Genomic DNA, 72,089 nt, shown 5'->3' on the forward strand with positions numbered 1-72,089 from the left:
CTTTAATAACATAAATAAAATTTATGAAACTAAAACTATCAAAGTATTTTCTGTTCAAAACGTTATAAGCAACCTCTAGTATTATTAAAATTAAAATTATATAAAATTGATGCAACTAAAATTATAAAAGTATTTTCTGTTCAAAATCATTAAAAGCAAAAAGAATTTTCATAAAGAACTTTTTTTGTTAGAAACTTTAATAGCAAAAAGAATTATCATAAAATAAAATAAATAAGTAATTAGAAACACAATAAAATAAAAAATACGTATTTTGTTGTTAGTAGAAACAAAACAAAATAAATAAAGCAAAAAAGAAAAATGGGGAAAAATAAAAAAATTGCCACATACATGGCCACCACAGCCTAAATACGACTAGAAACCCATCCATGGACCAGGATTCAGGCCCGTAGAAGGCCCTGTAGGCCCACAGGCATAGCAGTGTGAGATTTGGCTCATAGGCCTGCAGTACTGAGGAGTTCAATGGAGATGGTGCGGCAGCGCTTATAAACAGGTGCGGCCGCTCTTCAGCTAGCGAGGTGGGACTAAACATCCCACCGCACCGCGCCAGTGCAAGGCCTTTGGTCCCGGTTGGTGGCACCAACCGGAACTAAAGGGGGCATTGGTACCGGTTAGTGGCACCAACAGGTACCAATGCCCCCCTTTAGTCCCAGTTGGTGCCACCAACGGGGACCAAAGGCCTCTGCTTCCCGCCCTCTGGCCTGCTGAAAAGAGACCTTTGGTCCCGGTTGGTGACACCAATCGGGACTACAGGGGGCATTGGTACCGGTTGGTGCCACCAACCGGTATCAACGGCTTTGCTATATAAGCCAGCACTTGTGAAAATTTTGTCAGTTCTTCGATCCCTCCGACGACGCCTGCAGGCTGCCCGAGCTCGCCGTGCCTCTGTCGCGCCCCCGACCATGCCACTGTTGCCCCGTCCCGACCATGACGTCGTCGCCCCTGCCCCCCGACCACGCCGCGCGCCCTCGCCGTGCCTCTGCCGCGCCCCTGACCTGCCCCATCGACCCTGTCGCCGCCCTCTGCCGCGTCGACGCCATCGCCCCTGCCCCGACCATGCCGTCGTCACCCCTGCCCGACCACGCCGCCGTCGGCGCCCTCTACACCGACGCCGGTGCCGTGCCTCTGCCCCTGCCCCGGCCACGCCGCACCACTCGTTGGTCAGGCCCCCCCCCCCGTCCTTTCCTCTGTTTTTTAGATTATATGATGTTTTTTCCAGATTATATGAATATGTGTGAGTATATGTATGTGTGTATATCTGATTATATGTCCTTTTCTTTAGATTTTTTTTCATATATATGATGATTTGTTTTTCGCATTGTTATAAAAATGTATATATGTATGTATGTTCTCTGTGCATATAAAAGTTAGATTTTTAGTACATTTGGTTATATTTTAGGTTATATATATATATATATATGTTCTCTGATTTAGTACATTTTAGTTTAGTTTCATTTTTAGAAAAGTTTTATATATTTAGGAAAAGAAGGAAGAGAAGGAAGAAGGATGAAGGAAGAAGAAGAAAAAGTTTTATATATGCAAAAGTTACATTTTTAGAAAAGTATTATATATCTAGCTAGGAAGATAAGCACTAGTAGAAAAAGGGGCAAAGGTCCAGGCCGGGTCAGCCCATTAGTCCCGGTTCAGTCCAGAACCGGGACCCATGGTGGCATTGGACCTGGTTCGTGAGCCCCGGGGGCCGGCCGGGCAACGTGGGCCATTGGTCCCGGTTCGTCTGGACCTTTTGGTCCCGGTTGGTGGGACGAACCGGGACCAATGGGCCTCGCTCCTGGCCCACCACTATTGGTCCCGGTTGGTGGCTTGAACCGGGACCAAAGGCTGCCTTTAGTCCCGGTTCATGCCACCAACCGGGACCAATGAGGTGCCTATATATACCCCCTCGCTTAAGGGCAGAGCACACTGCTCTGTTTTTTCTGGCCACCGAGGGGGAGAGGGCTTGGTGGTGCTCTAGCTCACCTCCTATGCACACAAGGTGTTCGATGGAATGCCCGAGCCACACTACTTAATCTTTCTCCTCTCCAAGCTCGACCTCCAAACTCCATTTTCCACAATATTTGTCTAGGTTTAGCGGTCCGTCACGCCCCGTCCCCGTCTTCACCACCGTCGATCACTCGCGCCGATGTCATCGCCGGCACCATCGTGGTGAGCCTCTTGTTCTTATCTTCTTTCTGAAAGGAAAAATATTCTTACTTGTATGTTTAGATAGATAATTGTATTATTTTATTACTTTTATTATTGCATCTTATATAGTGTGATGGCTTTGGTATCCGCCCCCGTCGGCACTCGTCCTGTCTATGATTCGGATGTGGTATATATTATCTTTTCATAACTATTGGTTCATTTATTGTTTATGAAAATTATGCCGACCAATGTGACATAGATTTTATTTATCTAGGAGGTTGTTGAACTGGAAATTCCAACCGATCCTATTGTCGAGAGGTTAAATTTAGTTGAAGAAGAAAACAATTTCTTGAAGGAAAAAATAAGAAAAATTGAGGAGGAGAAGATGATATTGGAGTTGCATGTTGCGGATGTCGTCGATGATCACAAGATCAAGATGGATGCAATGCGCTTGAAGATTAGAAAGATTAGAAATTATGCCATTCATACCGAGGCTTGGTATCATTATGCCGTTGGATCAGTTGTTACCTTGGTTGCGATTATGATCGCATTTGTTTTTGTATTGAAAAGTTTTACATAGTTTCAATGTATGGTTTAATTAATTTAGATGCTCTACAGAGCTTTATGTTGTTAGATGAGAACTATGTATGTACTTTGGTTTTAATGTGATGATGAACTTCTATTAATTTGGTCACTATATTATCTATTCATGATGTTCTGTAATGATTTTTGACACACTTAATTATATATAATGCATGCAGATGAACCGGCAATGGATGTACGGTGACAGACACACCTTCGAGTACATTAAGGGCGTGCATGATTTTCTCGAAGTGGCTGAGGCAAACAAGCAGAATGATTTTATGTGTTGTACATGCCCTATATGTGGGAATACGAAGTCTTACTATGACCGGAAAATCTTTCAGACCCACCTGCTTTACAAGGGTTTCATGCCACACTATAATGTTTGGACGAGGCACGGAGAAATAGGGGTTATGATGGAAGACGGTGAAGAAGAAGAGTACGATGACAACTATGTGCCCCCTGAATACGGTGATGCTACTGAACATCAAGAGGAACCAGACGATGTGCACGATGATGCTGCAATGGGCGAAGCTGCTGAAGATCAAGAGGAACCAGAAGATGTGCCCGATGATGATGATCTCCGCCGGTCATTGTCGATGCAAGGACGCAATGCGAAAGTCAAAAGGAGAAGCTGAAGTTCGATCGCATGTTAGAGGATCACAAAAAAGGGTTGTACCCCAATTGCGAAGATGGCAACACAAAGCTCAGTACCGTACTGGAATTGCTGCAGTGGATGGCAGAGAATGTTGTGCCTGACAAAGGATTTGAGAAGCTACTAAAAATATTGAAGAAGAAGCTTCCAAAGGATAATGAATTGCCCGACAGTACATACGCAGCAAAGAAGGTCGTATGCCCTCTAGGATTGGAGGTGTAGAAGATACATGCATGCCCTAATGACTACATCCTCTACCGCGGTGCGTACAAGGATCTAAACGCATGCCCGGTATGCGGTGCATTACTGTATAAGATCAGACGAGATGACCCTGGTGATGTTGACGGCGAGCCCCCCAAGACAAGGGTTCCTGCGAAGGTGATGTGGTATGCTCCTATAATACCACGGTTGAAACGTCTGTTCAGAAACGAAGAGCATGCCAAGTTGATGCGATGGCACAGTGAGGACCGTAAGAAAGACGGGAAGTTGAGAGCACCCGCTGATGGGTCGCAGTTGTGAAAAATCGAGAGAAAGTACTAGGATGAGTTTGCAAGTGACCCAAGGAACGTATGGTTTGCTTTAAGCGCGGATGGCATTAATCCTTTCGGGGAGCAGAGCAGAAATCACAGCACCTGGCCCGTGACTCTATGTATGTATAACCTTCCTCCTTGGATGTGCATGAAGAGGAAGTTCATTATGATGCCAGTTCTCATCCAAGGCCCTAAGCAACCCGGCAACGACATTGATGTGTACCTAAGGCCATTAGTTGAAGAAATTTTACAGCTGTGGAATGGAAACGGTGTACGTACGTGGGATGAGCACAAACAGAAGGAATTTGACCTAAAGGCGTTGTTCTTCGTGACCATCAACGAGTGGCCCGCTCTCAGTAACCTTTCAGGACAGACAAACAAGGGATACCATGCATGCACGCACTGTTTACTTGACACCGATAGTATATACCTGGGAAGCTGCAGGAAGAATGTGTACCTGGGCCATCATCGATTTCTTCCGACCAACCATCAATGTCGAAAGAAAGGCAAGCATTTCAAAGGCGAGGCAGATTACCGGAAGAAGCCCGCCATGCGTACCGGTGATCGCGTACTTGCTATGGTCAATGATTTACACGTAATCTTTGGAAAGGGTCCCGACACACTAGTTGTTCCGAATAACGTTGAGGGACACGCACCCATGTGGAAGAAGAAATCTATATTTTGGGACCTACCCTACTGGAAAGACCTAGAGGTCCGCTCTTCAATCAACGTGACGCACGTGACGAAGAACCTTTGCGTGAACCTGCTAGGCTTCTTGGGTGTGTATGGAAAGACAAAAGATACACCTGAGGCACGGGAGGACCTGCAACGTTTGCACGAAAAAGACGGCACGCCTCCGAAGCAGTATGAAGGTCCTGCCAGCTACGCTCTTACAAAAAAAGAGAAAGAAATCTTCTTTGAATGCCTGCTCAGTATGAAGGTCCCGACTGACTTCTCGTCGAATATAAAGGGAATAATAAATATGCCAGAGAAAAAGTTCCAGAACCTAAAGTCTCATGACTGCCACGTGATTATGACGCAACTGCTTCCGGTTGCATTGAGGGAGCTTCTACCGGAAAACGTCTGATTAGCCATTGTGAAGCTATGGGCATTCCTCAATGCAATCTCTCAGAAGGTGATCGATCCAGAAATCATACCAAGGCTAAGGAGTGATGTGGTGCAATGTCTTGTCAGTTTCGAGCTGGTGTTCCCACCATCCTTCTTCAATATCATGACGCACATCCTAGTTCATCTAGTTGACGAGATTGTCATTCTGGGCCCCGTATTTCTACACAACTTTGAGAGGTTCATGGAAGTCCTAAAGAAATATGTCCGTAACAACTGAATGCAACTACTTTAGGTGGGAATAGATAACGTCTGTGAGGTAACATTGTGCATATTAATTAGATCATGAACAAGTATCACAATTCTGGACTATAGTTCCACAAAGTCATCATTATGGGATTGTGACTCAGTCACTTATTTGTTTGTAATGTGATATGTAATTGTACTATATATCAAATTGAAGTGTAATTTACTACATACACTTATTGTGTATATAATGTACCTTGCCGAGGAGTTATACAATTTAGGCAGTACATCAATTAATGTTATTTCACAGCCGAAACTTCTACAGATCAAGCTATAGGATGTAGGCAAGAGATAATGGAGATATATTCATATAGGTGAAATTGGATGGGATTTCTTTTGGCTATTTTTTAAAAAAATAATACAACTTTTTATTAGTTTACAGAAATAATACGCCAATTGGTAGACGATTAGAACTAATTGTCTTCCCGTAGGACGACGGGAACTAATTGTCTTCCCATAGGACGACTGGAACTAAGTGTCTTCCCGTAGCACGATAAAGGTCCTAATTGGATTCATATAAGCCAATAGGTGCATGCCCCATTTTCTCAGCCCTACGTTTCCCGCTTCTGGGCACCCCCATTTTCTCAGCCCTACGTTTCCCGCTTCTGGCCACCGAGGATACACAGTACGACGTCTGTCGTGGCGCTCAGGCGGTGCTTGAGGCGTCGACCATCCAAACTTGTGGCGTGGCCTAATGTTATGAGGATGAATCTCATACTTGTCCTGGTCATACTGTGTATCATGTGTGGGGCCTAGAGAGCGGGAAAATATGGCGGGAACTAGAAAGCGGGAAAATATGGCGGGAACTAGAGAGCGGCAAAATGTGGCGGGGGATACTAGTAGGAAACGACGGCCTGAGATATAACCCGGAGCCGAGACGCGGGAAACGTAGGGCTGAGAAAATGAGGCATGCACCTATCGGCTTACAGGAAGCCATTTAGGACCTTATAGTCCTACAGAAGACAATTAGTTTCGGTCGTCCTATGGGAAGACAATTAGTTCCAGTCGGCCTATGGGAAGACAATTATTTCCAATCGTCTACCAGTTGGCCAACTATGTATTATTTTGAAAATAATCAATCGGCGTATTATTTTTGTAAATTAAATAAAAAAATGTATTATTTTAATAAAATTAGCTTTCTTTTGCTATGTCTATGATATAAGAACAGGAGACAAGATAAATTTTCACTACAACTGTCTCCATTTGTGATGTATATGTCCCCGATACATCGAAACGGTGAACCAAAGGATATAATTAGGAAGTGCATATTGTTTTATAATTAGTTGTTTTTAAATTATTTATTTTTAGAATTAACAACTATTCAATTTTTTTAATTAATATAGCGGACGTATTTCATGAAGGAGAATACCTGTTGCATACAACAATGAGTTTAATTTAACACACAAGAAAGTTCAGAACATGCACACTATATTGCAGACTTATGATGAATATCCTGCGTAGTTCCATTGCTTTACTGCTGTGAACATGCATAATAATAATTTGGTAAGTAATATACAATTCGTAAATTGTAATCTCATTACTTCTCATTTAAAAGAAATCTGTTTATTTATATTTAAATTCAGGTAATACATAGACCAATAGATGGCAGGCTTGGCCTGCAACAGTGTGGTTCAATGTTGTTCAAAATGAGCCGGCAAACAGACCAATCAGTACAGGTTGATTATCAGATCAAGAAAGATGCTCGTCTCGAAATTAATGGGACTGCATGGAGTAATTTTGTAAGATTTCATGACATATATGTTGAGATGTGGGTTGTTATACTTGTTATTCATGGAAACAATAGGCACGAATTGACACAGAGATTTAAATCTATTGCAGCAATAGGAACACAAGTGTTAAGTTTTGATGAAGATTCAAAAGATGAAGAATATGAACATGTTTTAAAAAACTAAATCATTTTATATATTTTATAGAATAAGTACTTATCTATGTGATTTATGAAATGAGTCTGTATTACAATGATTTCTACTTTTTCAGAGTACTAATTCAACATCAACCAATATCAAAGAGTGTGGAAGTTCAAAAAATGGGCATGACTTGTGATAAACAATGAGAACATTGAGTGTCAAAAATGTTGCGAAACAAAAATTAATCAACGTTTTGTTAATTCATATGCAATCTCTAAATACGCGAATTATAAAACACGTACACGAAAATTATCATTATGAATCTAACATTCATCTACAATCTATGTGAATTTATACTAATGTGCATCTAAACACTAATATTCATCTACAAAATATGAATACAATCTAACATTCATCTACGTATGTGAATCAAATATAAGTGCATACTTACCTGCACACTGCTTCAGCGCGAGGCGGACGAGGGACCGGTACAGGCCTCAGCGTCGGAGGAGTTGGTTGGCGGTGGCGGTGTCAGCCCCCCACTGCTGGCGGAGGAGGCCGTCGCATTGGAGGAGCACGAAGGCAGACGAGGGGCGGCGAGTGGAGGAGGGCTGCGGTCACGAGGGGGCGCAGTGAAGGCCTCGAGAGACGAGGGAGGACGCGGCGGACGAGGAAGCCGCGGGAAGGGGGCCACGAAGGACAATGGCCGCGGCGAGGGGGCGTGCGGACGAGCGAGGGCCCCGGTAGACGAGGGCGACCATGGCAGAGGAGGGCGACCGCGGAGGAGGACCGCTGCAATGTTCGAGGACAACGGCGTGGGGGTGGGCCAGATTCGAAATAATGGAGGAAGTTTGAGTTTTTAGATGCGATTTTGGGGTGAAATTGAACTGTCTCTGCAGCCGGGAATAGCAGTGGCGGGCCCTGGCGAATGCCCGCCACGTCAACTAGCAGCGGCGGGCAGCTGATGACGACCGCCACTGCTACGTCGTTGTACTAAATATGGTATCATTAGGAATGTTTGGACCCCTTCAAATTTGAGAGTAGTATAGGTTTATTACATATGATTTCCCTAGAAATTTCTGGGGCTAAAATACGTGTGGCGGGCGACTGGTAGTACCCGCCACTGCTCACTTCCACATATATGAAATAGTAGAACCGTGGAGCCTTTTTTGAATTGCTCATTCTGTGTCACAAAATAGCACACACGTAAAACTTCTTGTCCGAATTTGTGCATAGTAAGTTGTATCCGCAACATTGAGGCCCCTGTAATCAACTGTAGTGTGTATGTCATGTGATGGTCCGTACACTCATAAATAGCCGGTAGCGATCACAAATGACCAAGAATCCCCCCTTTGTTTTTAGTTAACCCATAGATCATCCAAATTTGGTCCTATTCGCATTTATTATGTTCTTTCTGACTTCATTTCACGATAAACAGTATGCAATTTATGTCAATATACTCTTGTATAACGCAGCACATAATATTTTTTTGTAAATACCATTTACTGTATTGGTTCTGATCAAAATTTCAATATTTGTAGCTTCTGGACATGGTTATCAGGAAACTTGATGGAACCGTGAGCTCATTTTCAAGGATTGACTTTGCTTCGGCAAGGCTGGTGCACCAACTATTGGTTATGAACCCACCGATTTGGGTGCTCGAGGACATGGACAGTTGGATGCGCGCATTTTTCTGGGGCGGCAAAGATCAAGCGCATGGTGGTCAATGCCTTGTGGCATGGAATGCCATTTGCAAACCACTGAGTTATGGAGGGTTAGGAGTGAAGAATCTGGGGTTGCAAGCTCTCGCACTGAGGGTGAGTTGGGAGTGGTTGAGGCGCACGGACGATCAGAGGCCGTGGCAGGGCCTCCAGCTTATGGTGGAGGAGGAAGCAAGGTTGGTGTTCGATAGCATGGTCAAGATCAAAGTTGGCAAGGGTGATAAGGTTCTATTCTGGAGAGACAGATGGATTCATGGATTTGCAGTACACAACATTGCTCCTACACTAGCCGGTGGCGTAGACACCAGAACGAGGAACGCAAGGACGGTTGAACAGGCGCTGATCGGAGAGAGATGGGTCCATGATATTTTACCACAAACCTCCCTAGGCGCCTTGCTGCAAACTGTGCATCTTAGGCACACAATTGCCACAGTGCAAAGAGATGAGTTGGCGAACGACAAGTTCACATGGCCCCATGACCAATGCGGAGAATACACAGCAGAATCCACCTATAAGCAACTTTGTCAAGGTGGGACTCGTGCCCCGATGGCCACTGCGATCTGGCGAAGGCACCTCTCAAATGTAAGATTTTCACTTGGTTGGCCGGGCAGCATCGGTTGTGGACCTCGGACAAACGTGCACGTCATGCTCTCTAGGATGAGACTTCGGAGAGCTACACATGCTTGCAGGAGGAGGATACTGTAGAGCACATTCTGGTCCAATGCGTCTATGCGAGGGAAGTGTTGCACGCATGCTTCTACACACTAACACACCAGCTATGGAGGATACCTGGGAGGAGTGGTGGCCAACTGCGAGAAAAGGATATCAGGGTAAGGATAGGCGAGGTTTTGACTCTCTAGTCATTCGAGTGGCTTGGTCCTTATGGAAGCAGGGGAATGCGAGAGCGTTTAACCGACCAGAGCAATTCAAAGGACCACGAGAGCTTGCTAGATGGATCCTAGAGGACGTTCTTGACTGGAGGCAAGCGGGTGTGGGTGCAGATGGATTAGATAGGTTTGTGAGACATTGACCCATGTGTTTTGGTTGGTGTGGGTGTTCTGACGGTTGATATTCGCATCGACCATCGGTCTCTTGTAATTAGTCTGCTCTCTTCTATAAAAATATGGTACTTCATTGGCGTACTCTCGGAAAAAAAAAAACAACGAGTTTGCTTATATGATACAAGTAACAAGCTCCTAGTGTTTCAGCAGCATGAAAGATAAATCTGGAGATGGTGATGTGGTATGTCGGGCAAGACTTTGTTTCACTGCTCCTAGTGTTTCACTGCCCGTTTGTCTCCTATATGTGGGTTTCTGAAATCAGAGCACAACTAGATCGGGTGGGGATTTCTATATGTTTTAGAGAAATTTCTGATGGGCTGTTATTATTGGATGACAGTGACATGCAAGAGCGCTCAGTTGTCATAGCAAAAACCGTCTGGACAAAGCTTTTGCAGTTTATAGATATTATGAGTACTGCTTTGTTACTCGTGGTTCCAAATAACGAGACAGACTATATCAACATCTTAAAGGTGATTTTCTTCAACCAAGTGCAGGCATTTGGCCTTTGCACTGCAAGCTAGCACTATTTTTAATCTTAAATAAAATTGCTTTCTGTAAAGTTCATACGGACAATGAACGATTTACAAAATGTAATTTCTAAAGATAGTTTATAAAAAAAATCGAAAAGGGGGAAAAACCCCGGCCTCTGCATCAGTACGATGCATACGGCCCTCTTATTAACAAAATAAAGTAGTGCCAACATGGTTTCAAAGGTCTTCACAAGCCATAAAAAAGCAGAAAAAGCTCACACAGAGCCAAAAGAGGCTAGAAACATCAACTAGCCAAATCAAGATGCCACAACCGGCTGGGTAAACTAGATAGGAATACTAAATGCCTATCCTATTACATGACCGCCATCCAAACCGGTTGAAGATATCCCGAGCTACCATCTCCCAGCGGACAGACCCAGTAACCAAATGCTCCCTGGCCTCCGTCTGGGTGAGTAGCGACCATGAACGGATCAGTGCCGTAGTCCGGAATAAAACCTGCAAAAAATGTATACATGATATTCTGTTAAAGACCAAATCGTTTCTGCAATTCCAGATAGTCCACAGCAAAGCACAAACCCCAACCCGAATATGTCTCGCTAAGTTAGGCTCAATCCCATTAAGCCATGTCCCAAATAACGCATTAACAGAATTCGGGGGTTTGATATTGAAAGCAATGTGGACCGTCTGCCAAAGTACCTTGGCCAGCGGGCAATCCAAAAAGAGGTGTTTAATAGACTCATCCCGATCGCAGAAACTACACCTAGTAGGTCCTGTCCAATTACGCTTCATCAAGTTATCCTTAGTTAAAATTACTTGTTTATGGACAAACCACATAAATGCAGATTATAGTGTTCTCTACATCCAGTTAACTGCTAATAGTTAGTTGATCTATGTCACACCTAACGCTACTGCATCACTGGACTGATTAGGGAGACACTAGTGGTGTGTTGGGCTGATCCAATGGGCTGACTGGACTCCGTGTGGCCAGCAGCGTGTTGTGTGAGTGTGGTACTTAATCCCCTCTGTATTGTCTCAAAAATAACTTATCCCCTCTGTACCAGAGAGTTGGGCATGAATCGAGAGATCTCTGAACCTACTCATCCCGTTTTGTCTCTAACTCACCTACTCCTTCTCCCGATTTCCCCTTTGTAGCGATCGATCGATCCCCCTAGGGTTACAGTCGTTACAATCTACAACGAGTTTAATTTCCAAACATTGTTGATGACCGCTTAGATTTCCTGTTTAATGCATGCCTAAATCAACCATTATTATTCTTGAGTTTAATGATTTATCCTCTAATTCGAAATTTTCTCATATACTCCCTCCGTTCCTAAATATAAGTCTTTTTAGAGATTTCAATATAAACTACATACGGATGTATATAGATATATTATTGCTTTCTGTTACACTGCCAGCTCTGTTTCGATACTCCGCTTTCCATTCTGCATGATATGCCAATCTCACAGTAAAACACCCAGACTTACAAAGTTGCCACGCTATGAAGTCCGGTTGATCTTGAACTTTAACGCTTTTCCCATGTGGTTAGTGGCGGAGACAGGGGGGACCAGCAGGGGCCCTGACATATCATGTTCGAGACATGTATGGGCCATTTTCTTTTTTTTCAACCAATGGAAAAACGCGGCAGCCACGAGCAGGGCACGAGCGTCCATCGGCGGCAGCCGCGAGCAGGGCACTGGATGGTCGTCGCGCCATCTGGAAAACCATATGGGGTGCCCTGCTCCCCCGAAGGTAGGCGTCTTCGCCTGGAGGATTGTTACCAACTTGCTTGCAACATGGGCTAATAAATTCTGTCGACATCTTGAGCTTACTGATGTTTGTCCCATTTGTGGTGTGGAACGAGAGGATACCCTTCATACTATGTGTAGATGCCCCTGGCGAGGAACCTGTGGCATGCAATGGCGAAGGATTGGCCTATCCCTGATGTGGATTTTGTTCACAACAATGGCCCTGAATGGTTGTTCTCCTGCTCGAGCCACTCACAGATACGCCACGCGTGGTGTTGATGACCATGTGGCGTATTTGGCACGTCCGTAACGAGATAACTCGTCAGAAGAATCCGCCCCCTACAGAGGCCTCCTGCAGATTTCTCCATGGATATATTAATTCCCTGCTATATAACCGGCAACAGCCTAGAGCTGATATTGTTAAAGGCAAAACGGTGGTGTAGTTGGAAAGGTCGGCTACTACATAAATTAAATATAGTGGTGAGAAGAAGCGATGGATGCCACCAGCAGTTGGCCTGGCCAAGCTGAACACGGACGGGAGCTACATCCCGGCTACAGGAGCTGCTGGCGGAGGTATGGTGCTGCGCGGTGCTACCAGAGAGATTATTTATTACATACATGCGCTAATGGTTTAGAGGCGGAACTAGCTGCGTGCAGTGAAGGGCTGGCTCTCGTCCTCCACCGTACTGAGTTGCCGATTGTCATTGAGATGGATAGTTTGGAGGCGGTGTCGATGCTTAACTCGCCGTCCGTGGATTTCTCAAACCATCGTGTACTGGTGCAAGAGATTCTTGGGTTAATTGCAGATGACCCTCGGAAGATTTTTATTAGCCATATTAGTCGCTCTCAAAACACTGTTAGTCATGCCCTTGCCGCTTATGGTCGTAGTACCCCTCGCACCGCCGTGTAGTTGGGATCTGGCTTGCACGACATTGTAAATCTTTGTATGGCTCAACAGCCTCCTTGAGTAATGAAATTCCTTTTTTACCCCACAAAAAAAATGAAAAGTAAACCCGAAAAAATATTTAAAAATTCAATATAATCTGATTTTTTTGTAATAAATATTGCTTAGTGCAAAGTTAATGGCACTGGTGTTGGTCAGGCGACGAAAAGAAGAAGACCAGGGCTCCAAAAATGCTTTCAAAAGCAGCCTTTTGAAACGCTTTTTCTTCATGACCTTTTGCACGTATGATGAGAAACACTAATGTTTTGATGTTGTTACTACCAATTTTATTGTTCACGTGATGCATTTGCACCTGGAGCAGATACCATAGTATCCCTGGAGCGGAAAAATTTCGTGGTTCAGGGCAAAATTGTTGTGAAACAGTTCATCCTTGAAGACTAGCCTGACGGCATTGTGGCCGCCGGACTGGCGGTCCTTTCGTGATGATTTTGAAAACCCTCACCGTTGTTGTGATGGTCTGCCCGAACGTGATGGTCTGCTTCTCACCGTTTTAAAAGAAAGTAAGGACAAACTTGAAATTCTGTTGCCAGGAATTTAATGTCACCAGTGGACGGTAACAGCAGCTACAATGAACACGCTAGCTTGCTACCGGTGAAATCAGCTCTCTCCATGCCATGGCCCAGCTCCGGCATGAACGCAACCGTTAAGTTGCACATATGAATTTTCCTGGGGCAAATTCACAGGTGCAGGGCCCAACAGAAATTCCCAATCACCAAGTTTTGGATCGGAAATAAATAAACTAACAAGTTGAACAATGATGAGCGCCGCAAAAAACAACTGGTTTGTACCAGCCGTTGTGTATTCAGCGAGATGAGATGGTTCTCTGGACTGACAGATCCTATTTGGCGCGTCCAGCGCGCGAGCGAGGTAGCTCGTATCCCTCATTCTTTCGACTTTCATCCAATCAGGTAACCTTCCCTGAACCGGTTTTTGTTTTTCTTTCGATTTTTTCTTCCTTTTTATTTTTTCCATATTCAGTTATGTTTATTTTCATTTTATTTTTCTTTTTTATTTTATTTTTCAATTTGCCAAAATATTTTAAACTCGTAATCTTTTTTTAAAATCGTGAATATTTTCTAAAATCATGATCATTTTTTAATTCCTGAACTTTTTTTTACTCATCAGATCAAAAAAGTGTTCAAATATTTAGAAAATGTTCATTGAATTCAAATTTCCTTCATCGAATTTAAAAAGTATGCATCAAATTCAATGAAATGATCATTGGAAAAAAACATCAAACTCAAAATTTGTTCATCTATTTTTCAAAAAATATTCATCAAATTCTAAATTTGTTCATTGATTTTTTAACACGTGTTCATTGAATGCAAAGTTTGTTCAACCATTTCTAAAAAGACAATGTTCTTGAGTACAATATTTGATCATCAAGTTCAAAAAATCTTCATCAAATTTTGAATTAGCAAATATTTTTCTGAAATCGATGGTTTTTTTTTAATTCATGAACATTGTTTCAATACGCGAACATTTCTGTTCGAAATCATGAACATTTCTTTAACAATGAACATGTTATCATTTCGGGAACATTTTTCCTAAAATTATTTTCCCCCTTAAATTCTAAACTTTTTTGATATTCTGAATTGCTTTAAAGAAGAAAAACCAGAAGAAAAAATAAGGAATAAAAAAACCAGGGTGCCCAACCCAGTTATGGGCTGGCTCATGAGGGGCGCGCGGGAGGGGAGTGGGTGAGCGCTGGTATGTTGGCCAGCGCCCCACGCGCCCAATAGGTGATCCCCGCCTCTGGACATGCCACCAGTCAGTAAAGAACATGCATGTGTGTTGGGCTCTGAGGATTTTCAGACAGATGGCTTGGTGATAGTATGTTGAGTTGTTGCATCAGAAGCTATTGCACCGCCAGGATCAATCTGGATGATTAACTCCTCGTATGTCTATTTGCATGGAATGTTCTTAATTTGCATGGCATTTTTCTTTGAACGTGGCAAATGAACATCTCCAAAAACTGATTTATATAAGACTATATCATGGCAACTTGTATTATTATTATGATGCCATTTCGTGTTGTTTTAATACACTATGACACATGTATTGTGACATACCAATGGCAAATGTGTTGTATTTAGTATACTAGACCATGATGGCGCGCGTTGCCGCGCCCGTCTATTTTGACAATAGAATGATCGTGATATTCCTAAAATATAAGGAGGCACAAAAAGCATGAAAGTAAAATTTATCTGAACTAATATATAGTTATTAGCATACAAGTACATTTGCCTGACCCATATATGTATTCCTTAGTAATTGAAGACTTGCAAACAAAATAGCATACAGAGCAGAAAGCTTTCAATTATGTCCAATAAAGTGACTAAGATGGTGGTGTGATGTAGTTTTGATGACCCAAAGTCTTCTCAGAATATGAGGGCGACCTATAGTATTTCATCAACATAAAGTGTTTAGTAATTTGGATTTTCTAAAAGATAGTGTGTACATATATCCACATAGAGATCGTATATGTGTAGGATGTGAATTTTTACAGGGCAGGTATTTACTTGAACAACTCCTTCCTTGTAACAGATTTATTTCCGTGAGCTGCATGCACCCATTCCCTGCAGATAACTTTGTAAAATATAATTATGTTTATGTTTTTTGTATATGCCACTTCCTAATAATTATGTGGCTGCTACTCCCTAGTACCCAATTAGTTGGCAGATACCGTTATCCCCAACTTGCTTCAGGCACAATTAGGGATAATGAGACTGCAAGAATCTCTGATCTACTCAAGGAATGGCATGCACAAATCCAGAAGATTAGCCGTATACAGAAAAAAGCTCGGCGTGCTGTGGCAGCATTTGGCCGTGGACATAACTAAGAGAACGATGTGTTGGCATGCAAATGTACCATAGGAGATTAGCATTTTCATTAGCGATGATTATAAAACTGTTTTCACTTAATGAATAAAGTGCTTTCCCCCTGTAAAAAAAAGAGAGGAAAAACCTATAGCAAAGAAGATACAAATGCAATCTCGTGGAGAAACAGCCCAGAGAAGTTGTACTCATACTACCTGCAACAAATGACAGCGAAAAAATTATTCAATCAAATAACAATAGGGTGGAGGAGGGGTTGTCCACACGGAATTGAAAGCACATCCAACGGCCACAAACGCCCAATAATGTAGATCCAACTATTAGCGCTCGTCCTTTTTTTCAATTAGAATGGATTGGACTTGCATAAATATATAGAAACATGAAACATATAGGTAAACCTTCTTGTTCTAATAAGGTTCCATATATATAATATGAAAAACACAATCTCAATCAAAAGGCCTATTAGCTCAGCTGGTTAGAGCGTCGTGCTAATAACGCGAAGGTCACAGGTTCGAGACCTGTATGGGCCATCTTTTTTTTTACACAATGGACATGAGAAGAAAAAAAAATACAAAGTTAAGATGGCCTCGAACCGGAGACCTTCAGTGTGTTAGACTGACGTCATAACCAACTACACCACGAAACCTTCTTGCCCTTTTTCTACAAAATCCTTTTACAAACAGATAGAAGCAATAATAATCTAACAAGATGCCCAACTAACTGAATCATCTGATTGTTTCAGCTGTACAATCCAAGTCACATTAAAGCTGGAAAATCACACGGCTTATGTATCTGCTTAACTAATAGCCCACTGCCGCAAAAAAAAGAAGAAAATTAGGTTCACAGCCCAACAAGCAAATTACTTCTGCTTCGGTACACCCCCCTAAACACAAGGACGGCTCAGATTAGCCCATACCTCTTCATAAGTAAGGGCATGATAGTCATAATTTATAAACTCTTCACGTATATGCTGTTTTTTTTGACAAACACGTATACACTGTACATGAACGGACGTGCACACCCTGCCGCGGGCTGGCCTATTCAGCCTTTTTTTTATGAAACCACAAAAAATCCTGCGTCCTGCAGGTATTAGCACACCCGCACTAACCAACTCGGCAACGGGAGGTCACGTGTTGTTTACATTTTTTAATACTTAAAATAGGACACTGGAAAAGCGGAACATTTTCTGTTTGGTATTTTCTTTTCTTTTTTTGTTTCTTAAATGCGTGAAGTTTTTATAATTAGTGATTTCTTTTTTTGAAAATGACGACAAAATTTCAAATTCTTGATTTTTTCTTCCCAATCAGTGAACTTTTTTTCCCCAAAATTGATCAGTTCTCTTCTCAAATTCATGAACAATTTCGAAAATTGGCGATTTATTTTTGAAAATTGTTGAACTTTTTTATAAATTGACAAACTTTGTTTCTAAATCAATGTTTTTTTTCAAATTTGTGATTTTTCTCCCAAATCAATGAACTTTCCTTCAAAATCGATAAACTTATTTTGATTTTTTGATGAACTTTTTTCAAAACCAATAAAAGAAAAGAAAAACAAAATAATATAAAAACCCATGTAAAAACCAAAGAAAAAACCAGCCCGGTTGAAAAGGAAAACCAGAGTCTTCTTTTCAGTGTTATATTTGATGCACTACAAAAGATGGAAAAAGAAAAACTTAGACCATGATCAACAGAGGTGTTCGAGTAGGCGAGATGGCTCCATATAAGAGCACGTCGTTTCCTGACATGCTTGAAATGGCCCATATTTTTTTTGATGCCTTGTATGACCAATTCAAGGCACCATGCCAAGTTGTTTTGCTTTTCCGCAAGTTTTGCATTTTTCAGAGTTTTCTCGGTCAAAAACGCCCGATAAATGGGTGGACGTGTCACAACTTGCATACTGTGTCAGAAATCGTTCAAACCTGGCATGGATGACTACCATGGTCATGCCCACCAGGTTGAAAAGGTTGGGGTCATTTTAGAATGTCCAAAAGTAGACCATGTTTAATGGAGGATGTTCGGATTGGCTAGAAGACTCTACCTGAGGGTACATTGTTTCTCAACATCCTTCAAATGGCCTAATTTTTCCCACCTCCTTCTATGATTAAATCAAGGCACCATGTCAAGCTGTTTAAGTTTTCGATAATTCTTGCATTTTTTATAGTTTTCTCGGTGAAAACTGGCTTATAAATGGCCGGACGTGACACAACATGCATATATTGTGGGAAATTCATTCAAACCTGACATGGATGCGTATCATGGGCATGCCCGCCTACTGGAAAAGGTTGGGGTCATTTCATGCATGTCCAAAAATATATCATGTTCAACAGAGGGTGTTCAAGTAAGCGAGAAGGGTCCATTTGAGGGCATGTTTTTGCGGCATCCATTAACTCACCCTAAATCTTTCCATGATCTTATATGATCGATTAAACGCACCATGCCAAGTTGTTTTGGTTTTCGACAAATTTGATCTTTTCTGGACTTCTCTCGGTTAAAAAAGGCAGCTAAATGATAGGACGTGTCGCAACTTGCATATTTTGTCGGAAATCGTTCAAACCTCGCATGGATCCTTACCTCGGGCATGCCCCCTGCCTGCAAAAGTTTCGGTCATTTAAATTTTTTCAAAACTAGACCATGTTGAATGGGGGGTGCACCCCGATGGGCATGCCCATGGTAGGCAACCATGCTAGGTTTAACAATTTCCGACACCATATGTAAGTTGCGACATGTTCAACCATTTTATCGGTCTTCTTTTACTAAGAAAACTCCAGAAAATGCAGAACTTGTCAAAAACCAAATCAACTTGGCATGGTGCCCTGAATTGCTCATAAAAGGCCATGGGAAAAATTAGGTCCATTACTTCTTATTTTTTGCTGGGGAAATTGGGGCCATTTCAAACATATTGAAAAATAATGTGCTCTCAGAAGAACCATTCTGACCTTACCGAATAATCTCGTTAAACATGGTGTTTTTTGGACATCCTTGAAATGACCCCAACTAATAAATACAAAGGGATAAAATTGAAAACCGTAAGTATTTTTTAAAAGCATTTAATAAAGAAATAGAAAATAATAATTTGGAACCATTAGTTTAAAAAGTTAGTTAAAACATGTATTTTGGTATTAAAAAAAAGAGAAAAGTGAATTAGTAAAATAAGAAATGAAATGAAAAAGATAGAAAAGAAAATAGAACACTTAGGCCTTGGCCTAACTAGGCGACGACATTGCTCTCGTCGGGCGCGTGTGGGCCCGGTCCAAGAGCTCATAGATTTGAAAAAAGTTCATCAATTTTTTACAAAATATTCATGGATCTGAAAATTTTCAAGAAAAAAGTTCACTAAGGAAATTTGCCAAAAGGTTTTCTCGGTTTTGGGAACCTTGGCTTCCCAGCCATTTTTTCCGGCTTTGGGACATTCTCGAAGGTCGTGAACCGTGTTTTTTCTTTTTCTCCTTTTATATTCTCTCTTGTTCATTTTTTGTCTTCTTTGACTTTTCGTTTATTCTGTTTATTGTTTCTACTTCTCATAAATTAAATTTTTTTGGAATTCAATTTTTTTTCATATTCTTCTAGAATTCCAAATTCGTTACTGTTTTTAAAAAAACGTACATGTTTAAAATTTTGTTATTTTATAAAAAAAACTAGTTGTGTTTTGACATTCTGAGCAAGTTTGAAAGGCACGAACATTTTTTTTGAAATTTATGTACAATTTTAAAAAACAAGTATTAGTCTTTTAAGAACAAAACAGGAAAACTATAAACCGTAACAAAAACCATGCAAAAAAACATAAACCAAAGAGTGAAGGTGCTGTGTTTTTTTTATTGGCGTTGTGTCTCTCGAACAAGAAGAAGAAAAAAAGTTTAGTAAGCATATCAGATGTGCTTGCCAAGATGGTTTTGCCCGGGTTCGAACCGGAGACCTTCAGTGTGTGAGACTGACGTGATAACCAACTACACCACGAAACCTTCTTGCGCGTTTTCTACAAAACCCTTTTACAAACAGATGGATCCAATAATCTAACAAGATGCCCAACTAACTGAATCATCTGAATGTTTCAGCTGTACGTACAATCCAAGCCACATTAAAGCTGGAAAATCATACAACTTACAGTACATATCTGCTTAACTAATAGCCTACTGCCACAAGGAAAGAAACATACCATGTGAAGGAAGTTAGGTTCACAGCCCAACAAGCAAATTATCTATTTTTTAATAAGTTCTTCCAGACAAATTCCCCCCATTTCCAGACATCAAATAGACAGGGATGAACTATTTTTCAATACGACCAGGTAGCTCTTCTTTTTCGTCAAATCCCACACAACCAACATATTTGTTCAGAACTTCAGATATAGTAGCATCAGTACGCACACACATAAGATCCGGGATTACACCGCGATGATAGATCTAACTAAAAGCATATATTCGAGCGCGGCACATTCAACAAATGTTTTAAAAGAAAGCAAGGACAAACTTGAAATTCTGTTGCCAGGAATTTAATGTCACCAGTGGACGGTAACAACAGCTACAATGAACACGCTAGCTTGCTACCGGTGAAATCAGCTCTCTCCATGCCATGGCCCAGCTCCGGCATGAACGCAACCGTTAAGTTGCACATATGAATTTTCCTGGGGCAAATTCACAGGTGCAGGGCCCAACAGAAATTCCCAATCACCAAGTTTTGGATCGGAAATAAATAAACTAACAAGCTAAACAATGATGAGCGCCGCAAAAAACAACTGGTTTGTACCAGCCGTTGTGTATTCAGCGAGATGAGATGGTTCTCTGGACAGACAAATCCTATTTGGCGCGTCCCGCGCGCGAGCGAGGTAGCTCGTACCCCTCATTCTTTCGACTTTCATCCAATCAGGTAACCTTCCCTGAACCGGTTTTTGTTTTTCTTTCGATTTTTTCTTCATTTTTATTTTTTCCATATTAAGTTATGTTTATTTTCATTTTATTTTTCTTTTTTATTTATTTTTCAATTTGCCAAAATATTTTAAACTCATAATCTTTTTTTAAAATCGTGAATATTTTCTAAAATCATGAACATTTTTTTAATTCCTGAACTTTTTTTTACTCATCAGATCAAAAAAGTGTTCAAATATTTAGAAAATGTTCATTGAATTCAAATTTCCTTCATCAAATTTAAAAAGTATGCATCAAATTCAATGAAATGATTATTGGAAAAAAAACATCAAACTCAAAATTTGTTCATCTATTTTTCAAAAAATATTCATCAAATTCTAAATTTGTTCATTGATTTTTTAACACGTGTTCATTGAATGCAAAGTTTGTTCAACCATTTCTAAAAAGACAATGTTCTTGAGTACAGTATTTGATCATCAAGTTCAAAAAATCTTCATCGAATTTTGAATTAGCAAATATTTTTCTGAAATCGATGGTTTTTTTAATTCATGAACATTGTTTCAATACGCGAACATTTCTGTTCGAAATCATGAACATTTCTTTAACAATGAACATGTTATCATTTCGGGAACATTTTTCCTAAAATTATTTTCCCCCTTAAATTCTAAACTTTTTTGATATTCTGAATTGCTTTAAAGAAGAAAAACCAGAAGAAAAAATAAGGAATAAAAAAACCAGGGTGCCCAACCCAGTTATGGGCTGGCTCATGAGGGGCGCGCGGGAGGGGAGTGGGTGAGCGCTGGTATGTTGGCCAGCGCCCCACGCGCCCAATAGGTGATCCCCGCCTCTGGACATGCCACCAGTCAGTAAAGAACATGCATGTGTGTTGGGCTCTGAGGATTTTCAGACAGATGGCTTGGTGATAGTATGTTGAGTTGTTGCATCAGAAGCTATTGCACCGCCAGGATCAATCTGGATGATTAACTCCTCGTATGTCTATTTGCATGGAATGTTCTTAATTTGCATGGCATTTTTCTTTGAACGTGGCAAATGAACATCTCCAAAAACTGATTTATATAAGACTATATCATGGCAACTTGTATTATTATTATGATGCCATTTCGTGTTGTTTTAATACACTATGACACATGTATTGTGACATACCAATGGCAAATGTGTTGTATTTAGTATACTAGACCATGATGGCGCGCGTTGCCGCACCCGTCTATTTTGACAATAGAATGATCGTGATATTCCTAAAATATAAGGAGGCACAAAAAGCATGAAAGTAAAATTTATCTGAACTAATATATAGTTATTAGCATACAAGTACATTTGCCTGACCCATATATGTATTCCTTAGTAATTGAAGACTTGCAAACAAAATAGCATACAGAGCAGAAAGCTTTCAATTATGTCCAATAAAGTGACTAAGATGGTGGTGTGATGTAGTTTTGATGACCCAAAGTCTTCTCAAAATATGAGGGCGACCTATAGTATTTCATCAACATAAAGTGTTTAGTAATTTGGATTTTCTAAAAGATATTGTGTACATATATCCACATAGAGATCGTACATGTGTAGGATGTGAATTTTTACAGGGCAGGTATTTACTTGAACAACTCCTTCCTTGTAAGAGATTTATTTCCGTGAGCTGCATGCACCCATTCCCTGCAGATAACTTTGTAAAATATAATTATGTTTATGTTTTTTGTATATGCCACTTCCTAATAATTATGTGGCTGCTACTCCCTAGTACCCAATTAGTTGGCAGATACCGTTATCCCCAACTTGCTTCAGGCACAATTAGGGATAATGAGACTGCAAGAATCTCTGATCTACTCAAGGAATGGCATGCACAAATCCAGAAGATTAGCCGTATACAGAAAAAACCTCGGCGTGCTATGGCAGCATTTGGCCGTGGACATAACTAAGAGAACGATGTGTTGGCATGCAAATGTACCATAGGAGATTAGCATTTTCATTAGCGATGATTATAAAACTGTTATCACTTAATGAATAAAAGTGCTTTCCCCCTGTAAAAAAAAAGAGAGGAAAACCCTATAGCAAAGAAGATACAAATGCAATCTCGTGGAGAAACAGCCCAGAGAAGTTGTACTCATACTACCTGCAACAAATGACAGCGAAAAAATTATTCAATCAAATAACAATAGGGTGGAGGAGGGGTTGTCCACACGGAATTGAAAGCACATCCAACGGCCACAAACGCCCAATAATGTAGATCCAACTATTAGCGCTCGTCCTTTTTTTCAATTAGAATGGATTGGACTTGCATAAATATATAGAAACATGAAACATATAGGTAAACCTTCTTGTTCTAATAAGGTTCCATATATATAATATGAAAAACACAATCTCAATCAAAAGGCCTATTAGCTCAGCTGGTTAGAGCGTCGTGCTAATAACGCGAAGGTCACAGGTTCGAGACCTGTATGGGCCATCTTTTTTTTTACACAATGGACATGAGAAGAAAAAAAAAATACAAAGTTAAGATGGCCTCGAACCGGAGACCTTCAGTGTGTTAGACTGACGTCATAACCAACTACACCACGAAACCTTCTTGCCCTTTTTCTACAAAATCCTTTTACAAACAGATAGAAGCAATAATAATCTAACAAGATGCCCAACTAACTGAATCATCTGATTGTTTCAGCTGTACAATCCAAGTCACATTAAAGCTGGAAAATCACACGGCTTATGTATCTGCTTAACTAATAGCCCACTGCCGCAAAAAAAAGAAGAAAATTAGGTTCACAGCCCAACAAGCAAATTACTTCTGCTTCGGTACACCCCCCTAAACACAAGGACGGCTCAGATTAGCCCATACCTCTTCATAAGTAAGGGCATGATAGTCATAATTTATAAACTCTTCACGTATATGCTGTTTTTTTTGACAAACACGTATACACTGTACATGAACGGACGTGCACACCCTGCCGCGGGCTGGCCTATTCAGCCTTCTTTTTTTATGAAACCACAAAAAATCGTGCGTCCTTCAGGTATTAGCACACCCGCACTAACCAACTCGGCAACGGGAGGTCACATGTTGTTTACATTTTTTTAATACTTAAAATAGGACACTGGAAAAGCGGGACATTTTCTGTTTGGTATTTTATTTTCTTTTTTTGTTTCTTAAATGCGTGAAGATTTCATAATTAGTGATTTCTTTTTTCGAAAATGATGACAAAATTTCAAATTCTTGATTTTTTCTTCCAAATCTGTGAACTTTTTTCCCCCAAAATTGATCAGTTCTCTTCTCAAATTCATGAACTATTTCGCAAATTGGCGATTTATTTTTGAAAATTGTTGAACTTTTTTATAAAATTGACAAACTTTGTTTCTAAATCAATGTTTTTTTTCAAATTTGTGATATTTCTCCCAAATCAATGAACTTCCCTTCAAAATCGATAAACTTATTTTGATTTTTTGATGAACTTTTTTCAAAACCAATAAAAGAAAAGAAAAACAAAATAATATAAAAACCCATGTAAAAACCAAAGAAAAAACTAGCCCGGTTGAAAAGGAAAACCAGAGTCTTCTTTTCAGTGTTATATTTGATGCACTACAAAAGATGGAAAAAGAAAAACTTAGACCATGATCAACAGAGGTGTTCGAGTAGGCGAGATGGCTCCATATAACAGCACGTCGTTTCCTGACATGCTTGAAATGGCCCATATTTTTTTTGATGCCTTGTATGACCAATTCAAGGCACCATGCCAAGTTGTTTTGCTTTTCTGCAAGTTTTGCATTTTTCAGAGTTTTCTCGGTCAAAAACGCCCGATAAATGGGTGGACGTGTCACAACTTGCATACTGTGTCAGAAATCGTTCAAACCTGGCATGGATGACTACCATGGTCATGCCCACCAGGTTGAAAAGTTTCGGGTCATTTTAGAATGTCCAAAAGTAGACCATGTTTAATGGAGGATGTTCGGGTTGGCTAGAAGACTCTACCTGAGGGTACATTGTTTCTCAACATCCTTCAAATGGCCTAATTTTTCCCACCTCCTTCTATGATTAAATCAAGGCACCATGTCAAGCTGTTTAAGTTTTCGATAATTCTTGCATTTTTTGTACTTTTCTCGGTGAAAACTGGCTTATAAATGGCCGGACGTGACACAACATGCATATATTGTGGGAAATTCATTCAAACCTGACATGGATGCGTACCATGGGCATGCCCGCCTACTGGAAAAGGTTGGGGTCATTTCATGCATGTCCAAAAATATATCATGTTCAACAGAGGGTGTTCAAGTAAGCGAGAAGGGTCCATTTGAGGGCATGTTTTTGCGGCATCCATTAACTCACCCTAAATCTTTCCATGATCTTATATGATCGATTAAACGCACCATGCCAACTTGTTTTGGTTTTCGACAAATTTGATCTTTTTTGGACTTCTCTCGGTTAAAAAAGGCAGCTAAATGATAGGACGTGTCGCAACTTGCATATTTTCTCGGAAATCGTTCAAACCTCGCATGGATCCTTACCACGGGCATGCCCCCTGCCTGCAAAAGTTTCGTTCATTTAAATTTTTTCAAAACTAGACCATGTTGAATGGAGGGTGCACCCGGATGGGCATGCCCATGGTAGGCAACCATGCTAGGTTTAACAATTTCCGACACCATATGTAAGTTGCGACATGTTCGACCATTTTATCGGTCTTCTTTTACTAAGAAAACTCCAGAAAATGCAGAACTTGTCAAAAACAAAATCAACTTGGCATGGTGCCCTGAATTGCTCATAAAAGGCCATGGGAAAATTAGGTCCATTACTTCTTATTTTTTGCTGGGGAAATTGGGGCCATTTCAAAGATATTGAAAAATAATGTGCTCTCAGAAGAACCATTCTGACCTTACCGAATAATCTCCGTTAAACATGGTGTTTTTTGGACATCCTTGAAATGACCCCAACTAATAAATACAAAGGGATAAAATTGAAAACCGTAAGTATTTTTTTAAAGCATTTAATAAAGAAATAGAAAATAATAATTTGGAACCATTAGTTTAAAAAGTTAGCTAAAACATGTATTTTGGTATTAAAAAAAGAGAAAAGTGAATTAGTAAAATAAGAAATGAAATGAAAAAGATAGAAAAGAAAATAGAACGCTTAGGCCTTGGCCTAACTAGGCGATGACATTGCTCTCGTCGGGCGCGTGTGGGCCCGGTCCAAGAGCTCATAGATTTGAAAAAAGTTCATCAATTTTTTACAAAATATTCATGGATCTGGAAATTTTCAAAGAAAAAGTTCACTAAGGAAATTTGCCAAAAGGTTTTCTCGGTTTTGGGAACCTTGGCTTCCCAGCCATTTTTTTCGGCTTTGGGACATTCTCGAAGGTCGTGAACCGTGTTTTTTCTTTTTCTCCTTTTATATTCTCTCTTGTTCATTTTTTGTCTTCTTTGACTTTTCGTTTATTCTGTTTATTGTTTCTATTTCTCATAAATTAAAATCTTTTGGAATTCAATTTTTTTTCATATTCTTCTGGAATTCCAAATTCGTTACTATTTTTAGAAAAACGTATATGTTTAAAATTTTGTTATTTTATAAAAAAACTGATTGTGTTTTGACATTATGAGCAAGTTTGAAAGGAATGAACATTTTTTTTGAAATTTATGCACAATTTTAAAAAACAAGTATTAGTCTTTTATGAACAAAACAGGAAAACTATAAACCGTAACAAAAACCGTGCAAAAAAACATAAACCAAAGAGTGAAGGTGTTGTGTTTTTTTTCTTGGCGTTGTGTCTCTCGAACAAGAAGAAGAAAAAAAGTTTAGTAAGCATATCAGATGTGCTTGCCAAGATGGTTTCGCCCGGGTTCGAACCGGAGACCTTCAGTGTGTTAGACTGACGTGATAACCAACTACACCACGAAACCTTCTTGCGCGTTTTCTACAAAACCCTTTTACAAACAGATGGATCCAATAATCTAACAAGATGCCCAACTAACTGAATCATCTGAATGTTTCAGCTATACGTACAATCCAAGCCACATTAAAGCTAGAAAATCATACAACTTACAGTACATATCTGCTTAACTAATAGCCTACTGCCACAAGGAAAGAAACATACCATGTGAAGGAAGTTAGGTTCACAGCCCAACAAGCAAATTATCTATTTTTTAATACGTTCTTCCAGAAAAATTCCCCCCATTTCCAGACATCAAATAGACAGGGATGAACTATTTTTCAATACGACCATGTAGCTCTTCTTTTTCGTCAAATCCCACACAACCAACATATTTGTTCAGATCATGGTTTTCAATTTCAGTTTCAACAAAATTTCAGCACCAACTGAAATCACTGAAATTCAGTGAAATTCAGTTATTTCAGTTTGCATTTCAGCCAAAAGGCCAAAATGTTCATTTGAATTTAATTAAATATTTGAAATTTTCAAAAAGTATTTTGAAAAATATTTGATTTCCTATGTACTACTGAATTTGCCGAAATATTTTGACCAAACGTAATATTTCATTGTCTACTGTAATTAATGAAATTCAGTGAATTACAGTGAAATCTCACTGAAAGTGAAAACCATGGTTCAGATATAGTAGCATCAGTACGCACACACATAAGATCTGGGATTACACCGCGATGATAGATCTAACTAAAAGCATATATTCGAGCGCGGCACATTCGACAAATGTTTTAAAAGAAAGTAAGGAGAAACTTGAAATTCTGTTGCCAGGAATTTAATGTCACCAGTGGACGGTAACAGCAGCTACAATGAACACGCTAGCTTGCTACTGGTGAAATCAGCTCTCTCCATGCCATGGCCCAGCTCCGGCATGAACGCAACCGTTAAGTTGCACATATGAATTTTCCTGGGGCAAATTCACAGGTGCAGGGCCCAACAGAAATTCCCAATCACCAAGTTTTGGATCGGAAATAAATAAACTAACAAGCTGAACAATGATGAGCGCCGCAAAAAACAACTGGTTTGTACCAGCCGTTGTGTATTCAGCGAGATGAGATGGTTCTCTGGACAGACAGATCCTATTTGGCGCGTCCCGTGCGCGAGCGAAGTAGCTCGTACCACTCATTCTTTCGACTTTCATCCAATCAGGTAACCTTCCCTGAACCGGTTTTTGTTTTTCTTTCGACTTTTTCTTCCTTTTTATTTTTTCCATATTCAGTTATGTTTATTTTCATTTTATTTTTCTTTTTTATTTTATTTTTCAATTTGCCAAAATATTTTAAACTCGTAATCTTCTTTTAAAATCGTGAATTTTTTCTAAAATCATAATCATTTTTTTAATTCCTGAACTTTTTTTTACTCATCAGATCAAAAAAGTGTTCAAATATTTAGAAAATGTTCATTGAATTCAAATTTCCTTCATCGAATTTAAAAAGTATGCATCAAATTCAATGAAATGATCATTGAAAAAAAAACATCAAACTCAAAATTTGTTCATCTATTTTTCAAAAAATATTCATCAAATTCTAAATTTGTTCATTGATTTTTTAACACGTGTTCATTGAATGCAAAGTTTGTTCAACCATTTCTAAAAAGACAATGTTCTTGAGTACAATATTTGATCATCAAGTTCAAAAAATCTTCATCAAATTTTGAATTAGCAAATATTTTTCTGAAATCGATGGTTTTTTTTAATTCATGAACATTGTTTCAATACGCGAACATTTCTGTTCGAAATCATGAACATTTCTTTAACAATGAACATGTTATCATTTCGGGAACATTTTTCCTAAAATTATTTTCCCCCTTAAATTCTAAACTTTTTTGATATTCTGAATTGCTTTAAAGAAGAAAAACCAGAAGAAAAAATAAGGAATAAAAAAACCAGGGTGCCCAACCCAGTTATGGGCTGGCTCATGAGGGGCGCGCGGGAGGGGAGTGGGTGAGCGCTGGTATGTTGGCCAGCGCCCCACGCGCCCAATAGGTGATCCCCGCCTCTGGACATGCCACCAGTCAGTAAAGAACATGCATGTGTGTTGGGCTCTGAGGATTTTCAGACAGATGGCTTGGTGATAGTATGTTGAGTTGTTGCATCAGAAGCTATTGCACCGCCAGGATCAATCTGGATGATTAACTCCTCGTATGTCTATTTGCATGGAATGTTCTTAATTTGCATGGCATTTTTCTTTGAACGTGGCAAATGAACATCTCCAAAAACTGATTTATATAAGACTATATCATGGCAACTTGTATTATTATTATGATGCCATTTCGTGTTGTTTTAATACACTATGACACATGTATTGTGACATACCAATGGCAAATGTGTTGTATTTAGTATACTAGACCTGATGGCGCGCATTGCCGCGCCCGTCTATTTTGACAATAGAATGATCGTGATATTCCTAAAATATAAGGAGGCACAAAAAGCATGAAAGTAAAATTTATCTGAACTAATATATAGTTATTAGCATACAAGTACATTTGCCTGACCCATATATGTATTCCTTAGTAATTGAAGACTTGCAAACAAAATAGCATACAGAGCAGAAAGCTTTCAATTATGTCCAATAAAGTGACTAAGATGGTGGTGTGATGTAGTTTTGATGACCCAAAGTCTTCTCAGAATATGAGGGCGACCTATAGTATTTCATCAACATAAAGTGTTTAGTGATTTGGATTTTCTAAAAGATATTGTGTGCATATATCCACATAGAGATTGTATATGTGTAGGATGTGAATTTTTACAGGGCAGGTATTTACTTGAACAACTCCTTCCTTGTAACAGATTTATTTCCGTGAGCTGCATGCACCCATTCCCTGCAGATAACTTTGTAAAATATAATTATGTTTATGTTTTTTATATATGCCACTTCCTAATAATTATGTGGCTGCTACTCCCTAGTACCCAATTAGTTGGCAGATACCGTTATCCCCAACTTGCTTCAGGCATAATTAGGGATAATGAGACTACAAGAATCTCTGATCTACTCAAGGAATGGCATGCACAAATCCAGAAGATTAGCCGTATACAGAAAAAAGCTCGGCGTGCTATGGCAGCATTTGGCCGTGGACATAATTAAGAGAACGATGTGTTGGCATGCAAATGTACCATAGGAGATTAGCATTTTCATTAGCGATGATTATAAAACTGTTATCACTTAATGAATAAAGTGCTTTCCCCCTGTAAAAAAAAGAGAGGAAAAACCTATAGCAAAGAAGATACAAATGCAATCTCGTGGAGAAACAGCCCAGAGAAGTTGTACTCATACTACCTGCAACAAATGACAGCGAAAAAAATATTCAATCAAATAACAATAGGGTGGAGGAGGGGTTGTCCACACGGAATTGAAAGCACATCCAACGGCCACAAACGCCCAATAATGTAGATCCAACTATTAGCGCCCGTCCTTTTTTTCAATTAGAATGGATTGGACTTGCATAAATATATAGAAACATGAAACATATAGGTAAAAGTTGCGTAAAACAACCAACTTATCGACAAAAAGGTAACTTCGTAGCAAAATAAAAATAAGTGTGTACCCCTATTTTGATTTTGTTTGTATTCTACATTGTGGACCAACAGATAAATCTAGGTGATTAGCTTGGTTTGCAAGAAGAGCAGTAAATAGCATAAAACTAATAGTTTACAGGCTAGGGTTCCAAAAAACTACCACTTTTTAAATTTTCTCAGAAACCTACCAGTCGTGCGGTCCGCTGTTTCAAAAAACCCAAAACACCCGTGACTAGCGATTTAACCGCTTTTCTGACGTATTGGGCCCACCTGTCAGCCCACGTGGCCCAGCGCGTGGACGGCGCAGCCGTTGACGGCCATTAGGTAGGCCGGTTCGGTCGGAACTGGGGTAAAATACCCCCTCGGTCGGTCGGGCGCACCCTTCTCGCTCACTCTCTCTTGCTCGCTCTCACTCCCCTGCTCCAGTACGAGCTCGCCGCCGCTCGCGGTCGACCTCCTTGCCGCAATGCCTTCCTGGAACGACAAGGAAACGAGCTCCGAGGAGGAGTGCGAGGTCATCAGCATGGACATGGGACTTATGGTAAGTTTTTCTTTGCCACCTAGGGTTAGGGTTAGGGTTAGATGGTAGTAGGCCTAGGCTACAACCATGGATCTTTCTGAGTGTAGTGTTGTTGTTGTCTCTGTGATACTGATCTTGCTTAGGGTGGGGAAATTGTGCATACTACGAAAAGGCGGGGAATATAAATTGTAAATCTACAAGAAAAATCACCTTCAGAGAGACATCTAGCTGCCTTAGGATGTATCCCCAAGGAGACATAGCAAACGGGAGACCGGGAGACGGTATATAGATAGGACCAGTAGGGAGACGAGGGGACTGCAGTGGAACTCCATTATCGACGGCTAGGAAGTAACACACCTTTACTACCATTAACGGTTTGTAGCAACGGCAGTTTAACACATCAATTCGATGGAGCAGCCCGCCCAAGCTGCTGTGGGACGACTCCGCTCGCTCCATCTTCTTTCTTCCTTTCCTTTTCTACTTTTATTTAATAAATATAATAAGGAAATTCGCTCCAGTAAAAAAGGCATGGCTGCGTCCGCGGACGAGACGAGAGACGCCAGTGGGGAGAGAGAAGCCAGTCAGACCCAATTCAACGAGGGACGCCCAAAAAAGTTACGGGAGCAGCGGCCCACTACGTTTACCTGTGTGTGGTAAGGAAGAAAGCAAGCACGTGAGCGACTTGACCCAGATCACACGGCCAAAAACATATAGCTATGAAAGATCCGATGGCTGAAAATGCAAATGGCCTGAGAAGGCTGGAAAGGTGCACGGTTATAATATATTTAAATTATGACATACCCATGCCAAATATTGTCTATTTGTTTATCACGATATTTTTTGTTGAACTTAACATGGCAAAACTTAAGAAAATGTGATGCCAAATTTATTGACACCTTGTTTAAAAATGTAATTTTAAAAATTCCATGGCAAATATGTTTTTTTATTGTTGTTTAATTTTTATATAGGATTTTTCGTTTGCATTCAAGAGAAAACGTAATTTTCCTAATTGTGACATAGCAAGTTCATAACCATTTTTAAAAATTCCATAGCAAATGTTACATTTTTATGATATTTACATTACATTTTTATAATTTCAAAAATTCCACATGGCATTTATAATATAAAATTTCACATTTTTCATGTGGCATTTTTTATATATTCATGCCAAAGTCTTTATGTGTTTCCCTCTTTTTGAAAGAATAATATCCCTAATTTGCCATCCTTTTCAAAGAACTAAATGCCTAACTTTTCATGTCTCCCTTTTAGAAATTTCAAATATGTTTTCATGTTATTTTAGAGAACAATATTTTTAAAATTATACAAGGATATTTTAGTTGTAGGTAGCATGTCATTTGTATTAACTTGGCCGTGTTAGTTTAATTGTTGGTAGAATTGCAATTTTATTCTTTAGACGATGCCATTTTTTATTAATTATATTATGCCAACTTTTATATTTCCAAACCATGTTAATTTTATTCTAAATATCATGTCAACTTTATTATTAGACAATGACATTTTTAATTATAGTATCGTAGTTTTCAATTTATATATCATGGCAATTCAATTATTTAGATCCTGACAATTTTATTTATTAGATCATGGCAAATTTTATACTAACTAGATCATGCCATTTTATCATTTAGACCGTGGTTTACTTTATTATAGCTAATATGCCAATTATATTATTTATACCACGACATATTTCGTTTAATTGGACTATGATAGTTTCATTTTAAGTAGCATGACTATATTATAATTTATATCATGGATTTTTTTATTTAGATCATGGCTATTTTTGTTCTCGGTTTTTCTTATATTTTTTGACATGTGCAATTTTATTTTAAGTATTTTGACATTTTTTTTCGTAGTACATGATTTTTTTATAAATTAGTATCATTTTCATATGATTTTTATTAAATGTTTTAGAATTTTTTGGGGTCGAAAATGTGCATGTTATTTCTAATTGGCATAAAAATTCGGAAGATCAATTAAATAATCTCTCGCATTGGGTTGCTTTTTCCAGCGAATCGAATCGTTCACTAGTTCTATAATACCTAATCGAACGATTCAATCTCTGTATTCCCTTTCACAGATAATGACGGGTAATTATTGGCATCCTAAAACTAACACCGAAGTGCATGTTTGTTTTAACTAATTTTATGTTGAAGAGTTTGATGCAAAATTTTAATTTAATGAAAGTATGAGTTAGTTACTGAACAAATGTTGGTTGAAGCATGTTTTATATAAAACTTTTATACTTATTTTCATTAAACTACAACCTAGCAAATATGTTTTATATAACTTAGTATAATTAACCACATGACAACATATCTAAACATAATAATAGTTTATGTGTTAATATAAGGTCAATCATTAAAATATACATTTGTTGTGCCAGATTTAACTATATTTTGTAATAAAATCTATTAATTTTTTTGAGTCATTGCCCCTTAGCAAAGTCCTTTCTTTTAACAATGAGGATATATATATATAATCACATAGTTTGTGTGTGTGGATGTGTGTCACTAAATATAGGATATATATTCAACATGTATGATATAAAAATAATATGTAGACAATGTATCAGCTTTATGATTAAATATAAGTAGATTGAAAATTCTAGAGTATATATATATGGCATTTACGAATAGGTTGTCAACAAAATGGTGCATGTTGCTTTACCTATTTACATAATGATTAACCACCTACACGACGAAACATTGGTTACTGTTTTTACACAATGGATCTAATAATCTGATAAGATGACCACTAACTGAATCTTCTAATTGCTTTATCTAGAAAATCAAGCCACACTGAAGCTACGAAATAATACATCTTATATATGCTTATATGCTTGTGTAATAGCTCACTGCCACACGAAAAGAAAGATAGCGTGTAAAGAAAATTAGGTTCACAACCCAACCGACAAATCCTATATCCTATATACCTAAGAGACTCATCCCCACTATGTTATTTATCTCAACATGCAAGCTATCCACATCAGCGGCCTAGCCACATCAGCTTTCCATTGGAAGCTTACAAGAGGGACCCACCACAAATTGACCAGTGTTTCAAGTATATGAGTCTAATTCCATGCCGTCCCTTCCATTACCAGTGTCCAGAACTGACCGAGGACCAGCCATCTACGATCTGTAACGTCCATTCTCCCCTCTCCACACAAAAGTGACTCTTCCTTCTCCAGCCATTTCCTCAACTTTTAATCTCCTCCAGTGACACGTGAGCTCCTCTTAATTGTAATCCAGTCCGAAGCATCATGGACAAATTCACTACAAAGGAGGGAGACGGATCTGACATGTTGTTAGTCCACCCCATCACTAACCTACAGTCCGCCAAGAACAACACAAAACGGAGATTCAAAACAGACGAATCTCCCATCTGGCAAGCGGCTCCTTCACGGCGTTCTTCAAGGTGCAACATCGAGAGGAGGGCCGCATCAGGGTGCTTCTCTCCCTGCCACCAACGCTTTTCTCCCCCACTTCTTTCAATAGATCATGAGGAAAGATGGGGCTCAATTTGTTCAAGGTGAAAATCCGAGAGGAGGGCCGCATCAGGGGGCTTCTCTCTCCTTCCCGACGCTTTTCTCCCCCACTTCTTGCACTAGATCGTGAGGAAAGATGGAGCTCGATTTGTTGTTGATTCGTACCACCACAACTAGGCCCAGCTGGTCACGAGTAAGTGCTCTTTTGCAACTTTGCATCCTCCAGGGCTATTACCATGGTCGCTGGGAACGCCTATTCTCTCACATCAGCAAGATCTCGCTGATTCAGGAAGAAAAATTGGGCATAAGTCGCAACCTCCGTTCTCAGGGAAGGAGCATGATCCGATGAGCGACGACTTGATTTTGTGGTGATTAGTGGCGGTCTCTGTTCTCTTTTTTCATAATTACATTTTAATTTCAGGCCTTAGTTTGGCTCCAACAGGAAGTCAAAAACAGTACTCCGTAATGTCAACTCCGTAATGTCATATTGTGCAAATCTGAGTTCAGTTTTGAGTAAACCATGTAGAAAAATATTTGTTTTCATACAAAGCTACTGCCAAATTAATGATGAGAGGGACATCTGCTAGTAAAGTGCCTCAACAAAGAAGAAGTTGTACAGCTATTGTACAGATAACGCAAGAACAGCAAGCCTGTGACACTAGGAAGCGCACTCATTCTTCAACAGAGCTGTGAAGTTAAGCATCTTGTTCTATAAATTTGGTTATGTTGTGCATGTCGTTGTTTTAGCAGCCCAGGTATGGCGGGGGGTATTAGGAGGTTGCTTTACTTGGAAGTTGGAACGTTGCTAGAGAGATGCCATCAGAGCACTATCAAGTATTGCAAGTGGCAGGTAATGAGGACACCAACAGATATATCAATATCATGAAAACATGATTCCAGTTTCAATGTACCTCGTACTTGGACACGGTTTGAACCTTACCAAGAAATAACTAAACAAATCGTGTAAACTGTAACAATGTAACATAACATAGATATATTCGTACATGCAAAACAGATGCTTCAAAACAAATAGCCTTACAATTGTCAGGAATCAGAATGATGAAATTTGATGAGGGCTAACCTGTGCGACTGCAGAAATCACAAGGATAGGCAAGGTTGCGAGTGCAACAAGAGCAACCCGCCATTCTAGCAGCATACCAAGAAGAAGTGCCACAAAAATAGCTGATGTATCTTGGATGAATATAGAAAGCCTGTTGCTGAAAGCAGCACGAACAAAGGTTGCATCATGATACGACCGTCAGCGGTCGCCCTTTTTGCATCACTTCTAAATAAAAAGAGGAAATTACATAACACAATCTATTTGGGACGACCCATCACCGACGTCTACAGCTTCGGAATCGTCCTACTAGACATTGCACGCAGACATGTCCAGAGAAAAAGTCTGGGAGCTATATGGGTGAAGCGAGCCCTAGGTGGAGGCTGCTCCGGATGCCAGGTTACGTGGTGTCTTCGATAAGAAGCAGATGGAGCATGTGGTTGGCCAGGGCCTCAGGTATTCTGACCCAGATGTGAACAAACGACAAACCATGCATGATGCCATTGTTGGCTTTTGACCAGGAGCTACAATGTGTACGTGCAACAAAGCTAGCTAGCAAGCAAGCTAGCAGCTCGATCAATTTTGCATGCCCTAGGATCAGGTTGACTGATGTCTCGACGGAACGTCCCGACGTAAACTAGAGATAGAAGAAACTCGTCGGTTGATGGCCACAGCTGCCTGTCGCACCTGTTAATACTCTTTATTGTGTTTTTGTTGTTGTTAGACTATGCATAGCTTCTGTACTTGTATACGTATATTGTACGTATTGTAACACATCCATTATATATATGAGATAAGCCATCCCTAGAGGGTTGCGCTATTTTCCAAAAACTTATTGTCTTACATGGTATCACGCTAGGTTACGATCGCTTCCGCTACCAAACCCTAATTCCCGCACCACCGCCGCCGCCGCCGCCGCCTTCACCGCCGCCGCCGCCATGTCGAGCGCCGCCGCCACCGGTTCCACTGCCGCGGGGTTCCTCCCGGCCTCTCTTGCGGCTCTGCTCAACCTCCCGCTGGATGCCGTCACCGTTCCGTCCCCGATTGGGACTCGGAGCATCGGCTCCGTCTACTCCACCCCGCCGGCGCCCCCACTTGGGCGCGACCTCGTGGTCCACACCGCGGCGCCGCCGTCCGACAACACCTCCGCGGACGTCGTCTCACCGCCCCTGCCGGCAGCGCATCTCACCGCCCCGCTGGCGGGGTTGGCGGCGTCTGCCCCGGCCGCGGGTCTTGCGGCGTCCACCCCGGCCGCGGGTCTTGCGGCGTCCACCCCGGCCGCGGGTTTTGTGGCGTCCGCCCCGGCTGCGGTCCCGCCTCCTCCCGCATCGGCTTCGCTGCCACCGGCTGCCTCCATGGTCCTTGCACCTCAGGCAGCCCCCTCGATGGGATCGTCTTCACCGCCGTCGTTTCACTTCGGTCATCTCATCACCATCAAGCTCTCCGCCGACAACTACATCTTCTGGCGTGCGCAGGTTCTCCCGCTGTTGGGGAGTCACTACCTGATCGGCTACGTCGACGGATCTCTTCCCTGCCCTCCCGCACTGGTTGACAGCGTGCACGGTCCGGTCTACAACCCGGCCCATCGCGTCTGGACGGGGCAGGACCAGGCGAACCTCTCCTCCATCCAGGGGTCGCTCTCGCCGGCAGTTGCCGGACTTGTTGTCTTCGCGAAGACGTCTCATGAGGCCTGGACCATCCTTGAACGCACCTTCGCAGCGCAGTCTCAGGCTCGTGTCTCTGCACTTCGTCGTCAGCTTGGCGAGTGTCAGAAATTTGACTCCACTGCCACTGAGTTCTACAACAAGGTCAAGGGCCTCGCCGACACATTGGCCTCCATTGGACAGCCCCTCACCGACTCCGAGTTCAACTCGTTTATTGTTAATGGTCTTGATGAGGAGTATGATGCCTTAGTTGAGATCATCAACGAGCGGGGCAACTCGACACCCATGCTGGCACACGAGGTTTTCTCTCGTCTCCTTCTTACTGAGCAACGGGTCGAGACACGCCGCTCCAGGGGCACTGGCCCCCTCTCGGCCAACGCCGCCACCAAGGGTGGCCGCTCTTCTTCATCACCCCGGGCCCCCTTGGGGCTGCCACCGTCGCCCGCCTCCACCCCCCCACCTACTGCGACCTTACCGGGGGCTGGCGGTCCGCGTGTGTGTCAGCTTTGTGGTCGTGATGGGCACTGGGCCTCCAAGTGTCACAAGCGCTTCCAGCGAAGCTTCCTTGGTCTTGGTAATGACGGCAAAGATAAACGCAACAATGCCCGTCAGGTCGCCATGGCTGATCGTCCGGCGCCGCAGAAGCAACAGGGACACACTCAGTCCTACTCCATCGATCCACACTGGTACATGGACTCTGGGGCGACAGAGCATCTGACCAGCGAGATGGGGAAGCTTCACACTCGTGAACCCTATCATGGCTCCGACAAGATCCACACCGCCAATGGAGCAGGTATGCACATCTCTCATATTGGTCAAGCATCTCTTCTCACTAGACATGCCAAAAGGAGACTTCAGATTCGCAATGTTCTTCGAGTTCTACGATCTGTAACGTCCATTCTCCGCTCTCCACACAAAAGTGACTCTTCCTTCTCCAGCCATTTCCTCAACTTTTAATCTCCTCCAGTGACGCGTGAGCTCCTCTTAATTGTAATCCAGTCCGAAGCATCATGGACAAATTCACTACAAAGGAGGGAGACGGATCTGACATGTTGTTAGTCCACCCCATCACTAACCTACAGTCCGCCAAGAACAACACAAAACGGAGATTCAAAACAGACGAATCTCCCATCTGGCAAGCGGCTCCTTCACGGCGTTCTTCAAGGTGCAACATCGAGAGGAGTGCCGCATCAGGGTGCTTCTCTCCCTGCCACCAACGCTTTTCTCCCCCACTTCTTTCAATAGATCATGAGGAAAGATGGGGCTCAATTTGTTCAAGGTGAAAATCCGAGAGGAGGGCCGCATCAGGGGGCTTCTCTCTCCTTCCGGACGCTTTTCTCCCCCACTTCTTGCACTAGATCGTGAGGAAAGATGGAGCTCGATTTGTTGTTGATTCGTACCACCACAACTAGGCCCAGCTGGTCACGAGTAAGTGCTCTTTTGCAACTTTGCATCCTCCAGGGCTATTACCATGGTCGCTGGGAACGCCTATTCTCTCACATCAGCAAGATCTCGCTGATTCAGGAAGAAAAATTGGGCATAAGTCGCAACCTCCGTTCTCAGGGAAGGAGCATGATCCGACGAGCGACGACTTGATTTTGTGGTGATTAGTGGCGGTCTCTGTTCTCTTTTTTCATAATTACATTTTAATTTCAGGCCTTAGTTTGGCTCCAACAGGAAGTCAAAAACAGTATTGTTTCAGTCTAAGGATGTTTATTTGTATTGCTTTTGTCATTAGGTGGAGCACATAAGAGTATTTTGTCAGAACTGTCCAGGAGCATCTGCAAAGAAAAGTCTTCCGGAAGCTTGGGATATCTTTGCTCGCTTCTTCTGTAGGATTACTTTAGATGAACTACAGTGCACATCGATGTAAGGAATACATTTCAACAATCAATTATATCACCATATTTTTGGGTTTTCTAATTGATAATTTTGTTACTTGCTAGATTCCTATTTTGTATATGTATATTCAGGGCCATGATGTCTTTTCTTTCTTTTGCAATGCTACACATAGAAGCATTTGTTTTCTCAGTTTTTTGTAGCAATTATTGTGATGAAACATCTCGTATTTGTTCTCTTATATTTTGCTCAAAATCAATTGTGAACAGGCTCAAAATCATTTATGAATATGCTAATTTCACAATTATCATGTACCATGCTAGGAAGGATCCATTCCAGTTGGTATATGCAACTAAATGATTTTTTGTCACATTTGAACACCCGAGAGACTCTTTTATTGTAGCGTAAAAAAGTTTGTGGATTTTTTCTTCCAGATCAAGTATCAGGTCATGTTCCGCCGAGTACAAAAAACAATACATTTATGGATTGATATCGCAATTATTTTTACCATGTATGTAGATAAATTTGTAGTCCTCAATCAGTATTCAATCATGACTTATTTAACTTGCCCATTTATTTTACAAGAAACATTATAAGATTAAGAAAAATCATTGGTTTTCGTTTCATATTTTCATAGCTCCCTGAAATTACATTAGGGCGGCCGTCAATAACGTTAGTATTTCCTTAGATATTTCTATTTAGCTTCTTACCTAAGGAAGGACTACCAAGGTTGAAATAATTATTACATTTTTCTTTAATTAAGCTGATGACCTAAAACTTAATATTTTGCATTTATCGACTATAATAACCCAATTTAAGCTGAATAATATTCTTTTTTTACAAGATATATCATTCTATATTTTCATTTTATGGTAATTTCTCACTCCATAAACCCCCCTTCTATACAGTGCTACAAATTCCCGCAGCAACGCGCGGGGTGTTATCTAGTTATATATAATGGTTGGCTCAACACAACACTGTTCTTCCAAACAAATTGTCCCTATTTTCAGAGATCAAATAGACAAAAATGAAATATTTTTTAATATTAATAGCTTCTCTTTTTCATCAAAGCCCACACAGCTAACATTTTTATTCAGATATCATCAGTACACCCGCATCTCTAATCCTAATGGAGCAGCTAGTGAATAGTCTCCACGGTTTACTTTCGCTGGGTTTTTCGTCTCTCCTCCCACCACCCCCTCCCATCCTGGTCCATCGGTTTATTTTTCTCTCCACTCTTTATTACAACCAGGACTTTCCTAATGTATAAAATCACGGATCTAACTTCCTTAAATTATTCATATCAATCGATTCTTTTTATTGGTTCAATTTGTCTTAGGAAACAAATAACAATTTTTTAAGAAACAAATAATAGATTTGAATCTGACTTTCCTAACTTATCTAAATCAATCGATTTCTCTCATTAGTGAAATTTGTTTTAGGAAACAAATAACAGACACGTCACAAACTTTCCTCCCAATAAATAGTTTCTTAACATTTGCAAACTTTCCTAATCAGACACGTCACAAAGGGGCAGGTACTGATATCATGTTACCAAACAATAAAACCCCATTTGCATAGAAATCAGTTCAAAATCCTAACTTTTCTAAATTTTTACCTTTTCTTGATAACATCCAATATTTCCTATGTTTTCCACCTATTGAAGGAAATCACCCTACCGTGTTTTATTTTTGTCGTACCTGTGATGACGTGGCTATCGCGGGGAGGCGCCCTTGAAGCGCAGCTGAATGGTTTTAATGTTCGTACGCTGTTTTGGTGGCGACGTAATCAACACCTTGTATATGCATTTCCTCACCACCACACAATGCGAGGGCTAACATATAGGCTGGTTTGTGTAGACGACAGACTTCTTTCAGGTCTATCGTGGCCATTTTCGTAATTGAAAGGGCTGATGATAAGGCAGGAACAAAGTCCCTTGGACTCCTTATTATCGCTGGTGCACTGAGCATCCTGTACTGGAGGCAAGATCTTTTGATTGTTTAATGTTTATCTGTCTTTGTTATGTATGTAGTTTCTTTGATGATCTTCGGCCAGATGCAGTAATCCAGATCGGCCACATTCAACCTACTGGTTGTGAGCAGCAGGTTAGTGTTGCTCCTGTGCAATATCACCAGGGTATATGCAGTTTCGCTGTTTGTGTAGATTGCTAATGTGATTAGCATTAATTTACTGGGTTCCTTCATAATCGGTTTTCTCACAGCATAAGAACTGGTGATACCTTATTCTTTTGGCATCTGTACTCACGATGCTTGGTATCCATAGTGACCTTGAAATTCATAGAAAACTCACTACAAGTTTTACTGTTCCCCTTCTTACGTTTTTACTGTCACAATGCTATTGACCGGTGCCAACATGATTATGTTTCCCCAGTCATGTCCCTATATAAAATGGAGTAAAACTTACTTTTGGCTCATGCATTTCGTCAAACACCTGCTATGAACTCTCGTGACGATGGTGACCAAGCCGGCACGGCTAGTGAGCACGCCGGACACGCCTGAAGTCGCCGGTCTTCTCATCACCACTGCCCTGTTGGTCGGGGTGTTCGACGGGAGGGCACCAGCAGCGTCAAGGACCTCTCTGCGCTGCTGCCCAAGGCCGCGCCACACCGCACCAGCTGACAGTGGTACGTCTTTTTTCTTGTATGCACACAGCACATGTGTGCACGTGTTGTGGAAGGGAATCCTCACAGCAAAACCTACAGGCTCAGGATCTCCAGCACCACCTCGTTGGCTTCCCTCAACCTCGCAGATGGGGTAAGAAAATCCGAGACAAATTGATTCTCGCGTGATAAAACAGTATAAATTGTGCAGTGTGCAGAATCCTGAAGCTCTGTCGGATGCTTGCGATATTTTTTTTTTCAGAATCACAAGCTGACGGTGGTGGAGGCCGACGGCAACTACGTGGAGCCGTTCGTCATGGATGACATGGACGTCTACTCCGGCGACAGCTACTCCATCCTGCTCACCATCGACCAGGACACGTCGTCCAACACTGTGCGGTGGGGTAATGTTTCACTCAGTCCCAAGTTGGATCAGGCGAGACAAGATTGTGACTATGTGTTTCCTTAATCAATATACACATCATTTTTCTCAAAATAAATAAATATATTTTAGCATCGGCGGAATGGCAATATTATCCATCATATTTTGCTATTGCGGTGAGAGCAATTTTATATATGTCGTGTTGTGTATGTGTCTTGTTGTTTGTGCGCATAAAGGGGATAGTGGCCCTAAAGCACATGTTGCGCGTAAAAGAACAACAAAAATGGAGCACTTCAACTGGAGTCTGTCACCACCGGTTGCTGAAAGACAAACAATTGCGATTGAGTAGAGGAAGCACTCAAGCACACATCACTCAGGGGCTGGTTGTGGCATTCATTGCACTACACCTGGATTATCTGAAATATCGGTTTGCAAATTCGGTGAAGCAAAATGTGCTCTTTGTATTGCGTAAACATAGGTTTAGATGAGAGAATAACTTGGTGAAACAGATTGATTGTTCTTGCCTGCCTCAAACATCGACGCTTGTCATCCTTTCATATAACAGATGCTCTGACCCTAGAGGCCGTTGACCTTTACTATTCTCATAATACGATCATACTCTTACGATACTTCTTTCTCATTGACTCCTTGTCAGGTCCTAACCGGAGAGCAATCTCAACGTATATCCCTCAGTTATCCATCAGAGAGACACAAGTGCATGAAGGGCAGTCAGTTATCCAACGGTGCACGTGTGATGGTGAGATCCAAGGTGGCTGTTAATTGGCTTATAGCTTTAATTATTGTTTACTGTAATTTAGTTCAATCATGGACTTTGCTTCAACCATTTATTTCCTGTTTTACTCTGGGTAACTGCTGAACTGGCCCGACTATATATGACGTTCCCATCATGAATAAATAGTAAGAAAGAAATCGCCAAAACTTAGTTCCTTAATTTAATTAGAAATAGAGGCGATTATTTTCTCAACTATCCCGCATTTTAACCCAAAATCCCACAAACCCCTCTTCGGTTCTTCTTCGGTTCTTCGATGGGTTCTTCAAAGGATTCCTTCCCATCGTTCCAACCCCCATGCTCATCGTTCCAACCCCCATGCTCGTCCAATAGGAGTCGGTTCTTTGTTCGATTCCTTCCCATCGTTCCAGCTCCTTCCAGTCTCAGCACTCCTCCCATGATGGATCATCGGGAGCTCCCTCTTTCAGCTCACAAATTCGGTGAAGTAAAACATTTTTGTATTGGTTTACTCTAATATCTCGAAAGCAAAAGAGTGTGGAGTATGAACCGTTTCACCCTGCCAACAAAGGACCTCCATGTATTCATTGTTTGGTGGTGGGAAAACTGCCGCTTGCTATATATAGTCTCCATTCCCCTAGCACCAAAGAGCTCATCTGGTCATCATAATGGCATGATCAGTTGCATTACTATAGCAAGGTAGATAATCATGCTTATTGTGTTTCGCGAAAATGCCATATTTACTGCTGGCATCAGCCCTCCACCTCTATCAAGTCATCATATTGCCATGATCATTTGCATTACTATGGGATGGCAGATCATCATGCTTATTGTGTTTGAAAAGAAAATCATGCGAACCTGAAATCAGAATCTAGATTTCCCAATTCATGGCAACAATTGGAGTAAATTGCAAAAAAACCACCATTTTGAAGGCTAGGTTTGCAGAAAACACGACGTTACATATTTTTGACAGAAAACACCATGGCTAGCGTAATTTTTTGGCAAATAACACTGATCAGCGTATTAGGGTCATTTGAGCGTGTTTATGAAAGGTGGGGCTCACTCGTCAGGAGCCGACTTGGCAAAAAAATGCCACATAGACTCTTCCTCCTCTCTCTCCCCACTCTTGAGCATTATGTCGAACAAGTCATGTGCACTCACGGCGGCGGCAGCCTTCGCTGGAGTCCGGCAAGGCTGCTGAGCCACCAGCTCCAAAGTGCTGTAGATCCGCACCCTCCGTTGCCCCACAGCAACAAGTTTGCTGCGCGCCCCCTCCGCTACATCCGTCTGGGGACGACGCAGAGTCACCGCAGCACCAGGTTCACATGCGCCGCCACGTCCCACACAGAACCAATGAGAAAAATACCGCACCACCTGCTGCAGCAGTCCGTCGACCGCCTGGCCGAGCTGGCCATGGTGGCCCAGTGCTCCCGCCTGTGCAACCCCTCCGTCTTCTTCGTCGACGCGCCGGGGCAGCAGCGGCATCGTGCAAGGGGATCAAGAAGAAGGCGCTGCAGTCGGTCCTGGGACGAGCGCATCCGGCGGAGTTCGCGAGCGGCGAGGAGGTGTGTGTGCTCCCGTCCTGGGACAGATGACCCTCCCCCGACACCGCCGCCTCCCTCCTTGCCGCGACGTCGGTCCACGCCTCTGTCGTTTCCGCCCCATCCGCGATCTCATGCAGATTAGAGGTACGAGCTTGTTCGATTGCTATCGTCAAGCGATTAGCTAAGCACCCTCGAGAATATTCATGTTCTTGTTCCTGCGGAGTTTCTTCTGTTCATGTCACCGAGATGCATTTGGACAGCCAGCATCGAGCCGCAGCCGACGAACACCAAGTATGCATTCCCGACGAATCTGGTGCAGGGCGGGGACAATGGAGATGGATGTCTTCGGATCCAGCTGGGGGTACGACGGTGTTGCCGGGAGGTACGGCGCGAGGGGCGCGCTGGGAAAGAAGGGATGGCCGACGCATTTATTTTTCCAGACGGAGAGGAAAGAGTGACAAGTCAACGCGCCTATGTGGCAATTTTTTGCCGAGTCAACTCCTGACAAGTGAGCCCCACCTGTCATAAACGCACTCAAACGACTATAATACATCGATCAGTGTTATTTGCCAAAAAATTACGTGGTGTTTTCTGCCAAAAATATGTAACGTAGTGTTTTCTGCAAACCTAACCTTTAAAGCACATAGATCCCGCCTCTATATCGCAGTTATGTGCCCCTGTATCCCAAATCGATGATGCATTAACCCCTCCCCGTTCTGTGCTAAAAACCTGAACTCCATGTTTTGAAAGAGTAAGAAACCTGAACTCAATCCATCACTTAGACAGGCAAGCTAACAAATTATCTTGCACACACGGAAGATGTCAAGCCCATAGCATGCAGCTTAATCGACTCTGAAGAGCAGTAACAACTGAAGCGGATGATAGATCCCCATCCAGTTACATAGGCTCTGGTCTTTCCAGGTGCAGGAGACGTATATGCCATTTGAAGTTCCGAAAAACTAGAGCACAAAGAGTTGATGAGGCACCTGATATACATACATTTTCCTTCATGTACAGGATTTGATCAGGAAGTTTTGATCAAGAACAACCACATACGAACGTTGATTAGCAGGCAATAATACACTACCGTGCACGCTGGGGCTCCTGATATTCATATTGATGCTATTTTTACACTTCAGGGTACATATGAAAAACACATATCTACTGTTGTTCAGACGTGGTTGAAACTGCAGCATAATCATATTTGACATCCACAGTGTTGCTATCTTTGGAACCGCGTTCTCTCCAACTGATCTTCCACATCTGGAGTAAGCTTACCCTGCATGACAGAGGAAAAAACATTAGTCACATGGATACATAGATCCAAGGCCTATTCAATGTGGTGAAGTTGTTGTCAAAACTACATACACATGATGAATGCGAACATTGATTTCTGGAAGCAAACCACAGTACTATTATGTAGTTCGAATAAACAGAAGCGCATCATGAAAAGTTTGCTAAGAACTACCCGTGCAAGTTTTGGTTCATGTTATAAACACCAACAATTTAACTGTAGATGTCTTATTCTGGTATCATTCTAGTAACCAAAGTGAACAAAAACCAACCTCATAAAGAGCGAAAACATCAAAAAATTGCTAAAGCAGTGGAATGGCAATATTATTGATATTTGGTAACACTTGGTGTATTTGTATGCGCAAAGCAGAGCGAGCAATACCAACATCGGATTAAAGTGGTTCAATCAAACTAAAACTATACAAAAATAGACTCAAGCGATGCATTGAGTAAGCTGATGTATACCTGTCAGGTTCAATTGTCCTCTTTGCCAACATAAGAGTCAAGAAAACAGGTACCATCGCAGCACATAGATGTTTAAGAGTATGTCCGCTAACAATGTCATGTGTCCACCTATATATAGGTTTGTCCGCAGCCTCTTCTACCTTGGCAAGAAGGTAAAATCCTGAAATTAATTTGAAAAATCAGAACACAAGTATCTTTGTGCTTAGAAAACCCTCGCAAAAAATGTGCGTACAAGAAATGCTTGCAGTGGCCTATGTTTAAATTGCGCTTAAATAAATGCTTCTGCAGAACTCATTCTTGTAGCAACTTCATCAAAGGCCAACAACAGGAAAACAGCAGTTCATACACATTTATATTAGTTGGACTGTTGACTGTTTTATAAATTTCTAGGTAACAGCAGACAGACTGGGGAAATAGAATCATCTTGGCACCGGTCAATGGTATTGAGAGAATAAGAACTTAAGAAGCGGAACATTAGAACTTTTAGTGAGTTTTCTATGAATTTCAAGGTAACTATGGTTTATAGCCAAGCATCGTGAGTACAGACTGCAAAAAGAAAAAGGTATCACCAGTTCTTATGCTGTGAGAAAACCAACTGTGAAATAACCACGTACATTAACGCAAATCACATATAGCTATCTACACAAATAATGGTGGAACTGCATACACCCAGGTGATATTGAGCGACAATAGTACTAACCTGCTGCCCACAACCAGTAGCTTGAATGTGTATACATTGGTGGAATAACTATAGCCATCACAGGTATTACAATGCATGGAACGAACTGGATTATTGCATATGGCCGAAGATCATCAAAGAAACTACATAATAGAGAAGAAAGTTAAGTTAAAGGAAGGAAATATTTCTGAGAGAAGTACAGATAAACAATCGAAAGATCTTGCCTACCTCCAGTACAGGATGCTCAGTGCACCAGCAATAACAAGGGGTGCAAGGGACTTTGTTCCTGCCCTATCATCAACCCTTTCAATGATGAAAATGGCCACGATAGACGTGAAAGCAATCGTCATCTAGACAAACAGGCCCATATGTCAGCGCTCGAAATATTTAAAATCAAGAAAGAAGGAGCAACTCCTAGGGTCTGGGGACAATGCACTGTGTACATGTGATGGCACCAAGCTAGGGGCTATACAGTAGAGGAGATGATGATGTAAATATCATGATGCTGAATGTTAGATCTACAACACAGAAGATCTAGGAAAGACTCACAGGCAATCTGTCCCAAACTAAGGTGGCATCATTCGGGTAGAGATGGTAGTAGGATGAACCAACACCGACAGCAGTGACACCAGCATAGAAGAGTGTCCAACTCCAGAGCTCCCCCTGTGAGCTGCCAGCAGGATAAACATCAGAGTGTTTCAAATCTCAATTTGAGTCAGAGAAGGAACCAAAATTGGTAAGCGCATCGAGTCTGCACCATAGCCTGAAGTAGTTTTTGTAGTGGCACAGGATGAGCCCAGCGAGACCGACAAAGAGGAAGGGGATGTTTGAGATCACATTCAATGTGTTAGGGATCCCTGCAAAACAAAACAAAACAAAACAGTATCGATCAGTACCAAGCTATTTCCCCACATTATTTTGCTCGTGGTCTGTGCCATTGTTCGTTATTATCGTTTAACAAGTATGCAGAGTGCCCAAGCACTCGCGTTAGCAGCCAAATTAGCTGATATAATCAAAGCAAAGGATACAATGCTGACCAATCAGAAGCATTTCCTTCGTGTAGCAAGCAAAAAGTAATTTAGCCAAACCTACGCTTAACTTGCTCCCCAAATTCCCCTCCTCTCAGCTCAACCGTATCCGCTGATCTCACTAAATCACAAATCTAAATGGCTAAAAACAGCAGGATTTGTGGGCACCACACAGCTACTCCCTCCGTTCGGAATTACTCGTCCAAGAAATGAATGTATCTAGATGTATTTTAGTTGTAGATACATCCATCTTTGTGACAAGTAATTCCGAACGGAGGGAGTAATATAACCGAAGCAACAGATAGTGCTGGCAATCAGAAGCATTCCCTCAGTAGTAACCAGAAAAACAAATGAATGGAGCCTAATTTTGGCCGAATCTACACTTCATTTGCTCCCTTGACAACTTTATGCTATCAATCACTAACCTAAGAGAATAAAAAAGCAGAATCTGGTCAGATGATTTTGCTCGTGATCTGTACCGTTATTTGTACCTAACATTCATGGAGTATGCAGAGTGGCCAAGCAGTCGCGTTAGCAGCCAATTTAGCTGATATAATGAAAGCAAAGCATATAACGCTGAACAATCAGAAGCATTCCCTTCGTGTATTAACCAAAAAGTATACAGTTCAGTTGCCCCCCAAACTCCCCTCTTCTCAGCTCAATCGTGTTCGCTGAACTCGCTAAATCATGAACCTGAGGGACTAAAAGCAGAAGGATTCGTGGGCAGCGCACAGCTAATATAACCAAAGCAACAGATAGTGCTGGCAAACAGAAGCATTCCCTCTGTAGTAACCAATAAAAAAGATATGGATGGAGCCTAATTGTAGCCAAATCCACACTTCATTCGCCCCCAAATCCCCCCTTGGCAAATTCATTCTATCAATCACCAACCTACAAGAGCAAAACAGCAGAATCCGGCCACATGGCTTCGCACAAGATCTGTGCCAGCCATCATTCACTATCACCCTTCATCAGGCATGCAGAGCGGCCAAACAATCCAATTTAGCTGATACAATCAACCAAAGCAGCAGGCATAATAAAGCTGACCAATCGGAAGCATTTGCTTGGTGTGCCAGTAACCAAAAAGCATGCCAAAGAAGGGAGCACGACTCAGCCAAACCAGCGCCTCACTCGCTCCCCAATTTTACCGATCTAGCTTTAACCTTCCTGCCCGCTGGACTCGCCAGATCACGAATCTAACAAGGGGCTAAAAATAGCAGAATCTGCGGCAGCGCCCCCAAATCATCCCGCACCGGGCAGAGGCAGAGCATGGCCCGGGGCGAAGATTCAGGGGAGGCGATGCGTGGTGCGGGGAGCCGGGGTGGGGTTAGTTACCGAGGAAGAGGACGCGCTGGTCGGCGAAGTCGTGGTAGTCCTCGTCCTGCGGGATGGCGGGCGTGACGAGCATGAGCACCACGAAGATGGCCGCCGCCGCCGCCCACGCCACCCACTTCTTCCTCCACCACTCGCCGCCCATCGCCGCCGCCCCCCGCCAAGCTTCTCCGCTCTCCCCTTCTCCTCCCCCTCGATTTTTTTTCCTGTTCTCCGCCGCCCGCTTCCAAGTTTTTTCTTTTCTTTTTGGCTTTGGGGAGTTCGTCTGCTGCACGGGCTGTTGACTGGGAACCTTTTTTCTATCGGAGACGAAGCCCGGCTTGCTTCCGGGGGAGGCAAGCGGCGCTAGCGCGGGCCCCGCGCGTGGCGATCGGACGGCCGGGCTCGCGCGTGGGGTGGATCGGACGGCTGGTGGCTGTAGGGGCGTGCGGGAGGTGGCTGCGTCCAGCGGGCGTCCGTGGAATAGCGGTGGTACGAGTGCTCTGTTTTCTAATGTTGTACGGAAGATAGATATATGGCGTGTGGACTCTGCTGGCTGCATGAGCTCCACGTCATCACGCCACCTCACCGGGTGTCTCTCCAATCCAGTAGTAACACCGTGTGTGCCGTGCAGCCTACCCAAACGATTTTTTGAAAGACCAATTCATATCCATGGTGCCCGTACTTGCCCGTGAGCTCACTTTGATCGTCGTACATAAAAAAAGTTGGTCCCTACAAATACCCCCGTCAGAAAATTAACAACGGTCCGTATCTGTTCATGGTGCGCAGTTCATTCATGCAGGGGGAGTGGGAGCACACAAAAGAGAATCACAAAAACTTAGTGAGCATATATCTTACTATGAGCATTTCGATCTGGTTGGTTAGCTGGTTTGAGGATTGAGTAAGTGGAGTATCAAATTTAATAGTGGTTCTTGCGATTTCCAGACTCGGCCTGCCCACTTGCCGACGCATGAGGAGGACTAGGAGTCTGGTGCTTTCTCTGCAGCGAAGCATGGATGTCTCCGTGTGCAACACACGGGCTCTTTTGCTTTTACACACTTCATTTTCTATTTTAATGTTTGACTAATAGTACGTTTATTGAACAAGTGCAAAGGCAACATCATCTTCCAGCAGAATATTTTCCTTGCGTTGAGCGCTTCAGAGATGCAATAGGGGTAAAACATCGACAGTTTTGAGAACGTCAAGCCATGTTTACTACTACTATGTTGTATTAACAAATCTAGTGAATATATATGTTCATCAAATTTTGTACATGTATACTGCAAGTATTAACAAATTTCAAGCTTGCTATTTCAGTTCTTGTAAAACGTTAGTCGAATGTACTGCGCTCGAATATATGCTCTTAGTTAGATCTACAATTGTGGTGTCATCCTAGATCTTATTTGTGTGTACTGATGCTACTATCTGAACAAATATGTTGGTTGTGTGGGCTTTGACGAAAAAGAAGAGCTAGTTGTATTGAAAAATATTTCATCTCCGTCTATTTTGACGTCTGAAAATTGGGCGAATTTGTGTGGAAGAACAGTTCAGTCACAGTTGTGTCGAGCCAACTACCAAGTTTTTCACATGGCATCTTTTATTTTCTTGTGGCAGTGGGCTATTAGTTAAGCATGTATAAGCTGTATGATTTCCCAGCTTCAATGTGGCTTGATGTTCCAGCTGAAACAGTTAGATGGTTCAGTTAGTGAGTCATCTTGTTAGATTATTGGATCCATCCGTTTTGTTTCACTGTTGTAGTAAGAAGGCAGCAAAGGTTTCGTGGTGTAGTTGGTTATCACGTCAGTCTAACACACTGAAGGTCTCCGGTTCGGACCCGGGCGAAGCCATCTAAATTCTGTTTTTTTTTTCAATTGTGTAAAAACAGAAAGAATAAAAAAAAGAATGGTGGCCCATACAGGTCTCGAACCTGTGACCTTCGCGTTATTAGCACGACGCTCTAACCAGCTGAGCTAATAGGCCTTTTATTCGACAAACTGTTTTTCAACGTATATATAGTAGAATATAACCACAAGGGAAAGGAGTCCCCAACACAGGTTAGAGCACCGGGCGATAAGAGAAGGCGGTGGCACGGTGAGAAGCAGACCATCACAACAACGGTGAGGGTGTTCAAAAACATCACGAAAGGACCGCCAGTCCGGCGGCCACAATGCCGCCAGGCTAGTCTTCAAGGATGAACTGTTTCACAACAATTTTGCCCTGAACCACGAAATTTTTCCGCTCCAGGGATACTATGGTATCTGCTCCAGGTGCAAATGCATCACGTGAACAATAAAATTGGTAGTAAGAACATCAAAACATTAGTGTTTCTCATCATACGATGCAAAAGGTCATGAAGAAAAATCGTTTCAAAAGGCTGCTTTTGAAAGCATTTTTGGAGCCCTGGTCTTCTTCTTCTCGTCCAGGCCTGGCCAACACCAGTGCCATTAACTTTGCACTAAGCAATATTTATTACAAAAAAAAATCAGATTATATTGATTTTTAAATATTTTTTCGGGTTTTACTTTTCACGGCAGCACAAAATTAGTTTCATTAAATTAAACATTCTAAATATACTAAATCTAGCCAGGTTTTTTTTTCTGCTTTTTTTTGACTTTTTTCAATCAGTAAAAACCTGACCAATGGGGTGATGACACGCCAATTAGCGGGGGATCTGGACGTGTAGGCGTTCGGGTGCATCTAGCGATTCAGTAGGGAGGTATACAAATTCCTTTTGCTGTGTCAGTTTGTACGAGTTTGATTTGACCACGTCTGTTGGTTGGAAAAAAATCTGCATGTACTAGGCCGGGCTCTTTTGTTCGCATGCGGTTGTTGTTCTATGTACGATATTCTCAGTTGAGATATCCATCTTTTAATTTTGACAGCATAAGTTGTCGGTTCTCTTCATCACTTTTCTCTCCAACTCTCAATTCCCAATGCAGCGCCGCCTTGCCGCCCTCGATCGTGCCCTCTCGAAGGCCCTGGGAAGAAGGTTCGCGCCAGATCCTCTACCGCCTTTATACGCGTATAGAAAGACCCTGGCTTCGATGAAGGGCATTCACCGCATCTCCACTGACGCAGTTGTATCTCTATCTTTCTCAATTCTCCACCACTTCTATCAGCACCGATTTGTGGAGAGCGACGGCAGGATGGGCAGGGTGGAGGCCAAGCAGCCAGAGTTCGGTGGCAGCATATGTTGATCGTGCCGTCGAGCCAGGCGCGCCAGAAGTCGGTGACGATGGCGCGGTGGTGCTCAGCGGCGTTGACGACGAGGTAACACGCGAGAAGCTCCTCTAGGTCCCGCTACGACGCTCGGACGTTGTCCTTCGCTGCACTATCTCTGCCATGCTCTCCAGGAAGTCCCCCTCTGGGTCCGCCGACTCCATCACCATCACGAGGCTCTCCTGCAGCCAGCGCCGCCTCTGTAGCATGGTCGCCATTGGAGGCTGCTCCTACGCTGGCCTTCTTCCCTTCAACCAGCCGCTCGGCTTGACATGTACCAGCCGTCGCCGTCACGTCCTGTCCGTCGGCGATGCCCTGCAGCTGCTCTTGGCCTCCTCCTCCCAGTCAACCTTCTTTGCCGCACCGGTCGGGCCTGGTGAGGATCCGTCGCAGCTTCAGCCTGTGGAGACAGCCGGCAGCGGCCCTAGGCTTTGATGGCGGGGTGGATTCTGAGCGCGGGCCACGGTGGTGGCTGGCTTCGTGGTCATGCAAGCTACGACCTCCACCTTGAGCCGGCGACAGGAGATGCACGCACATGCGGCCTACCAAGGCGCGTAGCTCACGGGACCGCATGAACAATTTGCCGTGGACGGCGTCCTCCTTCGTCCTCGCCTCCTCGGTCGGTTCATCCACCGAGCTCATCACTAATACATGCGAGGTTGCGTCCAGTCTCCAGTGCCGCCGCCTTGAGGAGCAGCAGGCCCTCTCACTCTCAGGCGAAACATCCACGGCGGAGGAAACCAGCTTGCTTGCTGGCGTGCACTGGACGCGATAATGGACGACCGCACGACGCGCAGCCTCGCAGGACGGTGGTGGTTTGTGTGACGAAGCCGATGGCGAGTGGGCGATGCGCGCCAGCGCGCGACGGCAGCGATTTGAGGGAGGGAGGTTGGATAGGTACTTTCTGAGGACATGCCGTGGATGGGCGGCTCGCCGCCGTGGCGTGCGTGGTGGAGGAGCTCTGGTTGTCCGCAGAAGGACTCGAGACTTCGAGAGTCGAGAGTCAGAGACTCGAGAAGCTCCTGCATGCGCCACCGGGGACCGTCGCGGTGTCGGCGGCGACCGCAGACATGGCGTGGAGAGGAGAGTCTAGAGACGATGGCGCATGCAGGAGAACCGAGGTCGTGTCTGTCCGGGATGCAGAACTCCGGCCGCGACGGCGCGCCGTCCTCGCCTTCGTGAGACCATGAGGTGGTGTTCTCCACCTAAGCTCACCCAGCACGCATGCATCTCGAGCTCGCAGCCGTCACGTCGACCTTGCGCCTATCTTCGGCACCCCGCCGTTTCCGGCCCGTGAGGTCGCCGTGAGGATCAGTTGCCTCCGGTATATCAGCGCGGAAACCCTCACAAAGGGTTCTTCAGCTTCCTGTCGATTCGCCTCCACTTGAACTGCACGACGGTGAGCGCACGACTGTCTTCTCCTCGCTCTCTTGCCGTGCACCCTGCTGCCGCGCATTCGCTGTGTGCGGCGTGCTTCTTGCTTGCGCGGGCTATTGCGTCGCGTGCGTGCAGGGCTTACGAGCTGCTGCTGCATGTGTGATGTGTGGGCTTGATGCATGCATGTAGTAGCTAGGTGATGGTCTCACACTGGATCCGTATACGGATGGTGTAGATACACTACCGTATTTCTTAGTAACTCGAGTATATAGCTCTTTGTTCCGTATCAGAAGCAAACTCATGATGGTTCCTGAATATTAGGTGCCATATTGTATTTTTATATAAGTCACCGGATGTTGCTTTGTTTAATTATTTCACTGTTGATCGCACTATTGTACTATTCTTTACAGAGAAAGATCAAATGAAGGGAAACACTAGGTTTGTATTATCCAATCTAAACCAGTTTTGATACTCTCTAATTTATATTCTATTGTCTGGTTGTATGAGACATTAAATTGCCTATCTTGGAATAGCAGTTGTAGGTTAAGGAGGGCTGTAAAAAATGAAGAGGATAGAAAGCATCATTTTAATGTTATGTCATTCTTTTTTTATTTATGAACCAGGTATTGATGATCATTTAGAAGATGGGGAGCTTACACGGGCTCTGCAAGAAAGTCTGAAAAATGAACATCCTCTTTGTCAGAATGTTCTGTTGGGAGGGGTGTTCTCATATGTCACTCCATCAGTTCAATGACGTTTGGTTGCAGCTATTTTTCCTTTTTTTCCAACAAATAACTTAAGAGTAGAAAAAAATCGGATTTTGCCTAACCTTTTAGGCATGATTATCAATATAGTTTTATTTTGATTTAAGATTTTGTAAATGATGTCATTGTCACTCCTAAAACCTTTATGGATGTTCATCGCCATTCTGCATCATTATTTTGTGTCTCTTTTGAAACAAGGCAAGCTTCTGCTCATTCACCTTAATTATTGATGCTTGACACACATTTCCTAACTTGGCATTGATGGTCATCTGTTGTTTTCTTTGCGTGTGTGCATTTGAGGAATTGTTGAACAGATTTGCAATATTGTATGGTTTGCCACTACCATCTTGGTTTCCATAAATGTTGCACCAGGCTCATGTACGAGGCTATCAAAAGAAGTTGGTCCACATTCCATGTCATTATTTTCTTCAATTTTTGACCTGAATGTACATTAGAAAATATTTGTCCAGCAATAATTTCGAACCTATCCAGTAAAGGATCCATTATCTCCAGTGTTTGCATATTCGAATTTTCAGTTTTTATTGGATGTGGCCGTAGGATTTGTAACGAATTTCCCAAATTCTATATCTCCTAGGATGCCTTTTCCTCGCAGCCCTTTGAGGAGGATATTTCTCCGGAGAATCATAGGGCAGAAAAGGTGACAATGAATTGTGTAGTTAACCGCCTAATGAAACTATCAGTATTGTTCTATCCTTCTTATCATGCTCTGCAATTGTTACTGAGAAAATATGACGACACATGAACTATTTCATGCTGAAACAAGTTCCTAATGTATGCAAATTTCTTACTTTCTCATGGATGTTCATACTCTTAGGAACATATACTATGCTCTCTGTGTACACTTCTGCACAATATGGGAGTGATCCTTCATGTTGCAACACTGACTGTACTGTTAGCCAGTCAGTTTGTTAAGGTTTTCAGTCTGTTATTCTTATCGGTTATGTTGTACATCCCTCTACTCTCATGTGCATGTATGTCATTTAGATCTGGGCAATATTTTTCATCATGCAAGTTTCACATCTTCATTCCTCTTCACGTGGAACTCCTACGATTGTTGTCAATCCATGTTTTCACAAAAGATATCGTTCTGCACACTTCACAAGCAGCGTGTAGCTAACCTTATTAAACTCATCGACCTCCTACTAAATACACAAGGGGGCAATGACATCAATAAATAAACTTGACATGTTCTCGAATTCCTGACTTATATACTGCCCAAGGTGATGCAATGTAACCCAATAAAGATTTGACTGTATCACATGTACCCAAACGACATATTAGATTGTATCACATGTGCTCGGAACACCCAGCTACCAATGATCCTACAATCCATATACTGGCCCAACACCAGTATGCAACCAAGTTCAATAATTCGGTCAAGTTATTTACTACATTATCACGGAGGGAAAACCAGAACACTGTAGAACATCTACTCTATCGCCATAAGAAATAAAATCTTTTTTTCCTTTATGTATTGCACTCTATTTCCTCAAGTCCACATATCATCCGTATAGATCCAAGGTTATGATTATTTTAGTCCACATAAAAAACAATATACAGAAACAATGCAATGCCGCAGACACAACGAAACCTATTTTAGCACCATCTCCCCTAGGCTAGAACATTTGATATCGAACAATATCTATAAAAAAGAACCCATTGTACCACAAGCTACACATATCGTATCATCATCCTTCACATGAATATGTAACATGTGTGCATCGATACCACATGTTTTGAGCTTGATCCACACATCCAACCTCATGTATAAGGACTCGATCCACATATGTCTCATATAACATGCATACACTCCGCCCAAGTTTAAAGGGAAGAGAGCTAAAACTATAGAAAATTCCATTTATCTCATCGATCAAAATAGCCAACCAATATTTTCTCCCTTCCTTTGATCACCATCCCATAAAGAATGAATGCCGAACTAAACGTGCCAATCTCTTTTTCGAAAAAAAAAATCATCAACATAAGAATATTTACTTACTATACAAGAACATATATCACTGCAAATAAGTAAGGCGCGGCGTGCCGCCGCGCGGGTATCAGCTAGTAAAGTATTATTTTCATACTAGTATAATCATGGATATTAGTATTTTTTTATGAACTTCGTCAAACTTAAGGAGGGTTTTACTTAGAACAAACCTAGACCTTCAAGTATTCTGAAACGGTGGAAATATAAAATAAGTTAAAGTTCAAGAAGATCTTGCAGAAAGATACGTACATTCGAATCAGCACAACCAAAACTTTTTGGTTCACCAGACACATGTCCAGTTAGCCCAGGGTGCAAAGAAACCTAAAGACCAGAAGAGGTGTGACGTTCACTGTCAAGTTTACTTTGAGATAGCAATTACACTAGCAACACAAACATCTATGCCTTTGTTAGAGTTGGAGAGAATTGTTCTGTCCTTGGTTCAATCTGTTACAGATTGCTGCCTGATATACACGTGAGAGGGAGAGAGACCTTCAAGTATTCTGAAACGGTCGAAATATAAAATAAGTTAAAGTTCAAGAAGATCTTGCAGAAAGGTACGTACATTCGAATCAGCACAACCAAAACTGTTTTTTACCCACATGTACACTTGGCCCAGGATACAAAGAAACATAAATATCAGAATGTCAGGCGGGAAGTTCACTCTCAAGTTTACTTCGAGACAACAATTACACTAGCAACTCAAACATCTATGCCTTTGTTACGACGGGAAATCAAGACACACATACAGACTACCATTATTGAACAGAGTATTCTCACAAGAAAAGTTGCGCCGGCCGGCTAAATCTCGATGCTGCATTAGAAAAATTGTAGCTCTCATGCTTATGAACACCATCACATCCTAAATCAGCTCCATCTCATCTTGCGAATGGCGGTGAACCCCCCATATGGATATTGATTGAATGGTTCGGATATAACAAAGAATAAAGAAATTCAGAAGCGGTAATTTACATTGTCCACTCAAGCATCTGTAAAACTGCCAAAGTCAGGTAGCAATCTCGAAGTAGAGAAAGAGAGAAGGGTGGGGTGGAGCGGGTTAGTGAAGATTGGGGGATGATGAAATTTAACAGCACACACTTTTTCATAGTTTGGAGCAGAGGAATTCAGATTCAGACTCTTCTGATCGATGGCACCGGTTTCTCACTGAAAGCTTTGTACATTGACATGTCAAACCAGAGAGATTATTGAACTCCTAGATCATTTGATAACTGCAATATTCCACGCATTTTCAAGGTACAGGTTCTCCAGAAGTTTTTTATTGTTACACTGACTGGTGTCAACATGTCAATGCCAACTTAATCCGGAGGCTGGATACATGCATGGAACTAAATTTATTGTGAGTCTGTCTTGGAATGACTGAATGTGTGTGCTTACCCAAAGGATGTCAAAATAAATAATTCCGAAGGTACTAACCCGAAGGTTGTCAATGGGCAACGGATAGAGCATTATATCTCAGGTACGCCTATTAATGTTCAAAGCAATGTTATCCAAACTTTGACATCGGAAGAACACATAAAAGAATCCTTCCGGAACACTCCAGAATCGTCAAAATAAGAAGGTACGTGGTACGGTAAGTAAACAGACTCCCATCTGCAAAAATATTTTCTGTCAGTTTTGGAATATTTTAAAATTTTGGAAATAAAGAAACTTCCAGGAAGCGTCCCTGGTGGGCATAATACACCAAGGCGCGCCAGGCAAGCCTGGCGCGCCCAAGTGGTTGTGTCCACCTGGGACACCTCCCGGACTCCGTTTTTCTTCTATAAACTTGTACTGCAAGATAAAAAAATCTATATATACTTCCTGAACCTGTTAACCACTGTATCACGGAGAAATCTTCTGTTCTCTTTTCTTGCTGTTTTTCTGTCAGATTCGTCAAGCTAGGCATCATTTCTTCCTCCTCCTCCAGCCATATGGAAGAAGATGCTTGGCTGATAAAGATCGAGACGAAGAAGGAGGAGCCTGCAGGATTGCTTCATCACCACCATCATCTTCTTCACCACCAAAAGAGAATTGAGTATCGGGTATGGGCACTCCCCTTGGCTTCCGCCAAGCTTGGGGGAGGTACCCCGGTATCGTATCACCCCATTCCCTTTTTGCTTTTATTTATCTTAGTTCAATCTTTTGCTTAGATGAATAAAGTTTAGTTTGATTATTCTTTTTGAAAGTTTGCTTAGTAGTTTATCTTTGTAATCATGTGCCAGTTATATAATAAAGTTTAGTTTGAGTTTTTTCTTCTTTATTTTCGTGTTGCAAACAAAGAAAAGAAATAAGGAAGTAAACAAAAGAAAGGAAATAAAGCAATAATATTATATACTAATCCTATGGTAGGTGATGGCACCACATAAGGAAAAGTATAAGTAGATAGCATTAGTCAATGATGCAACTCATGAAAGAATTAATAAGGGAAGAGAAGATTCACATATAGATATACCATCCTAGAAATCTTTTGTGATTGTGAGCCCACATCAAAATATTATATGCCAAAATTGTTGACGTTGGACAAGGAAGACAACCAAATGGTTTATGTTTGTTTATATTCACATAGAAGTCATATTGTCATAGATCCTTCAACATGTGGTGCTTGCCCCCTATCTTTGCTAGCCAAAAATCCCGCACTAAGTATGAGCTTTACTTGTGCACCCTTAAACCCAAACCTTGTTTTCGAGAGTCCACCATACTTACCTATGGATCGAGTAAGATCCTTCAAGTAAGTTGTCATCGGTGCAATAAGGCAATAAAAATTGCTTCGAAAAATGTGAGATCATTTAGTGTAAGAGAAAATTGAGCGTTGCACGAACTTGGATGGCAAAGAATAAAAGCGATAGACTGCATAATAAAGGTTGCCATCTTAAGGGGCAATGCAACGTGACATTCTTTTGCACTAAGGGATTGAGCATAAAAACAAATAAGCGCATGACAACCTCTGCTTCCCTTTGCGAGGGCCAATCTTTTACTTTTATGCAAAGAGTCAAAGTTTTCCTTCTATTCCCTTTTATTTTTGTCCTTTGACAAGCATCATGTGGTGAGGAAAGATCTAGGCACATATGTCCAGTTGGATATAGATAGCATGAGTTATTATTGTTGACATCACCCTTGAGGTGAGTATGTTCGGAGGCGAAACTATAAGCCCCTATCTTTCTATGTGTCCGGTTGAAACGTTTTGATGTGTACAAAGTGAGTGTTAGCAATCATGGAAGACTATATGATGGTTGAGTATGTGGACTTGCCTAAAGGCTCCGACACGTGATCCTTCCTGAAAATATGATGAATTGTAGTTGCAAAGTTGACTGAGAACATAGTTTGTTGGTTTCTAATAGAGTTTTTGCTTTATACTTCGATTGTGTGATGAACTGTCACTTATTCATGGGAAGTATATGATAAGAGTTTTATGATAAAAGTATTATGTTTAAATTTTTTGTTTTTATAATAATCAACACGGTGCTTCTATGTCCATATTTTGTTTTTATTGACACCTCTCTCTCAAAGCATGTGGACATGTTTTTCGATTTCGGTTTTCGCTTGAGGACAAGCGAGGTCTAAGCTTGGGGGAGTTGATACGTCCATTTTGCATCATGTTTTCTTACTATTATTTATCCATAATAATGCTTTTTGGAGTAATTCTAATACCTTTTCTCTCATAATTTGCAAGGTACACACCAAGAGGAGAATTCTGGCAGCTGGAAATCTGGACCTGAAAAAGCTACGTCAGACTACCTATTCTGCACAATTCCAAATGAGCTGAAACTTCAAGGAGATTTTTTATGGAATATTTTAGGAATATTGGAGCCAATAACCACCAGAGGGGGGGGTAGGAGATATGCCCTAGAGGCAATAATAAATGATATTATTTATCTCTGAGTTCATAATTATGTTTATGTTCCATGCTATAACTGCAATGATTCTCGAGTCTACAATATCCACGAGGCTCGAAGGAAGACTCATATGCACGTGTGGAATAATAAACGGTAAGAAGTATTCCTAGTTTGGCCTCTAATACTATCTCAAGTGTTGCATGATGGTTCCGTTTTCCTGATCATGGGCATGTCTATGCCAGCAACTTTGAGGGCACAATGTTAAGAGAACATTTGTGTTGAATCGACCCGGTTTGATGTTATGCTATGAGATTCATTCGTCACAAGTTAATGGTAAATAGCACAGAGATGGTTAACATTTGCATGATTCCTTAGACCATGAGAGTATCGAGTTTCTTCATGCTTGATTAATGAACTTTGGGGTTTGTTAAACGTCATCCGTAAATGGGTGGCCATTACGGCGGCTTACGGGTTCATGGAAAAGTGTGTCAAGTAACTTGATAACTCAAGATTGGGATTTGCTCCTCCAACAATGGAGAGATATTCTCGGGCCCTCTCGGTGTTATGGGATCCATCATCGTCTGGCCAGACACCGTGTGATTTGATCACAGGGATGCCGTAACACGGAAACGAGAAAAGAGAACAAAATCAGTAACGAGGTAACTAGCATAGTGGACAAATTGTTGATCCACGGGGATGCAAGTAAATCTCACCTCGGGTCTTTGTAACATATCGCGAAGCAACAGGAATAGCACGCGGCAACTGGAGGTTCACTCGAATATTCATTCGTGTGGGTATAGGGGTCAATATGGGTGTCCACGGCTCCGATGTTGATCATTGATCGAAAGGGGTTCCGGGTCATGTCTATACTTCACCGAACCTATAGGGTCACACGCTTAAGGGTCATCTATCTGTTGAATACTAGACAAGGAGTCTGAGAGAAAATCACCGAAAAAGTTTCGGACACCGGAAAAGTTTCGGACAGCGGAATCGTACCGCAGAGAGAGGTCATCGGATGAGTTTCGATGATACCGAAAAGTTGTTTTGGGATATACCATTAAGTCAATTTGGTTTCGGCAAATGCCTAATAATTCTTGAAGGGTGCCAGAATCATTCTGGAAGCTTTTTGGAATTTTCTGAGATAAAAACCGGAAATGTTCCGGAGCTGCCGGAGCCACTTCAGATGCGTTTCGCAGATGAAAATCACTAAAACCGGAATTGTTTTGGAACGCATTGAAAATTATTATGATGGGTACTGAAATGTTCTAAGCCCACATAAATATTTTTAGTTCAAACGGACGCTGAAAAATGTCGTCGTGAATAGTGAAAGTGCTTTTTGGGATATTTATGAAAAGCCACCTTTTGGGGCTTTTCCCAAAAGGCTTCTAGAAGGACTTGGGGATCAAGGAACCCCCTTTGGGGGCCCGCCATGAAGGTGGGACGTTGGAGGGTGCATCTCCTCCATGGGGCTCCACTTGACATCCCTTTATGCCCTTTATGCCCTTTATGTGTGACATAAAGTGTGGGCATTGTGGGGTTCTTCATGTGCCCCTACCCCTTGGGTTTTTCCTATAAATAGAGGTGGAGAGGCACTCTCCACAATCATCCCTTTGCTCTCATACAAGTGCCATGCAATGATCTGGCTTCTTCTCTCCCTCCCAGCGAAATAGTTTCGTAGAGCCGAAAGGCTGTCTGGGTTCCGGCAGGAACTAGTTCTGGACGGCGAAGCCCTGCTGGATAGATGACACCGTATGTGTGCAACTCTGTAGAGAGATCTTGGTTTCGGTCTTAGTTCGTGAGTGCCTCCCGAAGGGCTGTCCGTGTGACCATCCGAGTTTCGAAGGTCCTCCCGAAGGGCTGTCCGAGTGACCGTTCGAGTTTCGAAGGTCCTCCCGAAGGGCTGTCCGCGCCACCGTCCAGGGGGGGCTGTTCGACCGTCTCCCCGAGGGCTGTCTGAGGAGCAGATGAGGGTATACATCCTCACGGTTGGGAGGTTGTAAATCCTAGCTGCGGGGATCTGCACCGCCGTTCGTTATCGACTCTACTTCCCGCTGCGTTACGAGTCGGTAACGAAAAAGATCAAACCATGTATGCAGTCTCCATAGTGGTCCTGGGCTGGTGCGTAGGTCGGAAAATTTTTGTTTTCTGCTGCGTTCCCCTACAGTGGCATCAAGAGCCGTGCTATGCGTAGATGCAGGTTACGATCTAGAATACATGGAGATGTATGGGTATTGCATAATATAATTTTGGAGTAGATGAGATCTATTGCTGAAAATTATTTATGTGGGTGACAGATGAAATCTGTTACCCGATGTTCTTGTTGCTTCCCTATAATTTGCGTTTGCTCAATCTCGAGACAGCATGGTGGAATTTGACAAAGTTCTGGCAATCCGTGATCCTGATTGATCATGGAAGTGCTATCAGTTCTTTGGGTTCTGCCTTAGTCAAAAGAAAGATGAAATTCGCAGATGAAAGGGCATTGCAGATATGATCTGCACGGGGGTCATGCGTATGACGAAGTTTAGTATGGGGCTCGAGATTTAACTATCTCGTTTTTCATACACCCCGAGATCTTAATCTAGCAACTTGAATAATCATACTTGATGATAAAACGTTGGTAGCTGTGGTTTAAGTCAAAACCTTAGAAGCCACGAAAAACAAGTTTGCATGAACCGATTAGAAACGTCTAACTTGGTTTTGCAGGAGGGTTTGCATGTGCATGTGATGTGGTATAGCAATGCTCATATTCAATTTGATTATGTATGAGATGACTATATGATGTAAATTGATTAACATGACCCGCGTGTCATGATTCAGCATGATGGCTGGAGCCATATGATTGTCACTTTAGTGACCTGCGTGTCAACCTTAAGTAATGCACTTATTTTATTAGCTATGGAGATAGCGATATTATCTGGTGCACCGACAAGGTGGTGGAAATCTACACAAAGGTGAACACCGATGCAAATGCCGAAGACGAAGAAATGAAAGACTTCTCCGTCAGAAAGGGCTATACCATATCATGCTATTATGAATTGCCTGAGATGTTTATCCCTTATGATGCACCCTTCTTGATTGCGCGGTAGTCGCTTTTATTAGGGTGATCTCTCACTAAAATATCAAGTAGTTAGTGTTCTCCCAAGTGTAGCACCGTCACGGCACCTATCTTTTCGGGGTGCGCCATGGATGCATGGGTACGAACGATTAGAGAAGTGTGAGGAGGGTGAGGTCAGACCTCGCAGCAAGATCACTTGGTTTTCTTGACGTTCATGGCAGGATCGTCCTGAGCTCGAAACACACGCATCGAAAGATGAGCAAGAGTCACATAGAGATGTGATCGGCAAGTTGGCCTACCGATTAAAATTCCCGTTATGAGATGATGATTCTATGGCGATGAGTTGAAGTCTGGATCTTGTATCACTCAAAATTAATTATGAGAGATATTGATTTGAGTGGGAGCGCACTGTTGAATTAACATGCTTAATTCTCAGTGCAATTAATTATGAACACTGTCTAAGTGTTTTTTGCAAAATAGTTGTAGAATTATGGCTCGCGTTTCCACCTTCCCTGTTAAAATTGAATAGCTGTTAAATATCTGGTTAAAACTTTACGATTGGTAACGTAATGCGAGGATTGTCCTCAAAAGTGTCGAGAAGGACTTTGTCCTATCGCATGCTTTCTATATCCTCCCGCTAATGCTATGGATCATGCGACTCCCATCCTTCGATCCAAAAGCTAGAATTCTGTTACGGTCAAGCGGAATATGTTTGCTTCCATGAAACGCAAACTTCGAAAGTTGGGATAGTTATATGATATTCATGGAACTGAAAATTAATTTTCAGATACAAACAAAGGCTGAAAGATATGAAATATACAAAGTAATGTTTGTTTGCAAGTATTAGTGAAAGTGTTTACTATGCATTTGACTGTTGGGAAAGGGATCCAGAAGAACGCCTGTCATATGATGAAAGGCGAATAAAACAACAACTTAAAGAGAAAGGAAGTGTCCGAAGGGTGTTAGTGAGACTTTCACGCCTAGGAAGTCCGGGGCTAACGCCACTCTTAAGTTGGGTGCTTCTTCTCAGAGTAGGTGAAATACTAAAAGTTAAACTGTTAGAAGTATAAAGGCAAAAAGAAAGAAGACTGGAATATCCAGCTCATGTATGAATGTCATACAAGTTTTTGATGTATAGAAGGCTGGTCAAAGATATAGTTCTTGGGAATTATGATTAAATTGTTAATCATTGAGTTTTGGGTATTGTGAGTTAATCACAAAGATACCCACTCGATTGCATTCTGTTGCAACTCGATGTAAGAACTGCTATGGCCTAAAAGACTAGCCAGGAATGAGGTTTAGGTATACATAGGGAACATAGTAAATGTTACTATACTTTCCATCGGTGTATTACTGTCTGTATTTATTTTCATAATTCATTTAGAGTTTCACACTCTAGCCCATTGCATAAGGTATCTTGCAAGAAGGTTGTTCATAAGAGAACTTTTCATGTTCGGTGTTATGAATAACATAAGGGCCATACTTTCATTATGAATGAGATGTATGTTATGAATATTGATAATAATACATTACCTATAGGTTTATTTTCATAATTCATTTTAGAGTTTCATACACTCTAGCCCATTGCACAATGTTTTTGCAAGAGAGGTTATTCATAAAAACAACAATTGTTGTTCAGTATTATGAATAGCATGAAGGGCCATGCTTCCATCCAAGATGGGATGTATGTTATGAATGTTGATGGTAATATGATACATCCATAACACTGACGCTAAATGTCGCAAGACTAAAAGAATACCACACAAGTGTGGCACTACATTTGGTCACATTTGGGGAAACCCGCATGGAAAATTCCATTATGATGGATTTTGAAGTCATTTGATTTTGAATCATCTGACACTTGCAACTTTCCTCCGAAAGGTGAAGTGACTGAAATACCGTTCACAGGCAATAAAGAATGAACAACAAACTTATTGGTGATCATACATTTGATGTATGTAGTCCGATAAATGTTGCAAGTAGTGGATTTATCTATCTTCAGAAATGGCTCAAGTAGATATATGGATATTTACTTGATGAGACGTAAGTCTAGATCTTTTGAAATCATTCGAAAGGTTTTCATAAATGAAGTAGAAGTTATTGTAACAAGAAAATTATGTTTCTACAATTTGATTGCAGAAAGGAATATTTGAGTTACAAGTTTAGCGAATGTCTGATGAGTTGTGAAAGGGGATTCATAACTTGCACTTCCCAGAATACCACTGCAAGTGGAAAGTCTGTGAAGATGTAATCAAACCATTTATGACATGGTAAGATCAAAGATGACATAAATAAATTTGCCATTATCCCTTTTAAAGAGTGATGCTTTAGAGACTGCGGCTTTTACACTGAAAAGAGCTCCATCGGGTCTGTTGAAATGACGCCATGGTATCTTACGCCCAACCATGTTATATCTTTTCTTAAACATTTGGAATATGGGGCTTGTGTAAAAGGTTACAAACCTATTCCAAATCAGACAAGTGCTACTTTGTAGGTTATCCCAAGTCATTGGGTACTCCTCCCTCACTATACCGAGGCAAATAGTTTTTCCACGAAACGGTATGCTTTTAAAGAGAATGGTTCTTTCAAAAAGGCGAGTGGGAGAATAGTGCAACTCGACGAGATAAACAATATCTTCGTCATCAGATCAAAGGAAAGAGACCTTGGAAGTAATTCCAGAGTTTCCTACTGCGACTGATACGGAAGTCTCTACAATAAATTGTATGAACTTCAGTCGAACTTGCCCGCTGAACCACGTAGGCAAGGCTCGTGCAAATCTCTCAGGTGCGCAAACGAGATATTGTTGTTAGACAACATTATACCTACGATACACAAGGAAGCGTTGATGGGCCCTGACTCCGGAATTGGCTAAATGCCAATACAACCCGAGTTAGTTTCCATATAAGTGATTCAAGATTAAAACCTTGATACACCTTTCGGAAGACTTAGAGTCTAACAAATATTTATGGAACTTAAAACTGATACGGATAAAAATGTTTTATCCATAAAGCTCGACTTGTTGAAATAACAAGTTCAAGAGTTGACTACGATGAGGTTGTTTTCATCATAGCGATGCTTAAAGTCGGTTCGGGTTGAACTAGCAATTAATACATATTTCAATCATGAGATATGAAACATGGATGATAAAAGGATTTCCATCTTATGGAAATAAAACCTAGTACTTGTATGTGATACAGTCCAAAGTAATTTATCGATCCAGAGGATGCTAGTAAATATGCAAACTTCAAAGATCCAGCGATGGACAGAAGAGAGCAAAATGGAGTTGGAATCTTCGTGTTTTGATGAAATGGTCAAAAGGGGTTTTGACTTCATCAATGGGTAACGAAGATGCTTGTAATTCAAGAAAGTAAGTGGGAGCGCAATAATATTTCTAAAAACCTTGTGTGCTTGACACATTGGTAATTGGAAATAAATTTCTTGACACGAATTAGGACTTCATTTGAAAATAGTTTTTCGATGAAGTGCTTAGGCTAAATAGCCTTGATATTAGGCATGATGATCTATGGAGATAGATTTACCTAATAGGTCTAAACAATAAATACATATTGACAAGATGCTAAAACCGTTTAGCACTAAGAACGACAAGGAGTGATTCTTGACGAAGTCACATGGAAAGAGTTTTTGCAAGAATCAGTGTCCCAAAACACTGATGAGCAAAATACATGATGCAGATTCCACACACTTTTGTGTTTGGATTAATCATGTATTCCATGGTATGTAAAACAACCAGATATGTCCAATACTCCCAAGATGTTGCGAGTATGGATACTAAAGTGATCAAAGTACTGATCATGGGACAACAGTGAAAGATGTCATTGAGTACTAGAGTAAGTACTGATGATATGTTTTCTCGCAAGCGGAGATCATGAAGAGTTCGTTGTAAAATGTTACATCGATACGGTCTTCATCTTTTCTCGATGCGATTTTTGATTTAAGTTAAGGGTTTTGTGTAATACACAATATGGTGGCACGGTAGTTGGAAATTGTTCCCAACAGGATACTGTGGCGAATTCTATAACAAATGACTAAGTATGTTGATGCTTTAGAAGCGACAAACAAGATGTTGAATCATATAGTTCATTCATGAACTTAGTATTGTTCCAAGATGGCTTTTGTCAATGGGACACTACTGCAGGTAGTTTCTCCATAACTCAGTCTGAGGAATCTAGGTTCAACCTGTGATTCACATTTATACAAAGCCAAGTCCGCACAAAATATGAATTTTGTGAAAGCGTGAAGAGACGAGGATATGCAAAGATACACATGGAGCTGAAGTCGTCAGATCCGTTGGACATCAGGCTATACCACAAGCGAAGCATATTTACACCAATATGCCATAGGTGTAAAGTGCATTAGCATTAACTAGATTATTGACTCTAGTGCAAGTGGGAGTCTGTAGGAGATATGCCCTAGAGGCAATAATAAATGATATTATTTATCTCTGAGTTCATAATTATGTTTATGTTCCATGCTATAACTGCAATGATTCTCGAGTTTGCAATATCCACGAGGCTCAAAGGAAGACTCATATGCACGTGTGGAATAATAAACGGTAAGAAGTATTCCTAGTTTGGCCTCTAAGACTAGCTCAAGTGTTGCATGATGGTTCCATTTTCCTGATCATGGGCATGTCTATGCCAGCAACTTTGAGGGCACAATGTTAAGAGAACATTTGTGTTGAATCGACCCGGTTTGATGTTATGCTATGAGATTCATTCGTCACAAGTTAATGGTAAATAACACAGAGATGGTTAACATTTGCATGATTCCTTAGACCATGAGAGTATCGAGTTTCTTCATGCTTGATTCATGAACTTTGGGGTTTGTTAAACGTCATCCGTAAATGGGTGGCTATTACGGCGGCTTACGGGTTCATGGAAAAGTGTGTCAAGTAACTTGATAGCTCAAGATTGGGATTTGCTCCTCCAACAATGGAGAGATATTCTCGGGCCCTCTCGGTGTTACGGGATCCATCATCGTCTGGCCAGACATAGTGTGATTTGATCACAGGGATGCCGTAACACGGAGACGAGAAAAGAGAACAAAACCAGTAACGAGGTAACTAGCATGGTGGACAAATTGTTGATCCACGGGGATGCAAGTAAATCTCACCTCGGGTCTTTGTAACATATCACGAAGCAACAGGAATTGCACGCGGCAACTGGAGGTTCACTCGAATATTCATTCGTGTGGGTATAGGGGTCAATATGGGTGTCCACGGCTCCGATGTTGATCATTGATCGGAAGGGGTTCCGGGTCATGTCTATACTTCACCGAACCTATAGGGTCACACGATTAAGGGTCATCTATCTGTTGAATACTAGACAAGGAGTCCGAGAGAAAATCACCGAAAAAGTTTCGGACACCGGAAAAGTTTCGGACAGCGGAATCGTACCGCAGAGAGAGGTCATCGGATGAGTTTCGATGATACCGAAAAGTTGTTTCAGGATATACCATTAAGTCAATTTGGTTTCGGCAAATGCCTGATAATTCTTGAAGGGTGCCAGAATCATTCTGGAAGCTTTTTGGAATTTTCTGAGATAAAAACCGGAAATGTTCCGGAGCTGCCGGAGCCACTTCAGATGCGTTTCGCAGATGAAAATCACTAAAACCGGAATTGTTTCGGAACGCGTTGAAAATTATTATGATGGGTACTAGAAATGTTCTAAGCCCACATAAATATTTTCAGTTCGAACGGACGCTGAAAAATGTCGTCGTGAATAGTGAAAGTGCTTTTTGGGATATTTATGGAAAGCCACCTTTTGGGGCTTTTCCCAAAAGGCTTCTAGAAGGACTTGGGGATCAAGGAACCCCCTTTGGGGGCCCCCCATGAAGGTGGGACGTTGGAGGGTGCAGCTCTTCCATGGGGCTCCACTTGACATCCCTTTATGCCCTTTATGCCCTTTATGTGTGACATAAAGTGTGGGCATTTTGGGGTTTTTCATGTGCCCCTACCCCTTGGGTTTTTCCTATAAATAGAGGTGGAGAGGCACTCTCCACAATCATCCCTTTGCTCTCATACAAGTGCCATGCAATGATCTGGCTTCTTCTCTCCCTCCTAGCGAAATAGTTTCGTAGAGCCGAAAGGCTGTCTGGGTTCCGGCAGGAACTAGTTCTGGACGGCGAAGCCCTGCTGGATAGATGACACCGTATGTGTGCAACTCTGTAGAGAGATCTTGGTTTCGGTCTTAGTTCGTGAGTGCCTCCCGAAGGGCTGTCCGTGTGACCATCCGAGTTTCGAAGGTCCTCCCGAAGGGCTGTCCGAGTGACCATTTGAGTTTCGAAGGTCCTCCCGAAGGGCTGTCCGCGCCACCGTCCAGGGGGGGCTGTTCGACCGTCTCCCGGAGGGCTGTCTGAGGAGCAGATGAGGGTATACATCCTCGCGGTTGGGAGGTTGTAAATCCTAGCTGCGGGGATCTGCACCGCCGTTCGTCATTGACTCTACTTCCCGCCGCGCTACGAGTCGGTAACAACAAAGATCAAACCATGTATGCAGTCTCCATAGTGGTCCTAGGCTGGTGCGTAGGTCGGAAAATTTTTGTTTTCTGCTGCGTTCCCCTACAGGGGGCACCAGGTGGGCACAACCCACATGGGCGCGCCAGGCCCCCCTGGCGCGCCCTGGTGTATTATGCCCTCCTCGGCCCACCTCCGATGCCCATCTTCTGGTATATAAGTGCTTTTGACCTAAAAAAAATCAAAAAAATACTTTCATGAAGGAGCACCGCCGCCTCGAGGCGGAACTTGGGCAGGAGCACTTTTGCCCTCCGGTGGAGCGATTCTGCCGGGGGAACTTCCCTCCCGGAGGGGGAAATCATCGTCATCATCATCACGAACAACTCTCCCATCTTGGGGAGGGCATCTCCATCAACATCTTCAACAGCACCAACTCATCTCAAACCCTAGTTCATCTCTTGTGTTCAATCTTGTTACCGGGACCATATATTGGTGCTTGTGGGTGACTAGTAGTGTTGATTACATCTTGTAGTTGATTACAATATGGTTTATTTGGTGGAAGATTATATGTTCAGATCCATTATGCATATTAATACCCATCTGATCATGAGCATGTTGATGAGTTGTGAGTATTTACTTTTGTTCTTGAGGTCACGGGATAAATCATGTTGCAAGTAATCATGTGAACTTGATATGTGTTCGATATTTTGATAGTATGTATGTTGTGATTCCTTTAGTGGTGTCATGTGAACATCGACTACATGACACTTCACCATATTTGGGCCTAAGGGAAAGCATTGTGGAGTAGTAAATAGATGGTAGGTTGCGAGAGTGACAGAAACTTAAACCCCGGTTTATGCACTATTCCGTAAGGGACAGATTGGATCCTAGAATTTAATGTTATGGTTAGAATTTATTCTTAATACATTTCTCATAGTTGCTGATGCTTGCGGGAGGGTTAATCATAAGTAGGAGATTTGTTCAAGTAAGAACAACACCTAAGCACCGGTCCACCCACATATCAAATTATCAAAGTAGCGACACAAATCAAACCAACATGATGAAAGTGACTAGATGAAATTCTTGTGTACCCTCAAAAACGCTTTGCTTATCATAAGAGACCGTTTTGGCCTGTCCTTTGCCTCAAAAGGATTGGGCTACCTTGCTGCACTTTTGTTACCATTACCGTTATTTGCTCGCTACCAATTACCTTGCTATCAAAATACTCGCTACTTACAATTTTAGCACTTGCAGACATCATCTTACTGAAAACTACTTGTCATTTCCTTCTGCTCCTCATTGGGTTCGACACTCTTACTTATCGGAAAGATCTACAATTGACCCCCTATACTTGTGGGTCATCAGTGAGTGTAGAGGGAGTGCTCTTGTACAATTAGAGAAAAAAAAGTGATGTGTATATGATACAATACACACGGAGAGTTTGCTCCAGCCAGATTCAATCATCCAAAACTGAACCATAAAGTGATGCACACATACAAAACTTGCTCCATTTTGACTAATGACGTCAAAGGAACCATGTAAAAAAATTGAACCAGAGGCACACATACACGAACCCTTCTCTTGCACATATGGATGTGCTAACGCTACAACTAACATTAAAGCTGAATTTATATCCATGTTATAACAATAAATAAATATACATAGATACAAAAACTTATCATACTGTTTGTGGTATCCACTTCTAGCATGAGCTTGTGAACAAGAACTGGGGCATATATAATGATATGATAGTCCAATTTGAACAGACTCTGCACTGGAACCCAAAAGAGCGATGACCACTTTGGGGCTTGGCTTGTACGAGCCCACTAGAGTGTGCAATTCCCGACAACGCGTGCATCTGCATCCAATCAGCGACATGGGACCATGGCAACAAAGCAATTTGCGATCAAACCGCGCAAACTCCTCCAGTAGGTTCAACCTTTCCAGAAAATCAAACGCTGTCGATAAATTCAAACAAACACCTCGCGTGCGAGATCTAGGAAATGAACAACAAAAGACCAAGATGAGCGGCAGTATGGAGGGGATACATTGATGGTGTGTGCAGGGACAGTGGATCCGTGCAGGGCTCCACCTTCCATCAGTTCCATTCACGCTCCAGACACGAAATATAACTGCATGAACAACAAACAGCAAACTGATTACTATTACTCCAGACACGAAACCAGCAACGTCTTAACAGTAAGATCCAAGACAAGTAGACAAAGAACTGCTACGTACCAAACTCCAAATGTTAATTACCACCATAAAGGAGTATACATAAACAACATCTATTTACTAGAAGGGATGTTGATTCTACACCTCATAGATGCAAACAACCAACTGATTACTAGTCCAGATAAGAATTTGGCAACGTTTTAAAGTAACAGAGAGCACGGGAACAGTGTCTGATGCACCCACAGCAGGCA

At 41.9% G+C, this 72,089-nt stretch overlaps 1 protein-coding gene and 6 non-coding genes across 7 annotated transcripts; 3 read left to right on the plus strand and 4 right to left on the minus strand.

Annotated features, from left to right (window-relative positions):
- The first annotated feature begins 16,441 nt into the window (after positions 1–16,441).
- TRNAI-AAU (transfer RNA isoleucine (anticodon AAU)) lies at positions 16,442–16,515 on the plus strand. Its single transcript has one exon. It is a non-coding gene; the product is annotated as a tRNA-Ile (tRNA).
- Positions 16,516–19,869: 3,354 nt separating this feature from the next.
- On the minus strand, positions 19,870–19,943 carry TRNAV-CAC (transfer RNA valine (anticodon CAC)). The gene has a single exon. It is a non-coding gene; the product is annotated as a tRNA-Val (tRNA).
- Positions 19,944–23,230: 3,287 nt separating this feature from the next.
- TRNAI-AAU (transfer RNA isoleucine (anticodon AAU)) lies at positions 23,231–23,304 on the plus strand. Its single transcript has one exon. It is a non-coding gene; the product is annotated as a tRNA-Ile (tRNA).
- A 3,357-nt stretch (positions 23,305–26,661) lies between these two features.
- On the minus strand, positions 26,662–26,735 carry TRNAV-AAC (transfer RNA valine (anticodon AAC)). Its single transcript has one exon. It is a non-coding gene; the product is annotated as a tRNA-Val (tRNA).
- Positions 26,736–45,137: 18,402 nt separating this feature from the next.
- On the minus strand, positions 45,138–49,239 carry LOC123072677 (uncharacterized). Its single transcript, XM_044496285.1, has 7 exons — positions 48,964–49,239; positions 47,358–47,457; positions 47,150–47,270; positions 46,829–46,950; positions 46,622–46,743; positions 45,922–46,081; positions 45,138–45,442 (listed from the first exon to the last, which is right to left on the minus strand). Exons 1-7 carry the CDS (start codon positions 49,103–49,105, stop codon positions 45,325–45,327), a joined length of 885 nt encoding a protein of 294 aa, XP_044352220.1. The 5' UTR covers positions 49,106–49,239; the 3' UTR covers positions 45,138–45,324.
- Positions 49,240–50,712: 1,473 nt separating this feature from the next.
- TRNAV-AAC (transfer RNA valine (anticodon AAC)) lies at positions 50,713–50,786 on the plus strand. Its single transcript has one exon. It is a non-coding gene; the product is annotated as a tRNA-Val (tRNA).
- A 59-nt stretch (positions 50,787–50,845) lies between these two features.
- Positions 50,846–50,919, minus strand: TRNAI-AAU (transfer RNA isoleucine (anticodon AAU)). The gene has a single exon. It is a non-coding gene; the product is annotated as a tRNA-Ile (tRNA).
- Positions 50,920–72,089: the final 21,170 nt, after the last annotated feature.

This window comes from Triticum aestivum, chromosome 3B, assembly GCF_018294505.1.
Source record: "Triticum aestivum cultivar Chinese Spring chromosome 3B, IWGSC CS RefSeq v2.1, whole genome shotgun sequence".
NCBI classification, from domain to species: domain Eukaryota; kingdom Viridiplantae; phylum Streptophyta; class Magnoliopsida; order Poales; family Poaceae; genus Triticum; species Triticum aestivum.

Excerpts from the sequence above, each read along its gene's own strand:
- LOC123072677 (XM_044496285.1), bottom strand. The coding sequence starts at position 49,105 with ATGGGCGGCGAGTGGTGGAGGAAGAAGTGGGTGGCGTGGGCGGCGGCG. Across the intron at positions 47,458-48,963 it reads CCAGCGCGTCCTCTTCCTCG|GGATCCCTAACACATTGAAT; the intron begins GTAACTAACCCC and ends TTTGTTTTGCAG. Across the intron at positions 47,271-47,357 it reads AAAAACTACTTCAGGCTATG|CTCACAGGGGGAGCTCTGGA; the intron begins GTGCAGACTCGA and ends TCCTGCTGGCAG.